The sequence below is a fragment of the Canis lupus genome, chromosome 28 (assembly GCF_048164855.1).
Source record: "Canis lupus baileyi chromosome 28, mCanLup2.hap1, whole genome shotgun sequence".
Classification (NCBI taxonomy): Eukaryota; Metazoa; Chordata; class Mammalia; order Carnivora; family Canidae; genus Canis; species Canis lupus.
In genome coordinates this window covers 11472667-11544755 of record NC_132865.1, presented here as the reverse complement: position 1 = coordinate 11544755, position 72089 = coordinate 11472667, and positions in this window count along the sequence as shown.

The window sequence follows — 72089 nt, the reverse complement described above, 5'->3', positions numbered from 1 at the left end:
CCAGACTATTAGGTACCCACCCTAATCACTGCCAGAGCCCAGAATCTGACAACAACGAACAACCCCAAAGTCCCAGAACCTGCAAAATTATTCAGATAAGCCGATCAATCCATAGGAAGACCATGAAACCTAGCTAACTCCATATGGCTGGCTATGTAAGCTGTCCTCTACAGCTCTAGTTTGCTCTAATCTTGTCCCCAGGTGCAACCCAGTGTGGTCTGTTTTCAGCCCTTCTGTCAAAGAGCTCTACCCTAGTGTCATGGTATTGTGTCCTGCTATCAAAAGAATCTTTATATCTCGTTAAGCATTAGACACCTTGCTTGAAGTTTTGGGCTACTAATAATTGTGAGACTTTGGAGGAAAGTATGTAATTTAATTTTTATATCTCTTTTTTTCACTATCTCTTCTCTGAGAGAGATTAATAAATTCTTTCTCAAGTCTCTTATTCTTCTACTCTATGAATTATTTTATCCTGAGCAGGTACTTCCAATTTTTCTATCAAAGCAATTGTATGATTCTGATAATGGAGGAAATGAAAAAGGTAACCTAAAGCCTTGCCCACAAGCAAAATTTCTTTGGAATAAAATCTTCAAAATAATGAGAAGTCATCACATTTCCCCACTGTATAGCAGTTAAATTACTTGTTTGTTTCCATAGGCATATAAAATTGACTCTTCATAAACAATACCTGTGCAACCTAGGACTTCGATTAGCTCCCAGGAGTAGTACAAAAGACTGTCAGAGGTATACATCTACCTGGTTAAGCAAGGTCCTTTATCCCTCCTCTTGCTTTTCCTTTAAGCTATCTTATGTAGAGGCACCTGAGTGACTCAGTTGATTAAGCGTCTGCCTTCAGCTCAGGTCATGATCTCAGGTTCCTGGGATCTAACCCTACATCTGGCCCTGCTCACTGGGGAGTCGGCTTCCCCCTCTCCCTCTGCCCCTCCCTCTCATTCATGTTCTCTTGCCTCTCTCTGTCAAATAAATAAATAAAATCTTTTAAAAAATAAAATATCTGGTGTAATATTATCATCATCAAACCAACAAAGATGTAGAGACTATATACACCTTGTTATCTTAAGCATTAAAAGAGTTTGTGTGCACAGAAAGCTTTGGCCCTCAAAATTTGGTGGATATCAATGTTTCCAAAATCTTCAATAGGAGTAGCGCTTTGTTGTGAATGCACAGAAGGCCATACAAATTTATTGAAAATCTTGATTTACCCATAATGTCTTGTACTTCAGGATCAACATTTTATTAATATGGCTATAAATCAGCTTGGTTCGGTTTCTTTACCACGACCTATATTTGGATCGTAATTCATACAAAAGCCTAGTACATGTTTTTCCTTTAAATACTTTAAATTCAAATACACTATTTAATATCACTGTGCCTTTCAGTTTCCAAGAACTCATTACTTAAAGTATTGATAGATAATGGGAGCCAGAATAAAATAAGGACACAATGAAGAGATGATTCTGATCCTTAAACTGGCTTATAGAAGAACTGGCCAGATTCCAGAGTTGTGTAAATGCTATGCAGTATTTTATCTATGATTGAAGAGCTGGGATACCTAACGTAAATTGAAATGAAGACATCTCCATGAATAGCAGCACAACCAGCGAGAGAGCAAGTGTACACAAACACATATATATACATACATGCGTGTGTGCATGTTACAAAAACTGGAATGTGATATGGATGAAGAAAGTTCTAGAGCAAGAGATGAATTCAAATTAAAATCTGTTTTTTTCTTTGATAGTTTTTTAAAAAAATTAGAAAACTAAAAATCTGACTTTTATATAAAATTTATTCTAAAATCTTTCAGAAAATATGAGAGTAACTTTTATGTCCTGTATAGTACATTATTTTAATGGTTTTCAGAAATGTACAGGTTAGGTTGAAAAGTTTTAATATGTAAGGCTCAATTGCAAGTCTTTTTTCCTAAAACACCCTATGAAAATCACATCAGACTACATGATCTCCCTAAACATCTCCACAGATGTCCTACTTTGAAATTTTCCCACAAACCCCATATCCTACCTCTCCTGCCCTTCCTTTTGCAAAGCATATGCCATTTCCATTACTCCTCCTGATAAAATTCTTGTCTTATTTATATATTTGTTTATTTATTTATTTTTTTGCAAAACATCATCGTCCATGAAAAGCCCCTTTTATCCCATAAGATTAACTACACCATCTGCCCTCCTACCAGTATGAAGCAAATGAATGGCTATTTCATCAAGGAATCAATTCATTCTGTGGACATTGTTCATGATACAAATAAAGAATTTAAATTAGAGGATTGTATTGTGATTTAGGGTATACATTCATAGTGTCTCTAATGTATGTGAATATTGAGGGCTGTGTTCATGACTTTGTTTTCCCATTTTATCAGTGCCTAGAACATGATGGCAATTAGCCTCAATGGATACACTTTATAACAACTGGCATTTCATGTGACTATTCAGAGCTTTAGTGTTCCTTATCTTGATAACAGCATTACATATAGCTAGAAAATCTTTAAGCTTATTTCCTGTTTTAACGATTTGTAAACTTATGCTATTATAATTTATTTGATTTCAAGTTAGGAAAAATGGTATGAGTTCAAAAAGAAATTGTATTAGTAATTAAATTAGAATTTGATCAAATGATCTACATTTTCCTTTTGGGTAAATAGCTCAGTTAATACAATTATCTTGTACTGAAATTCCTGTGAAAACAAGGAATTATGTAGTTTCCATGTTTCTTAATAATCTCTGGAATACTATATAACACTTGGATTATTTTTTTCTGCTTCATGTATCTATTACATATCTTTATTTCCTTAGGCACATGCTTTTACATATTTGCATATATATTAAAACAAACATATGAAGTTTTCATTACAAAATTTTTAATAGGAAAATATTATGTTTATTTTGAACTCCAGTCTTTTGGGTGTAGTGAAATATCTAATTTGCAACAAATTAAGCAGTTTACTATTAAAATTCATTTCTCTAAAATATTTATAATTCAACATTTGACATCTTGCATTATTTATTCTGTCTTCTGATTTTCATAAATTCCTACAATATCTCTTCATGTTATTCTATTTAATGCATTTTTGTTTTTTCTCCTTTCTTTTAAGTGTTTGTTTGCTTTACTTTTAGTTCACTTTCTACCCCCTTACCTTTCCAAAGTAAGATAAAATGCTTAATTCCCAAACTCCCTACTTCCTCCTCATATTCATGCTGACAATGAGTATACTCTAGTTATTTGCAAGAAGCTAGGTTTGGGCAACATAACATATTTTAATACTTATCATATTTTACCTGCACATTTATTGTAAACTTTTTTTCTCTATATAGTTCCTGTTTTCCAGAAAGCTACCAATATTTAGTCACTTGATATATTTCAATTGTCTTGCTATACTGAAGCAAAATCATCAATTTTTCAGTGTAGTCAGATACATACCAGAAAAAATAAATATTCATACATTTATTAGTATACTTACTTCAGTACTCAGTCTTGGACTAAAACTGAGGCAAATAATCACATGATAAAATAAAATATAGAAAAATAAGTAAAAGGACACTAGTAAAAGAAGAAATGTCAAACAAATAATAAGGGATAATGGTTCCCCTTTATTTTATTTTTTTTTAAGACTTTATTCTTGAGAGACACACAGAGAGAGGTGGAGACATAGGCAGAGGGAGAGGCAGGTTTCCCACTAGGAGCCCTATGTGGAACTTGATCCCAGGACACCAGGATCATGACCTAAGCCAAAGGCAGATGCTCAACCACTGAGCCACCCAGGTACCCCGATGCTTCCCCTTTAATTAATGAAATAATTATTTCATCCCATCAATTAAAATGTATATAATTTGTATCTAGGCACCAGTATCAAGCTATTTGAGAAGCCAAGACACAAGATGGGAACTGGGAAATAATTTGAAGAATATGATAAAATACTACTTAATCACATTAAAGAGCATTTCTTTAATAAAAGTTTTTGTATCTCATGTTCATAACTTCTTTCTCTTTGATATTATTAACCATATACACCATAATTCTGAATCTGTAACCTAAGATTCTCTAAGGTTATCACTCTGGCAATGCTTTTTTTTTTTTTTCCCCCTCTAAGGGCTTAACTTATTTAAGGTTAAACAGCTCTACACATTATAAGAATTCTGTTTTTTAATTAGTTTAGTACCTGTTCCCTCCTGTTCCCTTATCCAGGGTCCAATGAACATACTATATTTCATGTATTTCTTTCACTTTATAAGCTTTATGATCAAAGTTTTAATTCTCTCTGTTTGTAAATAGATAAAACTAGAAGAGCCTCTAATAATGTCTTTTTAAACGACTATGACCCATCTCCCCTGTTGAGTGAAATAAATTGAAAGGATGTTATTAGTTCTTAGTTAATCCTTTATTATTTGAAAAAAGACTTAATTGAGATTGTTAGTATTCCTAAAATTGACTTGCAAGAACAGCTAAACTCGATCAGTACTTTTGTTAATTACTAGTTAATTGATTATTTAAAATATGGGTATTGATGCTAAACAATGACATAAATTGTTTTTATATGTGCCTATATTTCTCTCCTTTTACATTCTTTAATTTTTTTCACAAATATGTATTTACTAGTCAGCAAACACTCCCTTTAAATCTAAGTGTGACACCTTTAAAACTACTTAAAATGTTGATATCTATCAGCAAATTATCTTTCATTCTTGAAGCAACATAAGTCATACTATTTATGCTTTAAGGAACTATCCAACATTTTTGATATTTCATACTTTCAAGGCATATTTTGTTTTCAGGGTACAATTTGATAGAGTGTAGCAAATATTCATAGCTAACAAAACAGAACATATTGTAACTAGAAAACTGTTGGCAATATTTTACATAATTGCCTAAAACCCTGATAACATAACTTTAGATAAATAGGGGAAAAAAAGAAAAGCTTGTATCTGTCTCTTTAAGAGATAGTTGATATTTGGGTCTTTTTTTTTTTTTACATCCTATAGATAAAAAAGAATCAGAAATTTATGTAAATAAATATGAGTGTTTGGGAGCAACATATTTGTCTAACATTTATTACTGTATTAAGGTCAGTAAATGGTTAGAAACAATTATCTATTGATATGTAGACGAGATTAATGGTATTTGAAACTTATTTTCTTTTCTTAAGAATATTAGATTTTTATATGAAGTCAATTTTATATTTTTCAAATATCTGCTAGATTCTGGGATAAATGTTTCTTTCTTAAGATCCTTGATTAATGAGGATCAGAATTCATGCCTACATATATTCCAAAAAGAGACAGTTAAAAATTAAGAAGTTGTAGACTACTGTTTTTGTGTGAGACTAAACACTAGACACTAAAATAGTGATTTTCTGAGGTGATCAATGTGTTATTAAAATTTATTGTGGTCATCCTTTCACAATATATATGTGTATCAAATCATCACAGTGTACTCCTTAAGCTTACATGATATTTTATGCCAATTATATACCAATAAAGCTAAGAAAAAACTCTCAGAATATGTAATGTCACATATCAATTCTATTTGCATATAATTCCTCAAAGCAAACCAAATAACAAAATTTGGAATTAAGGAGTCAGTAGGTATAATTCCAAAAAAAAAAAAAAAAAGGAGTCAGTAGGTATAATTCCTTCTGAAGGAAAGAGCTAAGAACATTTGCTAGCAATAATAAAATATATTACAATGCTTCTAATTTGATTGTGGTTAAATGAATATAGATTATGTTATTCTGATATATTGAAAGAGTTGAAACTTAGTTTGTAATCAAATAAATTATTTCATCTACATGTACATTTGCTCTTGTAGGTACAGAATATGAGTTTTAAATTAACTAGATGAAATCTCACATAACATTGCTATATTTATATATCATGTTCTGAAAGATGTATTAAAATATGACTAATTCTATGTGGATTTTCCCAATTTATAAATAAATTATTATTTTTTGCATTATATTTTTGTGCATAGGTAGAGGCCATATTTGTTGATATCTACAGCATATGAACTTCTTTCTATCATAAAATTTTATGTTTTTACTTTATCCTTCTTGAAATTATTGTTTGTTTTTAATTTATTTTTTTAAAGAAGATTTTATTTATTTATTTATTTATTTATTTATTTATTTATTTGAGGGAGATAGAGATAGCAGGAGACAGCATGAATGGTAAGGAGAAGCGATCTCCCCACTGAGCAAGGAGCCCAAGGTGGGCTTGATCCCTGGACCCTGGGATCTTTACCTGAGTGGAAAGCAGATGCTTAAGCAACTAAGCCACCCAGGTGCCCTCAATTTCTTTTGTTTATTTGCTTGCATGTTTTTTTGTTGTTGATTTTCATTTAGATATTATCATTTTTTAAGTTCTTATTTAAATTCTAACTAGACAACATGTAGTGTAATATTAGCCTCAGGAGTAGAATTCAGTGATTCATCACTGACATATAACACCCAATGCTTACCACAAGTACCCTCCTAAATACCAATCATCCATTTAGCCCATTGTCCTGCCCACCTCCCCTCAAGCAACTGTCAGTTTAGTCTCCATAGTTAAGGGTCTATTTTATGATTTTCCCCTCTTTTTTCCCCCTATGTTCATATTTTGTTCCCTAAATTCCATGTATGAGTGAAATCATATGGCATTTTTCTTTCTCTGACTTATGGTACTGGCAAAAAAACAGACACACAGATCAATGGAACAGAATAGAAAACTCAGACATGGACCCACAAATATACGGTCAATTAATCTTCAACAAAACAGGAAAGAATATACAATAGAAAAAAAGTCTCTTCAACAAATGGTCTTGAGAAAACTGGACAGCAACATGCAAAAGAATGAAACTGGACCACTTTCTTATACCACACACAAAAATAAATCCCAAATGGGCAAAAGACCTACATGTGAGACAGGAAACCATCAAAATCCTAGAGGAGAAAAATAAGAGACTTTGTCACTAAGAGATCCACAATAAAGGAGATATTAAAAGATAGTTTCCAGACAGAAGAAAAGGCATTGTCATGGAGGGCTCAATATGTGGGAACAAAATACAGGAAGCATGACAATTATATGTGTGCACTCAAATTAATTTTGACTGAATAAAATAATTATGCATATACAATTCATGGGTTATATGCTGTAGTTTATGACATTTATATAATGAATACGTATGTACTGCTTACTGTCTAACTGGTGTACATGAAGAGTCTTCACATTTTCCAGGTAGTTTCTGCTCGGGTCCAGGAACCATCATCTCTTTTTTTTTGGTCAAATGTCCCACCCTTACCTAATTTCAGTTATGTCACTCTTGGCTAATTTCATTGTTACAACCCAAGAAAATGGTGCAATGCTGTTACTTACAATACTATCACTCCTTGGAATCTGTTTTTACTGCAACAATGTAAACTTTCTGGCATATACATGTCCTTAATAGCAGTTATTTAATGCTGGTTGCATTTTTATTCACACTACTACGTCATCTATGTCTCTGCCAATCAATACTGATATGTAGTGACTCTCCCAAGGATTACCATTGACTTTGTTTAATGCTGACCACTTGCACAAGTCTCACCCAAGAAGAAAACATAAATTAAAATTTGTCCTGTTTTGTTTTCACATTTTTAAATTAAAATTCAATTTGCCAACGTGTAGTATAACACCCATCAAGTGTTATACTACAGTGCCCGTCACCCATTATCCCATCCCCCCACCCACCTCTCCTTCTGCAATCTTTTGTTTGTTTCTCAGAGTTAGGAGTCTCTCATGCTTTGTCTCCCTCTCTAATTTTTCCCACTGAGATCCCCTTCTTTCCCTTATAGTCCCTTTCACTATTTCTTATATTCCACCTATTAGTGTCTTCTGTTTATATCAAATTTACTGTTTGTAATTAAGAGCAAAGATGTAATACACTACTAGCTCTCTTGTGAAGCAGAAATGTTGTGTCTCTTCAGAACAAAGAGCCTGTATACTTATTGCCCATTACAGAAGGTGTGCAGCCCCTGTGTGTGCAGGTGTTACCTGGTCTTTGTTGTGCATCCTGTAGGAATTGGGGATCAGTCAGGGAATTGGCATAAATATGCATTACTTTTTGCTGTATTGTGAGTAATAAACACTTTTATCTCTGACCCAAGAGTTTTATTTTTCATTATTCTTGAAATAGTAGCAGACTAACTTAATAGCTTGAAAGCAGAATAAAATGTCAGACTGTTTTCAGTTCTGGACAATCTCCTTTGAACTCTTAATGCCACAATCACTGCATTCCTAGACTATGATCTCTTTCATGTTGATGGCACCATTGCCCTCCGTCAGTGGGGACAATGGGCAAAGGAAATGTGAGGGAAGTGGTCCTATTCCTATTCCTATTGGTGGAATAATTGTCTTTTCATTTTATTTTATTTTTAGCAAATTTCTGACCAATGCTTGAGAGCACAGCAGTACCATCTAATTTGGAAATGAGAAAAGAAACTGATCAGATGGGCCTGCAGACTGCCAAGCAACACCCCTGAAGACCCCCAGGAGATAGATACAGATATGGTAACTCCCAATGAAGTGTCTGTCCCATGATGCAGAGCACGAAGAGGGTATGGGGTAATGACTCTGTGTGTCAGTGTTGGAGTCCACAAGATAATGTGTGCAGCCACACCCATCGCTATCAGGGGCTGTAAACCAAATGTAGTGCTAGGGTTCAAGCAAAGACAGGCAGGAGGTAATCAACGCAAACCACTCCCTCCAGCTCAAGCCCAAGTTTGCCTTCAATTCTCAGATTCAAGGTTCCAGGGTATTGATAGTCAAGACCCCTGGGGATCATCAAAAATCAGTTTTAGACTAATCTAGCAGTTCAAAGTCCCACAGTCCAGAAAGAAATACCACTTCAGCTATTGAGAACGATCAACTAATTAGTCGAACTAATAAGTCCAGCTTTTAGGAGCCTGGGATAACTTTATAGACATATATCTTGAAAATGTGGGGCATTTTATTGACCCTGGACACAAATGTAGGTGAACCAGAACTATGAAGAGAAGAAACTTGAAACTTGATGTTCCCTTGAAACCTGATTCTGGCCTCCGGTACTCCATGTGGAAGGTATTGTTGGCTCAGGTGAGTCTCAGGCAAAGGAACATCATTTAGACAATGTTGAAGAAGGCATTCCAAAACATGAGGTCTATTGAGGTACAGAGCTAAGGCAAGGACCTCACTCCCAGGTCTAAGAGTAATACTTTAAGAAAGATAAATCCTCATCTTCTATGATAAGAAGTACGAAGACAATAATTTTTTTTAAGACAAACAGCAACAACTGCCCTCCCCACCAATAAATAGCAACATATTTAAGAATATGAGGTAAATAGTATAACAGGCAACTAAATGGTATTCATAGTAGTTGCATTTTAGGATTAGAAGATGGAGGAAGAAAGAATGTGGGCTGAAAAATCCTTCTCTTAAGTTTAGGTTTTTGTTTGGTTTTGCTCTTTATAAACATTTGATAAAAATTAAATATCAATTCAAAAGTTTCAATGCTCCCATGAATGTAATTTTTATTATTAACTGGTGGTTCTTCTTAATCCTAAGTGGGGAAATGTTTTTTGGCTTTCTTGTTGTTGTTGTTTTTTTTTTTCTTTTTTTTTTTTCTTGAGAGGAGAAAATAAAAGCATTCTATGGTGATGTGTGAATCTATACCTTGAAAAAAAGTACAGATTATAGAAGTTGTTCATAAAGGCCATAGCAAAAAAAGAAATAACACCTATTTCATAAATATAATTGAAATGTGTGCAGATTTCACCAAAAGTATGACTCCTTAGATTGTAAATCAATAATTAATAGATTAAAAATCAATACATGTGCAAGTGATGAGAAAACAGGAGAGTCGAGAGCAAGACCAAGTGTATAATATCCTGAGAAAGGAGTGTATGCTTACGTTATAATAAATAGCACAAACTCCTACTGAAATGGGACTTTTTGATGTGGTCTGGAGCAGTTAGGGAAAGTTCCAAGGATAAAGTCGAAGTTTTGAAAGGCATACTATGTATCACATTTTAAAAAATATTTTTCTTGTTATTCACAAAGGTACTTTTATTTGTGAAACATTCATACAACTGACCTTCTCGATATCTTTCTTCTTATGCTCCATAAAATCTCTGCCATATTTGATATTATTGTTTATTCCAATCTCTTAAAGCTCATCTGGCTTTGGTAAGAATGTATTATTTTGTACTTTTCCTACTTCCTTGGCACCTCTCATCCTGTTTTCATTACCAGGCTCTAAATGTCCTATTTTATTTTGTTTTCTTCTCTATACATTTCTTGCTTCAGTGATCCCATCCTTTCTCTTTTTTTAATGGTCATCACTTCTAGGCAGATGACTCCCAAATGTATATTTAAAGTCTGACTAAAGTCCTTAGTACACATGGAAGTGTTCAATATTATTGTAAAACAAATAAATTATTTAATGGATACAAATCAGTGAAGAGTATTAGGGCTAAAATGTAGATTGTCATATCATAGGTAGAAGTGGTTCTGAGTGAATCATTTTCATCCTCTCTCAAAAATCCACACTGGAAAGATATATATTGTTATCTGTATCTTCCCACTTGTCAGCATCACTGCATCTGATTTTGGGGTGCTGTTTTTTATAAAAATTATTTTGATTTGTAGTTGTAACCATTCCTAAAATACTTTGTGTTGAAATACCTATCAGGCTAGGAGTTTTCCATTGATGAAATTATCTAAACCTCATAAAACCACTGGGAAATAGGTATTTCTAATTCCATTTTTCATATAGGTAAACACCAGGTGCTGAGAGAGGAATTACTTGTTAATAGTTGCAAAATTTGCAAGTAACGAGCAAGAATGAAGGCCACCCTTAATTTTTCCTTTTAACTATACCATACTTCTTCCTCTGATCTAAAAAGAGCAATTTTCAAAAGGCTATTACATGAATAATGTACTAATTACCATTTTAAACTGTGAAATTTAATTACCTAATGTAATTAAAGGAATATATTAATTTGGCTAATTCTTATTCTTGAAATTAATGGCAAATTAGATATTTAATGTATAATTATGTGAAAATTATTAACCTCATTCTTCAATGTCTTTTCTTTTAGAGAAATCTGTGAATATTGATTAACCAAACATATCCATGAAATCTGTAACAGAAAATAAAAATACAATAGCTAATGTTTGCATAAGAGTCTGTCTCTAAACCACACATCGAGTTGTTGAGATCAGAAGACTGCTAATAAGGAATACATTTTTCAGGATAGATTAATTCCTACAACATACAGTTTCAGACTCCAGCCAGTTTACCAGCAGATTGCAGAGTGTTTCAGCTCCTTGCAATCAAGGACAAGATGTTTTCCATCTAGTGACACTACCAGCTTTTACATAGCCTCTAAGATGGAGTGGAAGAGAAAATAGCAGGCAAATGGAAGTCTGCTCAGTCCATGAATTAGAGCAGGAAGTGGGCTTGCTCTAGCACCACAGTCCCTACCCGTCTACTTTGAGGCCAGCAAATAACCACTTCATCCTGCATTCCTCATATAGACTACACTGACTCCTCTACCAGGGAGAGAACCTAAAATACCAGCAGTTAGTAACTGCATTTTCTCATGTCCAAGATCTCTAGGAGAACAGGCGGTACTTTATGCCGCTAAGTCAGAATGTGATTCCTCTTGGTTTGATCAACTTATGATCTAAAGTATCCACCAGAGCTCACTAATATATTATGGTCTGTAAGAATAGGATAACTGTTGGGATGCCTGGGTGGCTCAGTGGTTGAGTGTCTGCCTTTGGCTCAGGTTGTGATCCCAGGGTCCTGGGATCCAGTCCCATATCAGGCTCCTCATGGGGAGCCTGTTTCTCCTGCCTAGGTCTCTGCCTCTCTCTCTCTCTGTCTCTCATGAATAAATAAATAAATAAAATCTTAAAAAAAAAGAATAAGTTAACTATCATAAAAAACTTCCAATTAGAAGGAGATGAGAAGATTCTCAGCAGTTCCACAGAATTAGTGGCATCCTGAGCAGTAAGCATTGGGATCCTGTGCTGGCAATGGGGATATTCTCTGTTTGTCTCTGTTATTTAAAAAGACATCTTTCTCCATTGTTTTAAAGAACTCTAGCTCTGTCCTTCATGGAGGGGAGTGTGTTTTCTTTCAATACATTTGAAATAGGTTTGGGATGCTTCAGATTTTTTTTTAAGATCTTATTTATTTATTAGAGAGAGAGAGAGAGAGCATGAGTCTGGGAAGAGACAGAGGGAGGGAGACAAGCAGACTCCCCACTGGGTGTGGAGCCTGAGATAGCTGGATGTGGGGCTCCTCGTGGGGCTCAATCCCAGGACCCTGAAATCATGACCTGAGCTGAAGTCAGAGTCTTAACCTACTGAGCCACGTGGGTACCCTTAGTTTCTGTAGAGTTCTTTTAGTCAGAATGTTAGAAAGTGGACTGTCATTCCTTAGACAATATAATTCTCCTCAGAACTTAATGGGCTTCTGATCTATTTATTTCTAGTCAGCTCCTGGTGCCAGGAACCATATATAAATACTTATATAGCCATATTTCCTTTTTTTTAAACTTTTTTTTATTTATTTATGATAGTCACAGAGAGAGAGAGAGAGAGAGAGAGGGAGAGAGGCAGAGACACAGGCAGAGGGAGAAGCAGGCTCCATGCACCGGGAGCCCAACGTGGGATTCGATCCCGGGTCTCCAGGATCGCGCCCTGGGCCAAAGGCAGGCGCCAAACCGCTGTGCCACCCAGGGATCCCCTAGCCATATTTCTTAAATCTGCATCTTCTTTGCATCCTTGCCTAACATTTATCTCTATGAACTTGATAGTGGTCACTAGTGTGAATTAAAAAGAAGAAGAAGAAGAAGAAGAAGAAGAAGAAGAAGAAGAAGAAGAAGAAGAAGAAGGAGGAGGAGGAGGAGGAGGAGGAGGAGGAGGAGGAGGAGGAGGAGGAGGAGGAGGAGAAGAAGGAGAAGGAGAAGAAGAAAGAAGAAGAAGAAGAAGAAGAAGAAGAAGAAGAAGAAGAAGAAGAAGAAGAAGAAGAAGAAGAAGAAGAAGAAGTCTGGCTCTTAATAGTTCTTTTTTGCTGTTTTCTCAAACTTACTTCCTTTCTCTTTTGTTTAAATGGACACAAATTTTCTTAGATTTCAATGCCAGAATTTCTCAGACTATTTTCTCCTCTGAACTCCTTTCTCCTTCTTATTGCACTGTGTCTGTCTCTGAGTTTATCTCCTCCTTGCCGTATAGAGCTAGTAGTTGTTAGCATACACTAAAGTTTCAATTCCTTCCAATCCCTTCCCCTAGAGCTGCTGGCATGAACTTCCTTTGAGGTTATTGCAGGTGATGCTCTCACCAAAAGCTTTGCTCTGATGTAACACAGAATACCAATTTTCCAGCTTTGAAAATCTGTTTCTTCACAAAAACAACATCTTACAGATTTTTGCAACTGTGGGAAGCTATTCCTTATATCAAAACTATGTCAGTTAGGGTATGCTGACTGCTTGAAACAACCCTCAAATCTAAGTGGCTTAACCCCATAGCTCACTCATGTGACAAACCACCGTGTTGTCAAGGAGGCTCTGCTCCTGCAGCAATTTAGGTATACTAGCTCCTTCTGTCCCCAGGGACCATTATCTTTAATGCATGATGTTCAAGGTCATTATGGAATGCCAAGGGAGAAAGAGAAATAGTACACAACAGAGTTCCATGGGCCAGGCCTGGAATCCATGTACCTCGGATGTGCTAATATTTCATTGGCCAGTACTCAGTCATATGACCCTGCTCTTGTTTAGGAGGGATGAGCAATGCAATTGATCTCTGTGCAATGTAACAAAAAGAAAAAGAAAAAGGATATCGGTAAATACCGGGAGTCCTTCCCATGAAGAAGTCTTAGGATCTATTTCACATTAGTTATTTGAAAGTTACTGGCTGCAGAGGATAAAGTAAAAGCAAGCAAAATCAATAATAATATATTATGAGTTGTTCCTGGGCATTTTTAAAACTTTCTCAGCTGGGAGTTTTTGTAAAGTATTCATGCTTCCCAGCTTGTCTTTCATCGTTGAACATTTTGGCAGAGGATGACCCTGACAATACAGGGACCCGCTGGAATTCAGATCTGAATGCCCTGGCGTTCTGCTGGCCTGTACCTCTTCTAAGGCTACCTATGTGACCTGTCTTCCAGGGTGACCTAACTATGTGAAAGGCACAACCACCTGCTTAAATCCCCACGAGGCGATGAGGGTTTCTTTTCCTAGCTCTAACTGCTCATACACACCACATCTTATTAATCACTAAGTCTCTTTAATTGTATGTCACTAACAGCACTTGAAAGCACCCACGTCTCTTATCCTTACTGATACATCTTGCTCACCGTCTCCATGACTTCGGCCACCGACACCTTGGCAAATATGCAAATAAGATCACAGCGTTCCTCAGATTGCTCCTGTGAACCTCAAGATAAAGTGTAAACTATTCAGCATCATGTTCACATGAGCACTATGTGTCCAGACGCCAGTGTTCTCTTGCTTATTTAGGATCATTCCACCCAGTCATACTCCAGTCTCTGGCTGTTGCTCCTGGAGGCTGTTTCCTGTCTTTTTCATCCCTTAATACCAGTCTTTCCCTCATATTTCTACACCGTATTTTACTTGTCTTCCTGTTTGTCTCTTCAATAAAACTTGCCAGATCCTTCAGGGCAACAGTATTTTATTTTTCTTTCATCTCTAGTTCTTAATATATTCCCAGGCACACTGTAGACACTCAAGACGATTTGCTGAATGATTGAATGGAAGCAAATATTAGATTCTTACCACTTTCCACTTCACCCCCATCAGTCACCCAAGCAGTACAGGGAGCAGTGGACATCTCTCTAATACATGTCTCTTTATAAATAACCTCAGAGTACACTGGATTCACTGGTGCCTAATGCACATAGCCAGGAAACATGATTTAGGTAGGCTCACAACTTCAAGGATGTTTGGGAGTACCCATTTGGAGCTCATACTAGCAAGTATCTATATCAGTGTGTGACAAATAGCTGCTGAAATAGAAACTTCATGGCAGTCTGTTAGCAGCCGCAGAAAGAGACGTTTTTATTCCCCTTCGCTTGTTTGTTCCTGGGAGAAGATTGGAGAGAGATGAGAGGCCTTCAGTGCCTGAAAAGAACAAAGAGTTCCCTATCTTCCTTTTTTTTTTTTTTTCTCCTTCTTCCTAAAAGTTATTATTAGTGCCACTTTATAGGCAAGTGAGCATGCGGAACATGCAGCTGTGGATAAATACAAATAGTAGTCTCAGCATGCAACCTGATTTTCTAGGAAAGAGGTATATTGCTAAAGAACCATCAGAAAAAAAAAAAATAGCAATGATTCTGAGGTTGGTTCTCAAGGTTGGCCCTGGCTGGGCTTGTTTCACACAAGTCCTGGATTCCACACTCACCATTAAAACAAAACAACATAGGGACATCTGCGTAGCTCAGCAGTTGAGCGTCTGTCTGCCTTTGGCTCAGGGCATGATCCTGGATTCCCGGGGATCCAGTCCTGCATTGGGCTCCTTGCATGGAGCCTGATTCTTTCTCCTCCCTCTGCCTGTGTCTCTGCCTCTCTCTCTCTCTCTCTCTGTCTCTGTCTCTCATGAGTAAATAAATATAATGCTTAAAAAAAAAAAAAAAACCCAGAGTGAAAGCACAAATTCAAGTTCATTAAGTCTAAAAGAAACCCAGGACTCAGCATTTTTAAATGCCATTTTTTAAAACTGGTATCCCAAATGATTTTAATGTAGCTGATTAAAATCTCACATTATACATGCCGGTGGAAGGTATTGGGCATGTGTCTGGATTTTGGCTGGTGTCAATGAAATATCTTAATTGTTAATTTCTTTTTCTCTTAGAAAACACATATATTTCTAAACCATAAATGTCCTTTTAGGACATCTTTATTTATTTGTGGCTTGGAAATATTCTAAGTAAATTGGTTCCAAGATATTTTATGAGCAACCGTACTTTATGATTCTTTCTCAACAGATCCAACTTACCTGTTTCTCACAAAGACATGACCTGCCCTGTGAGGCAGAGTGAGTTCCACATTTCACTTGACCAAAAGATTTAGATTTTGTTTCTTTGAGGAAGAGTCATAATTGTGCCAAATAAAGTATCTCCCAGCCCAGAAAGCCCGGCTTCAGAGAAGAGCCAAATGGGGTTCATTAATAGTCTCTTCTCTATCAACCAATATAGAGCACATTATACTTCTTATCAGCCAGAAATTCTGAGATACTAAATATAAAATATCTACTCATTTTCTTATTTTGTCTTTATCTGAATGGAACAATTCTATCACTCTACTTCCCCTTTCTAGTATTTATATGTATTTTATAGGTTGTATAATTACTATATATATGTATACTATATATATAAGACTATATACTATACTACATTCATATGTATGTAAGACTAATATAAAGAGTACTTTTTTGTCACATATATATACTTTGAAAATATTTGTCTGCCAGTTTTTTAGTTGCCCTTTCATTCTGTTTTCATTCTGAGCCTTTGCAGAACAAGAGTTTTTAATTTTCATGAGGTCCAATTTATCACTTTTTCTGTCATTGAAAATGCTTTTGGCATCAAGGCTAATATCTCTTTGTCTACTCATAGTTTCTCAAAGCTATTTTGCTGTTTGTTCTGGGGGGTTTTTGTGGGGTCTATTTTGTTTGTTTAATTTTGTTTTGTTTTTGGCAAAAGTTTTATAGGACTTGAAGTCTATGATCTATTTTGAGTGATTTTTGACATACATGATGTTTAGATCAAGGTTCCTTTTTGCCTATAGATGTCCAATTGCTCCAATATCACTTGTAAAGGCTGTCCTTTCTCACCTGAAATACTTTTAAAGTTTGGTTAAAAATCAGTTCATCATCCCCAAGTCTGTTTTGTAGGGTTTTCATTATTTTCTTTTTTTTTTTGAGTTTTCATTATTTTCCATTAATCCACATCTGTCCTCTCATCAATATCTTACAATTTTGATTACTATAGTTCTAGAGTAAGCCTTAATATCAAGCAAAGGAATTCCTCCTACTTTATTCTTCTTCGTCAAGACTGATTTAGCTATATTATGGCTTAGTGCTTTTCTATGTAAATTTTGCAGTAAGCTTGTCTGTGTCTATAAAAAAATCAGATACAGATATTGATAGGAATTTCATTAGACATATAGATCAAGTGACATGTTTACTATGTAGAAACCACCAATCTATGCACACTATAACTCTCTGTTAGTCTCCTTTTATGTGTTCTATCAGTATTTTGTAATTTTCAGCACGCACACAGATCCTCAAATATTTTAAGTATTTAAGTATATTATTTTATTCAGAACAATACTAAATATTATTTTGTGTTTAAATTCTTGGTTCATTCTTAATAAGTAAAAATGCAGTTATTGTTTTTTTTGTGTGTTGATTTTGTGTCCCATAACCTTGCTACATTCACTTGTCAGTTCTAGGAGTATTTTTGTAGATTTTTTAATGGATTTTCTACATAACCATATCATCTGCAAATATTAGATTGCTTAATCTCTCCCTTCCTATCTGTATGAACTTAATTTCATTTTGGCCCTTTTGAAGGGGCTAACTAAATAAAAATTTTGAATGAAAATGAAGAAAGTAGACTTCCTTGTCTTTTTGATCTTAGGGAGGAATACTTAATCTTTCACCTTTCATGTGCTAACTTTCTTAAGTATGACATTACCTGTAGGGTTCTTTCTAAATGTTCTTTATCAGGTTGAGATAATCCCCTTCCATTGATATTTTGCCAACCTATTTTTTTAATCAATAGATGTTGGAATTTGTCAAATGCTTTTCTTCTTTTTTTTTTTTAAGATTTTATTTATTCATTCATGAGACACACACAGAGAAACAGAGACATAGGCAGAGGGAGAAGCAGACTCCTCACAGGTTGCTGGATATGGGACTCGATCCCAGACCCAGGATCACGCCCTGAGCTGGAGGCAGATGCTCAACCTCTGAGCCACCCAGGCATCCCATGTCAAATGCTTTTCTATCTTAATTCATAGAGTCGTATGATTTTTATTTTTACCTTATTGATGTTATTAATTATATTGAATTATATTGAATTATATTGAATGTTGAAAAAGTATTGTATATCTTGGTCATTTGCATTCTGTTTATGTATTGTTAGATTCCATTTGCTAATATTTTGTTGGAGCTTTTTGCATCTGAGTTTATGAAAGATATTAGTTTGTATTATTATTATTATTATTATGGTACTGTTTTTGTTTTGTTTTAGTATCATGGTAATACCAGCCTAATGAAATGAATTGGAAAGTTTTCCGTCTTCTACTTTATGGAAGAGATTCCATAAAATTATTATAAATTCTACTTTAAAGGTTTGGTAGATTATGCCAGTGATACCAATTGAATCCAATATTTTCTTTATAGGATTATAAATCACAAATTAAATTTTTTAATGGTTATGGGGCTATTCATATTGTCTATTTAACCTTTATTAAGTTTTGCTATTTTGTGGATTTTGGGGAATTTTTCACTTGTTTCTAAGTTCTCAGATTCATGATTATAAAATTGTTCCCATTATTCCTTTATTCTCTGTGATGGCTGAAGGATTTGTAGTTACAGCCCTCATTTCACTCCTAATATGGTCATTCATGTGCCTTTCTTAATTTTTGTCAGTCTCACAGAGGCTTCTCAAGTTTATTAATTTTTTTAAGGATTAGCTTTTGTTTTATCAATTTTCTTATATTTTTTCTTATTTTCAATTGCATTGATTTCAGCTATCCTTATTACTTCCTTTCTTCTGCTTGCTTTGGATTTATTTGCTGCTCTTTTCCTAGGGTTTTTTTTGTTTGTTTGTTTGTTTGTTTGTTTGTTTGTTTTTAGGCAGGAACTTAGATGACTAATTTGAAAGTTTAGCATTTAGTGCTATTGGTTTCCCTTTCAGAAGCACTTTGGTTGCCTCCCACATTTCATTTTCATTTTTGTTCAGCTTATGTATGTTTTTTCTTTCCTTTAAGACTTTAGTTTGATTATTAGTATATTTTTCAATTTGTTCATATTGTGCGATTCTCCTATTCTGTTTCTGTTATTGATTTCTAGTTTGATTTTATTACGGTCAAAGAACCTTCTCAGTGTGGTATAAACTATTTTGATTTTGTTGAAGTTGTTTTATAATCTGATATATGGTTTATCTTGGTGAATGCCCATGTCTGCATGAAAAATGTGCATTCTGTTGTTGTTCTATATATGTCAGTTACATCTTGCTGATTAACACAATCGTTGATATCTTCTGTATCTTTGCTGAACTGTTTAAAGCTATCAGTTGCTGAAAAAGAGAATGTGAAGTTCCCAGCTACAATTGTGGTTTTGTATGTTTCTCTCAATTTCATTTCATTTATTTCCAAGCTCTCTTGCTTAATGTGTACACATACAAGATCGTTAGATCTTACTGGAAAACTGTTTTCCCTTTATCATTAGGTAGTAATGTACTTCTTTGTCTCTAGTAATTTTCTTTGCTGTGATGTCAACTTTGTTATTAATATAACCATTCCAGCTTTTTAAATATTTGGATAGTATATCTTTTACTATCCTTTTATTTTCAATTACCCAATGTTATAAGTGAATTTCTTTAAAGCAGCATATATCTGGGTCATGGTTTTTTTTTTTTATTATTTTTTATCTACTCTACCAATCTGTGTTGTGACTGGTATATTTCAACTATTACACTTAAGGTAATTATTGATATGTTAGCACTTAAGTCTGCCATTTTATTATTTATTTTCTACTTATCCTATATGACCTCACACTTCTACTTCCTTTTTCTTGCCTTTCTATAGTTACTTAGATTTTTAAAAATTCAATCTGTGTTTATCATGTTTTTGAGTGTATCTATGTTGATCTTGGTATTACCATATACGTTTGTTAATTTACAACCATCTCTTTATGCTAGCATTTTATCATTTTCAATGTTATGTGGAATTCTCATTGCTATCTATACCATTTACCTTCCCAAATTTTATTTTATTTTATTTTTTAAAGATTTTATTTATTTATTCATGAGAGACAGAAAGAGAGAGAGAGAGAGAGAGAGAGAGAGAGGCAGAGACATAGGCAGAGGGAGAAGCAGGCTCTGTGCTGGAAGCTCAACGTGGGACTCGATTCTGGGACTCCGGGATTATGCCCTGAGTCAAAGGCAGATGCTCAACTGCTGAGCCACCCAGGCATTTCCTCTCCCAAATTTTAAATATCATTGTTTTTGGTATTATAATTTCTTTAATCATCAAATGTGATTTTCACAATGCATGTGGAAAGGAACAATCTATTTTATGTTCATTATTACTATTTTTCACTATTCATATTGCTATTCTTTCTATATTTTTTCTTTTTTTTCATCATTAGTTTTCATTTGAAGAACGTCTTTCAGACAGTTTTTTGGTAGTTATATGGTTTTATTAACACAAATGTGAGATGCACATAAGCTACCTGTCTATTCATTTTATGCACTACACAGCCTGGTATTGGGATTGGTACCTCTGATGGCCAGCTGGACTGTTCTTTCTACAATGGCTTTGCCATTCTTGGTGGAGATAATTGTGGGTAATCTCCACACAGTAAGATTTGGTGTACATCAGTAGCAAGGTCAAGCTCCTTGATCTCGTGGATTGGAACTTCTAGAACTTGCCACTGGGCAACATGTGTTTTGTTTTCTTGTTATTCAATGTTGGGCATCAAGATCTGGTCCTTGAATCTTCCGCATACGTTCCTGTCAATGCCTCTGGGTTTCCACCTGTTGTGCTTAATTTTGACACATCAGTCTATCTGGTGCTGGATGAACTTCTTGGTCCTCTTCTTTAACAATCTTTACTTCGTCAGAGGTCTGAAAGCAGCTGTGATGCTGAGTAACAGACGGCTGTCATCTTCATCGACAGCACCAAGGAAGAGGTCTTTCAGCCAATTTTTAAGGGTATGTCTGATAGAACTAAACTTTTAGTTTTCTTTCATCTGAGAAGAACTCTCAAGTACTGAAAAAAATTTACTTATTCACCCATCCATCCATTCATTCATTTATTTTCTGTATTTATTTGAAAAACAGTTTTAGTGGATATAGATGTTGTAACTGGCAGTTTTTCTTTCAACACATGAAAAATTGTGTGCCACTTTCTTTTGGCCTTCATGATTTCTGTAATACATAAGCTATCATTTCAAATTGTGTTCTCCCATAAGGAAAGGATCATTTCTTTCTAGATGCTTTCAAGTTTTTCTTTGTCTTTTGTTTTTTAAAATTTTATTATGATATATATTGGCATAGATTTATTTGGGTTGATCTTAAATGGAATTTGTTGTTTCTTAGAACTGAGTTTGTGCCTTTCACCAAATTAGGAAAATTTTCAGCTATTAATTCCTCAATAATGAAAAGATCTCTACTGTACTCTCATACTCTTCCCTTTATGGAACTCTAATGATAGGACTATTGGATCTTGTGTTCTTTTCATATAGGTCCCTGTCACTATTCATTTTATTGTCATAAATAAATAACTGGCCACATACCATGACATTGTGTTCACACAGTAAGGTAAGCAAATGCAAGGTTGCTTGTGCTTTTAGCTCTCATTTATTTCCATCTTAAACACCCCCCAATCATTTTAAAATGTATGATGCTAACCTTTACTTTAAAGAAAAAGTAAATCTGTCCATTGATAAATTAGAAGTGCCTCCACATTGGTGAAAACATAAACTGTATTTTACAAATCTTTGAAAGAAAATGTAATTAAAATTGCTATAGAAGAAGACATTTAACACAGGTTTAACTCTTGGATTTTACTAAGTAACTAGGTGACTCTGCTATGTTCCTTTTTATTTCCCTACTCAGAATATATATATATATATATAGATAGATAGATAGATAGAGATATAGATATAGATATAGATAAAAGTGAATTGGGTTTCTAAGATAAACTGGACACTATAACCCTAAAATATGGTCTTATTTTCTAAATATTATTTTTTTTTAATTTAAGACAGATAGTGAGCAAAAAAGAAAGCATGAGTAGCCGAGGGAGAGGGAGAAGCAGACTCCACTGGACTGGCCGCAAGACTACACCAATCTCAATCCTGGGACTCAATCCCAGGACTCCAGGATCCTGACCTGAGCCAAAGGCAGACACTTAACTGACTGAGCTACCCTGGTGCCTGGTTTTATTTTCATAGTAGGCCTAATTTGGTCACTCTTCTCTTTGTTCTCATAGAATTTTTCCCAACTCTACAAAAGCATGCATTGAGTGCACTTAAGTTTTTATTTTGTTTTCTGTGTTTGTTTAGATGACTTTTTTTTACATTAGGATAAGAGCTCCTTAAAGCTAAGTTGAATCACTCTTGTGTCCACATCACTGTCACTCTGCACTGTGACTTAAATATAAAATCTACCCAATGAATGCTGTATGAACAAATAGGGAACAAAAATGTAGGATATCATAGAATTTCCTTAGAGACAAAAAGGAAAAGTAAAACAAACCAACATTTGATAAACAGATACTATAAAAATACTTTTGATTTTACATATTCCTCTTTTCTAAAATCAGACTCTTAGCTCATTTTGAGATTTGAGATATGAAACTTCCACTCTCACCATAAAAGCTGATTTCTTGTAATGAATTGATAAGGAGGCATGTGTTCTTGGCCTAAAGCAAGCTGATTAGGAGAACTGTCACTTGGTATCTAAGGAAAAAAAAGTAGAAAGAAATCTCCTTACCATCTTAATACATATTTACAAAATTATACTCTGAGGATAACTAGCTTCTCATTATTTTCTCCCAAAAAGTATTTTAGAATTTAAATAAATCTAGAGGCACTGAATATCCCCATGGGTTTAGAGATCCCTAGAAAACCTTAGAAAAAGCTACTTTAGAATAACTAAAGATCATGGAGAACCCATTCTTCATAACACAGCAAATAAAAGCTGGCAAGGTAGCAGATAAGGAATGAACTGTTGATAACATAAAATAAAGTAGGAGGAAATGCCATTATGTCTTTGCATAGCTTTGTGTTATCCCTTTTTTTAGCTAACTTTGACAGTGATCAATTTGACTATAACTAGGAAAATGAAGTTTCAACATGTAGTAAAAAAGCACTGGAATTCCTAAGATTGTATATTTCATATGTAAAGTTCTGGAGAGTGCTTAAGGTTAAACAATACAATTTAGGGTTTTATAAAGAAAATGTCAAAAAAAAAAAAGAAAATGTGTTTGTTCTAATAGTAAATTCTAAATAGAATTAGAAATCAAGCATGAATAAACTGATTATCATCAGTTCACAAAAAATGAACTGCTTCTGCCAAAATAATAATGAATATTTAAAAATTATCCTTAATAAACTTAATAAACTTAAACTTCAATCTTCAAATCCAGGAAAACAGAGCATTAGTCTTTAAGCAGGAATCTATTAGTTAAACAGTTAAATTTGTAGTTGGTTATTCTTAGCAGTATCTTCTGATTTGTTATTTATTACAACTGCAAGATCTGCCAAAGGCTTTTAGGGAATAAAATATGATAGAAGTCTGACAATAGGTAATTTATATAAAAAATACTGGAGAAAACAAGAAGGATGTTTATAGAGGTGATCTTGTGTGACAGCAATATATCTTAGATATTTGAGATTCATAGCAATTTTCTTCCCATTTCAAATACTCCATTTTTATTCTAATGCTTGTTTTAAAATCATCAAGCTTTTCAGTGTTTGAAAAAGCTAAAGGCTACTAATGTGAAACTGGAATACTTCAGAAAACATCATTTATAATGCAAACAAATCTGTTATCAGCAAAATATGGTACAAATGAAAATTAATAATGTCCAAATGAAATTTTGCTTCCCCGTTGTGAGATGAAAGCAACAAATGAATTCTAAAGAAATATGACTTATTCACAATAAGAATGGATAAATTAATCAAGGTGTAATTAACTGAAATTTGCATCAATTAAGTGACTTGGAAGAAACTCAGGCACTCAATAGGAACAAAACCCTGTTATATAACCTACTGAATTAGTACAGTTTCCCTTAAATATGAGAAGAACATTTTATCTTTAAGAAACAGTTTTAAAACAAGCTTGTATTTTGTTGGAATTAAATTCAAATTCACTAAGTTGTTTTTCTGGTAGTTTTACTCTTTTTCCAAGAATTGTGTAGGTGCCATGAAAACCAGGGACCCTAATGGCATCCTAGAGGCCTGTTGCAGAATTACTTTTTTTTTTTTCTTTTCCCTAGGTGTGGTTAGATGTGATGGTGGTCACTGATACTGGCAGATGTTATAAGAAAAGTTCTCTGAGAATCCTGCTGCATTTAATGCTCCGCTATTGTTGAAATTGTTTTCCCACATCATATAGCATCATTTTCATTAGAATCCATGAGAATAATTCCTTTAAGAATCAAGAATAGTTGTTATTCTGCTGAGCACCTGATTTTGTTTTTATACTTAAGATTCTGTGGGTGTTGTAAGTATAAATGGCTTTGTAACTTCCAAAGAAATAGTAAGGATAGGTCCTCTCTAAAATGATAAAATAAATAAGAATGCTAAATTTAGCTCAAATGCAAGACAGACATCTCTGCCAACCATAAACAGAAGGCAGTGCAAAAACAGTCAGGGGGTCAAGGCCGCCAGTCTGTTAGGTGCAAAATCAGATGGCTCGGTCTCTGTGTAAAGGCCCCAGACACAGGAACAGGTCTCAACTCACCCTCTGAGGAAAATAAACTCAAAAATTAGAATTTCTAGAATTAGAAAGTTATTAGAAAACTCTCACCTTGGAAATGTAGCTGCTAAACTACACTGACACAAACATAGGCTCTACAATAAAGAACTGAACCAGGGTCACCCACTGGATCAGGGGCTATATTGCAATATTACTATATTACTGCAGCATGAGTCCCAAACTGCTTTTATAAGATGTGATTCTGGTCATAAACCAGAAGCCCTAATAGCTGGGCAAAAGGAACCGTAAATTCATAATATAGGCTACTACCGGAAAATCAGTAGGAGGTTAACAATAAAAAGGTTTTCATAGAATTAGCCATAGGAATCTAGCTACATAGCAACAATAACAATCAATAATAGTAACAATGAAGATTATAATCCTTATGAGTTATTAGAAACACAGGGCTATCTTATTTCAATCTGGACTTAAAGCTATCCACGAAGAAATTCAACTTTGCTTTAGTTATTTCCATTGTTACAGAAAATATTTTGGTTCACTTTATTTTTAGATTTTATTACATGAACTGTTTTTCCAGAATGAGATGTTGGAGGTAAAGAGTCCTGAAATGGAACAGCTTCCAGTGATGGCATGATCCAAAATATGACTCTGGCGGTGGGTAGATGTAGCAAAATGAAAGTGCAAGTGGTTAACAATGAGGCCAGGGAGGAAGCAGGCTAGACTGTTAGATGGATTATTGAAAATGATGGTGAGCTTGCTTATAATGATGGCAGAGTCATAGACAATGAGGCAAATAATAAGTAAGTTATAGATCTTTCAGTGACTAAGCTTGATTTACCAGGAGGTCAGAACATGACAGTGATGAGAAGGGGAGAAGCCTTGGTTTCTAAAACAAATACATTATTATTAGTAGTATTTCATTTTTCTTTTTTGCAAATGTTTTCCCTCATTTGCTCACCTTTTTAGCGGGAACCCTTTAAGAGTGGTTTATTTTTCTGTTTTGACTCATCTGTAGACCACTTCTTTTGTATTACAGCAATTCTTTTGTAGCCTTTTAAACTTGGCAGAGTGCCCCAGAATGTATTCATTTCTCTTCTTTTCTTAACTGTTTACACTCACCTTTTCTGTGATCTTCTCTATGGTCATGTCTGTAAATACCATCTCTATCCTGCTGCCCCATTCTGCTGAAATTCATTTATGTGTCCATCTGATTATTTGACATTAAAATCCATTATTTAGATACTGAATAATAATGTTAAAGAGGAATTGCAATATTAACACAGGCCAAACTGATTATTCCTCAAAATTCCTTGCTTCAGTCTTTTCCATATAAATAGATGTCAATGCCATTTTTAGAATTTGAAAAAAATATGCACTGAGTGCTTATATAGTTAGTTATATAGTTGAATATTATATGATGTAGTGTAAAAATAAAATATATTATGTCTCATACTGAAATACTGATTTTTCTTCCTACACATATTTATTATTTCTGAGTCTAATCCCAAATACTCATATTAAGCAGCTCTAATTGTGCTTATTCCATCATTTCCAGGCAAGGAGAAGTTAGGTAAAATTGCCAAAGGTCATGTTGAAAAATGACTACAGACATAATTTTTTAAAAAAATTTTGTGTCATTTTTAAAACTTGCATTCTAGTTAGTTAACATATAGTGTAATACTGGTTTCAGGAGTAGAATTTAGTGATTCATCACTTACATCTAACATCCAGTCCTCATCACAAGTGCCCTCCTTAATTCCCATCAACCATTTGCCCTGTGTAGACAACTACCATTCTGCTCCCTTGTTCACATTTTTAAGTGATACCATTAGGCATTCAGGGAGAAGTCTGAACTCCTTAGTGTGAGTTTCAATGTTCTGTGTGCTATCAGTTCAATTTACACTTTCAACTACACTTCTGTAATTCCTTTTATTCCTCTACTAAGCTGCCTCTTAAATCTGCTGACTTTGCCAATTTTCCGCCGGCATGTAATGATGTAAAAATATGGAGATACCCTGCAGCAGTCTTCCAATGTCCCTTCTTCTTTGCAGCTATCAAGGCCATTGAAGACAGTGGCTTCCCACTGTCGAAATCACAGCCCATTCAGTGTGGCATGATAATAGTTCGTTTTTAAATATTTCTCAATATCTAATGCAGCACTTTGCATTTAGTATTTTACAATACATATTGATTTTAAGATACTGTTTTATTCTTGTTTAATAGACAACAGGTATGTTCCCTCTCCCCCACCCCCTACCCCCATTATTTGTAGACTTAAAAACAAATGGATGGAAAAAGTGAAATCTCAAGGTCAGACATAAGGCTATAATTCTTGAAAATACTACCTCATGTTATTAATGGTTCCATAGACTTATGCCTTCTTGTAACTGAAATAAGTATGAATGACAATTACGATCAGCCTCAAAAGGATTTTATAAAAAATAAGTATTGAACCTGCCATAATTTGACAGTATTGGAAGACGACAGAGATATAGTGTGACTAATGATTGGCAGGGATAACTGGCAGCTCCAAGCCAGGCTTTCCATCATGTCAGAGCCCCTGCAGGAAGTAGGCAACAAAATCAACAATTGCTTTTACATGTACAGTACTTTATCATTCACAGGCATCTCTCAAAGTACCTTACAAGACTGTACAATGACCAAATGAAACAGCTAGCAATGCCGAGTAAGCAAGTGAAAGCTAAATAGGGAGGAAAAAGTGATCCTTATGGACTTGATTGGAGAGAACGGAACATCTTTGGACGTACGATTTGAAGGAAAAGATGTTAAATACTCAAGACACGAGACCCCATTGGGGGATGTTTGTTCAATGATCATTTTTGTTATCGTATGTAAATAGCACTAGGAGATACTTAGATTTAGCAGAGGTAGTTCAGAGAAACAAGTAGAAAGAAAACTTCCAACATTTTTTTAAGGTCAGAGAGAGAGTATAAAGTAGATGAATCACCTAGAAATTTTTATGACCCATCTAAATCTGTTCTTCTGGAACAGTGAGCTAGAGTTTCTAAGGCTGGCAAACAAAAACAAAAGAAAACAGAACACTACCTATGTCTTTATTTACATTTTAGAGATGAAAACAATATGGTTAAAGGGCATCTACAAAACTAAGTACTCACCCTATTTAGTATTTAGTAATTGGGCATTTTATTGGTTATAAAATGTGCTTCTGTTTTCATTGTCTTAGATTGAGCAACTTAAAATCAGTGCTATCCAAAAGATTAAAACAGTGGCTCAGCCCTTATATTTTTGTATATTTGCTTTAGTTTAAGATTTCTCAGGCAAGAAACTATTGACATTTTGAGACAAATAATTTTTGGGCTCTTCGGGGGGAGTTGGAGGCTCTCCTGTGCAATTAGGATGTTTAGTAAAATCAATGGTCTTCTCTTATTAGAGGCCAGATCCTGGATCATGACAATAAAAGCTGTCAACAGGTATTACCAAATAGTTTTTTTTTTTTCTAAAGGGAAAAAAGAGGGAGCACAAAATATGCCTCTGTTGAGAACCACTGCTTCAGTGTCTTAGAAGATCGGTTTTTAGAAGCTACTTTTTCTGACATCCCAATTATGAGTTGCTGCTGACTAATTTAATTTTTTTAAATTTTATTTTTTAATTGTATTTATTTGTTTGAGAGAGAGCAGGAAGGGTGGCAGAGGGAGAAGCAGACTCCCTGCTGAGCAGGGATCCTGATGCAGGGCTCCATCCCAGGACCCTGGGACCACGCCCTGAGCTGAAGGCAAATGATAACCTAATGAGCCACCCAGGCCCCCAAATGTGCCAATTTTACCAGGGCTGTGATAACCAACTTCCTAGCATGCAGCCTCACATGAGGTCTGTCGGACATAAGGCCTGTGAAGGCGGAATTAAACATCTCCATTCTTGATTAAGGATTCCCCAAGAACAGCACAAGTCTTGGCACATAGGTCTTTAGCAATAAGCAATAAGTACATTACTGAATTAATTAACTTGTTTGCTATGTAAAATGATTTTAAGTACAAAAGTTAGGAACATAGTCTGGACAAGATAGTTTGTAAGGGTAGGATATATTTGTTTTTGGAGAAATAGCTCAAGGCTCTGATAAGTAACACAGCAACTAAAAGGTAATGCATGGTTATGTAAAGGCTGAGTCTAATGGCTAAATTTATCATGTCTGGTTCCTAAGCATAAACATCATATTATCCTCTTGAGGCAAGGCAGTATTAACTCAGGCCTCCAAAATTAAATAATTTCAATAAAAATAGATTGGTCATACTCATGCTATTAGAGAATGTAGGAGTGTACTGTTATAGGCATATTAACCTGTTTTATAGTGAAACTCACAGCATCACTGTGGGGCCATTCAAATCATTTTATCAGGATTATAAAACACAGTCCAGAGGGAAGTGTTATCAGTTTAATGTAAGCTTGCAAATAAAAAAATTATAGAACTATATGTCTTCTGTGAGGTCTTAATTTCTTTGGTTCATTTAGGGGATTAGAAAAAAAGGGGGGAAAAGGCATGAGCATCTCGTAATTTCTCCTATGAAAATGTAAAATTCAGCTACACAATAGAATGCTTTATTTTGAAATTGTACTTCCAGTACAAAAGCTAATGGTTATAAACTCCTTATTTTCCTTTAGACTTATTTTCCTTTTCCTGGGTTGAATGAAATCTTCAAGATAAAGAAAAGAATTTTTTTTTCTGTCTTTTGAAGATAAGTGAAAAAGATTTCTCTTGCACAGTGTATACTCTCATGGATTAGCCTTCTCATCCTGGCTCGACTTTAGGCAGGTAATTCATGCTCTTTGTTTTTTTTTCCTTCCTCCTAAGAGCTATTTAGGGATATGTAGCTAACCATATCATTAAAACAATATATTTCTCTGTAATATTTGTGTGTTACCTCTGAATATTCTAATTTTCCTTACCTTTAGATATTTCACAAGTAATTAAAAAACTGCCTTACAATGGCTAAAAGAACCAAACTTATTCCAAAAACAATTTTGTTTAGCATGAAATGATTCACTGATTTTCTTCTTAATTCTTATTTAGTTATAGTTATCTCCCCAAATCCTTTTTCATGCCTCTATACCATTTTATATCTAAGATGATTTTACATGGCTGTTTTCTTATTGATTATTCCAAAAGTTGCCTTGTATTTTTTTTTCTCAAGAAATAACTTGTGAATGTTTTAGGGTTATATTGTTTTGCACAAAAGTATACCAAATATAGTCTCTGTCTTCTAGGTGGTCATAGCTACCAGTTTATCTCATAATAAAAGTATAAATGTTAACAGCTTGTATTTATTACACATCCAAATGTGCCAGGCACTTCTATGAACATTTGATTTATGTTAACAAACTTGGAAAATGTTGTAGGCACTGCAGTGTTATCTTTCTCCTGCACTAATAGACCAGAGTTATTTATAATGATCATACATCATTTGGCTTGAGCCGGCCTGAAAGTTTTAGCCACTTGTTCTACAATGGATCTTTGTAACTTCATAGGAGCTGCAATTAAATACCAGTAGTTGGCATTAACACTGCTAGCATCTCTACAGGTCTATAAAGAATGAAATAAGGTAAGGGATTATTATTTATCTAGAAAATTTACTGTGCATTCGTTTGTTCATATTGCATTTATAACTTAGTATAGTAGTGTTATGTTAAAGTGACTCGAATGCATGAATAAAAACTATATATAAGCAAATCGATACTAGAAAAAATTGTGAGAACCATGAAAGAACTATAGGGAAATAAAAAAATACAATGGAAACACAAGGAAGGAAAAATGTTATATAAAAGTCAGGAGGAAAAAAAAAAGTCAGGAGGGACTTCACAGAGGAGTTGATATGGAATAAACATAAAAAATATAGATGGGACATCACAAGGTGAGAAGGAAGCATGAAGACACCATGTGAATAAAATCACAGGAATGTGAGTGTGTTCATGGCCAGATTTGGTGAGGAGAAGTACAGAAACAGTTAAAAGATATAATGCCCTAAAATATACCGGCTTCTTAGCAGAAAAGACATTTTGAATTTTACTTCATCAACAATGGGAAATAATGCAAAACTTCAGACAAAGGAAATGAAATTATCATATTGGTGTTTTAGAAAGATACAATTAGTGGTGGGTTTTACTGGAAATCAACTGGGTTGGAGGAGACAAAGAAGGATGACAATTAGCAGGTAAAATGAACATTTGTTACTTGCCTACCCAGTATTCTCTGCTTCCCCTTCCTAATAGTACAATGTTACAGCAGTGAGGAGCTACCTCTCCCCTGCTGGGGAACGCACAGACAGTTTGTATGGGATTCATCCCTGCCTGACTCCCCAGTGGGCACTGACTAGTGTAAGCTCCAAATTTTTTTGTGCAGCAATGTTTCCAGGAATGGCTAGGCTAAGTGAGTGCATGGCATTCCCTGATCTCAGTGATTGTTGTTCCTTGTGATCAAATTAAAGGAAACTCGGGACTTTTGTGTAATTATTGTGTGAAGCAGGATTCTTTTTCTTTCTACTGATGTGAAAGAGGATATATACAATCCTTCAGCCAGAGTATGAATCTTATACCTAGATGAGCTCTAGATCATGAGAACTGCAGAGAAACTAAGTCAAAAGCCTCATCAACCTGTATCTGGGGCAGCCCAGGTGTCTCAGCAGTTTAGCGCCACCTTCAGCCCAGGGTGTGATCCTGGAGTCCTGGGATTAAGTCCCATGTCAGGCTCCCTGCATGGAGCCTGCTTCTCCCTCCACCAGTGTCTCTTCCTTTCTCTCTCTCTCTCTCTCTCTCTCTGTCTCTCATGAATAAATAAATAAATAAAATATAAAAACAAACAAACAAACAAACAAAAACAACCCCCCCCCAAAAAAAAAAAACCACTGCATCTGAAGCTTGATATTCTAGGAATCATTTCTAAAATGAGTGCTGTACTGATTAAAGAAAAAAGCTATCCAGTAACATTGAGACCAGGTAACATAGACAAAATCGGACAATAGTGTGCTAATTCACGATTCCATTTGATGATTTAAAATACTGGGCCACCTGGCTGTCTGAATGCATAATACTCAAACATTGAGTTTTGGAATAAATATTGAGAGACTTTGAGTGATTACAACTGAATAAGGAAAGTATACTTCATGGAACCTTCTTAAAGTAATACAAATCCATTGGAAGACCCATAAACATTCAAGCAACATACAAGACAAACACACAGACACTCACCTGGATTAAAGCCAGGGACATTTCAAGTCTGTTTGCATATTGTCTCCATGTTCCACCTTTCTAGTATGCTGACACTCATGGCCATGGCCTTGACTGGGCTTAAGAGTTATTCTTTTGATTCAAATTTGACTTTCCAGTGGGATTTTCCTCTTGAACTTTTTAAGAACCTAGCATTTATTAATTTCAATTCAAAATGTTTATAGACAATCCACTGTTCATTGGCTTCTAGGTACAGAAAGTAATTTGAAGAGGAGACAGACCCAATAATGAATAGACACAAATTAGTGACAGTTTAGTAAGAGAAACAAAGTATAGACAAGATCTATAACTAAAACAAAACTGTGATTCCTTCTCTTGAACCCAACCTCAAAGATGCCACAGATGGAAGAAGTAGTTCCATGGAACTCAGAAATTAACTCAGAAAACCTTATAACATCTTCAAAAGCAAGAAAGCGACTGAATCTTGGTGTGAAATGAGGGTGGAACCTAAAGTGGGGGTAGGCCAGGGCCAGAGATAGGGGATGCCTTCAGGGAAGGAGCTCTCCCAGCATTTCCCTGGGTGCATGGCAGACTGTTCTATTGTTCCTTCTGCATAAGAAATCACCAAAGTCATAACGACATGGGCACCATTAATCAGGGCAGTGCTGGGCCCAAGCACAAATGTTAAGTTTACAAAGACCTGTTTGTCCTCAATAATTTTCTTTTCTTCTATTTCTTCCCAGTCCTAGGCTAGGCAAATCAAGAGAGAGTCATGGCCACTGAGAAAGTAGAGAAACAGTGGTGGGATTAAGTGATTCCCTACGGGCAGTCTTCTCTGGGAGAGGGCACCCACTACAAGTGGCCAACTCCAAGTAACAATAGGACATGCTCTTCACCCAAAAATAAACTCTATCAGGGCAATGAAAAGGAAAATAACAACGAAGAAGCTTTCTATGATGGGAAAGTAAAATCATGCCAAGCAACACTAAGTGCTGGGGAGGAGTTGGGAAGATGAGAAAATTCATGAACTCCTGGTGGGACAAGACCTATTCGGGGGGGAAGAACAGTTAATTTGTGAAATTAAGGATACATATATTTCAGAAAATAGCATCTTACTAAAGGTTCGTTTTCAAGTAGTTCACAACGAACAAATGTACAGGTATATCTTTGGTTGCAGTACACAAACACACACACTATGTATATACATATATATTATTATACATATATAGTACGTTGTTTTTATTCATTTGCTTAGTGCAGGACTTCTAGGTTACCAATATAGACCGACATGTAGAAATTTAAAAGTATATATGAACATGGAAATATAAAGTAATGCCTACAATTACATATGAGACCTCTGATATGTCTTAAAAGTTAGTTTCAAAGAAAAAAGTAAAATCCAGGAGATGAATAGCACAATACCACGTATATAAATTAAAAACATACAAACACCACCTTATGTCATTTTTAAAGGATCTATCAAGGTTGAACTGACAGGACACACATTACACATATAGAAATGGACACCTATGGGTAGGAAAAGGAATAAAAGTTGGGATGGATGGATGATAGTGAAAACAACAAAATATCAAATGCCAAGCAGATTACAGCAACCATGTGCACACCAACCCAAAGACTAAACCTGAAGTCAAAACCAAAATCAAAACCAAAGCCAAAGGTAAAACCCAAGAGCTGTGGGACTTTAGAAGAAAAGAATACCTTCATGGACTCATGATTTAGAGAAAAGCTCACTTAATTTTTAGACCTTCTTTTGAATAAGTACAAAAGGTCTGTATAGCTTTCATAAAACAGAAAAATATGTGTTACGAGATGGAGTCACAGAGACTAAACATATCTGAAAATCAGCTAGATGTTATGTGAGAGCAATATGGAAATGCAGTATTCTCATGCTGACCCCTGGAGCTAGCACAGACTCCACAGGTTTAAGGGCACAGTCCCAGCAAGACTACCTTCCCTTTAGATCACAGTCACATGTTCCTGGGTCCTCAGGCCACCTATACTTCTGACCAAATGACTCACAAATTCGAGGTTCCCATGATCCCTTCAGGTTTGATGATTAACTGAAATGATTCTCAGAACTCAAGAAAGTGCCATACCAAAAGTTTCCTCGTAAAAGATGCAATTCAGGACCAGCCAAATGGAGAGCTCATGAGCAACTGATAGATATTTCTAAGCAGAATTGTGACAATGATTAGCACAAGTCGTTAGGAAGCTATTTGGTAAGAGTTTGGAAGTTGGATTAGTTTGGGAGACTCGTGGCATACCTCCAAGTTACTAGAATATATAGGCGAGATAATAAGGCATTGCCAAGGAACATCAAAAGAAGGGGCCATACGGAAGAGATATTAATTAATTTTTACAGAAGAGATATTTAAGAGAAAAGAATCTGAGATTAAAGATGGTGCCCTGATTTGAGGATACTACCGAGCTTTCTACCTTGGACCTGCTAGACCTCACATCAATGTGTTTGTTCCAAAAATAGATTTATGCATAGGTCAGAGGAAAACATCTGTTTCATAAATTCATGAGCAAAATTAAACACTTTGCATTACTGATTTTAAAAATAGACTTAGACGGAGGTTGGACTTAACAGCTAAAAGAGTTATACTTTCGCTATAGAGAAAGCCATGCACTCGACAGTACATCATGGCATTTTTTTCCCATATGATCTTGACACTGGTGAGGCAGCCTCTTCTTGCCATTCTGCTCTGTGTTCTAAGATTTTTAGCTTCTCCCTATCGCCAGCATCTGCACCTCTGCACCATCTGCATTTCTTGGTCAAATATCATTTCTTGGTCGGGCTTCATGGCTGAAAGGAAATCCTATACCAAATATAAGTGCCTAATGGAAGCATAATACAATCATTTCTTGAGCAGGACCATGATTCTTTTCTTTTTTTTTTTTTTAAGATTTTATTTATTTATGAGAGACAGAAAGAGAGGCAAAGACACAGAGAAAGGAGGCTCCATACAGGGAGCCCAACGTGGTGCTTGATCCCAGGTCTCCAGGATCACGCCCTGGGATGAAGGCAGCGCTAAACCACTGAGCCACCGGGCTGCCCTCTTTTCAGCTGCTTATAGACATGAAAGTGTTCTGCAAGAAAGGTGACGGTGTTGCTTTTTCTTAGAATTCTTTTGGCAACAACATCAACACTGCATTGCAAAAGATGTAAAGAAGGGAATGTGTCTTCTACTAAAAGGAAAATCCAGGATTTGAATTATTTTCGAGGGATAATTTGAGTGTTGGAAGGACAGTTTTATTTTTCAAAACTGTTAAGAACATAAATAACACCCTTAGCATATAACAGCTGCAGACCCCCATGCTGAGAAGGAATGCATTATGCAGCTTTGGAGTGCAAATGCACGTTTATCTGAGATCAGTCCAAAACTTGAGGCTGTTCCAAGAGTCAGACATTTGGCAAGAGCCCTGGGAGAGAGGGTAAGGTTTCCTTCAGAAGTAAACTGATAACAAATTGGTGGTGATGGTGGGGATACTTAGCATTAAGATGCTTGAAAATATGTTATCAGACTTGCACTTTTACTAGCAAAGGACACAAATGTAGGTGCGAGTCAAACCAATGCTTCTGTGCTCATTGCATTTCACAGCACCTAGATTTTATGCAAGTGAAAAGAGAGAAAATAACAGCATTTTAACTCAAAAATCAATAGTTTAAAAATTTGTATTAAAGGAAATCATCATAACATGAACCATGTTTTCAGATGTCTTTTTAAAGGCTTTGTTTGTTCCAGAGATTTAAAGCTACATTGTAAGAAAAAAAGATTCTCCTTCAGAGGCTTCAACTCAAGTTTCCCCTATGGAGATGGCTTCCAGAACATAGAGAACAGGATAAAGCCGCAACTTTCCCTGCAGTGTGCCTTTCTACCTTTTCATCCTAAGCCTTGATATTACTATGACACTGTATTAATTACCTATTCTCTTTAAACATTCTTTTCCAGGACTTTTAACCACAGAGAGTAGCAATGTAGAGAAAATGGAATTTTCTACCAGTTCAGTGTTGGGTGTGATAGTAGTAAAGCCTCTAGAAGTCATTTTTTCATAATTTATATTACATTTGAAAGCAGTTCATTATCACCACTACCAAATCACACTTTTATGTTAACTAAAACAGACACAATATAAAAGAAAATGGAGCTTTCCGCCCATGGTCTCATCTATTCCTATAGTATATAAAAGCCTATTTATTGATTTGATTGTTTATTTTATGCAAAGTTCATAAACACTCATAATTTAGACCTATTTTCACATGTGTTACAAATATTTTCTTATTTGGAATATGACGTTAGATCATTAATCATCACTTAACGCACAATAAACATTAAGAAAAATTGCATGAACTATGGATGGCGGCCTTCCTATTCAGAGCCTAAATTTGAGCAAGATCATTTCTCTATCTTTGGACTTTTACACTCAATTTCAATGTTTATTCCACCTCAACATTTTATGACTTAAGCTCCTTGATCTTCTCTAAACACCTCATACCCTTTACCACTGTGCCTTTGCTTATGCTTTTACTTACCTTAACAGAAGAACAGCCTCTCCATCTGGTAAAATCTATCAAGATCTAGATCAAACATCACCTATTCATTGTCAGATTCCCTCTCGGGCCTTGTCTCCTACTTTTGATTTCTGACAACCAAAGATTTTACATTTGCTATAATGAAGCAAATTAGCCAGCTAGTATCTATTCGACCAGTTTAGAATTTAGCTAGCTTTTTCTGCAAAGGGCCAGATAATAAATATTTTTATTTAGGAACTAACGTACTCTACTCAGTACTTGGCTGTCTGATGCACGTTATCCTTTCTCTAATACATCTGAGGATCTCAAAGTTTCATGTGGTTAGGTAACTTGTCTATGGTGACACAGAGAGGGCACAGTGAGGCCAAAATTGATAGACGATTGTATTCCTCATGTCTTTAAGGAGAAAGTAATTTTAGCTTACCAAATTGCAGGCTACTAACTGAGCCAGCTTTGCTCTTATACTGTCTGCCGGTTAAATGGAGATTAAGGGTTTGGCTCCCTCTTTTTTTCTCTCCATCCTTTACAACTAGAAAGGTAAACTGATCTGGTACCTGCCTAGAACATGACAGGAAAGCACTCCAATCAATACTACCCCGTTTAGACCGCCTTGGACTCAGCAGATAGGAGATAGGAGTGTGCAAAGATTTATGGTTAGCCTTGAATTGAAGACTTTTGATGGAAATATGGGGAACATAGATGAGAACTTTCATTTCTTTACCAATATAATACAGCCAAAATTATCTGAGTTTGCTGTTTCTATAATTGCTTTATACAGAAGCCTAAATCTCCTTAATAATATAATAACATGTTGATGTTCTCTGCCAGTAGGCCTAATCTTTATATCTCTCCTACAGAAATATTTTAAGACAATTGTTGATTGGCAAGAAAGGATTTCTGAATTCCTATATTTCTTGGTCAAATATCATCTAAAAGTACTTAAATGCCATCATTATTTCCAACAGGCCCACTCATTAATAATACATCAAAATGCATTTGCTCATATCTTGTGTTATACCCACTGTCAGGTTATTGTAGTCTTATTGATTTTTATATTTCCTGGATATAGCATAATAATTGACAAATAAGTGCACAGATAAATGTTATTGACCTTTAAGTAGAATAAATCATCAGATCTAATTAATGAGCTGTACATTCTGTATCTATTATTAAGTATACCTAATAAAATGCAGTGTCTTTTTATGTGTGAAGATGATCTAGTTTCTTTCAGAAAGATGTGTTTGAATAGCCTTTCCATTACAAGGAAGGATGAAGTGTGCTCAATATAATCATTTCTTGTTCTGCTTGTGGCCAGTTATAATTATTCATGAAACATACGGGGAGAATAAGGTGTACAAGGTAAAATCACGGAACAGAATGGCTGTTTTCGTATGAAGCTTGCTGTATCATATGGGGAATGAACCCCTGACCTTGGCCTCATTAACACCAAGCTCTAATGAGCTGAGATAATGGGCCCAGATTGTTACGCCAGCAGGTATCAACTCTAATTTAATTCAGCTATTCCTCGTTTTCATAGGAATGATTTGTAAGAGTATGATACTCAGGCACATACATTTTCCAAGATTTCTGATACAGTATATATTCAAATTCTGGTGATTGTGCCTGTAACGTGAATATCAGCTTAATAATCACTTTATACTTATTCAAGTAAGTTACTAAGTTGCTGCCGCAAAGGGTATCTTCAGATACTTAGGATTCCATAATAGATTTCATAGCTGGTCAGATGCCAACTGATCAAGGAAAAAGGTCTTAACAGTAAATGAGACAAGTAGAAATTCTGATTGTGTAAATATAATTAACTTGGGAACACAAAATATAGTATTCAGTGATTTTGATCTTTCTTAACTGCTCTTAGGTAGCATAAAACTCTGAAACCATTTGTTCCAAATCATTACCTTACCTCACGCAAGCAATCTGTTTTAAAAATACATATATATATATATATATATATATATATATATATATATATATATAACACAACAAAACGAGTCCAGTGATGCCAAACTATAGCACCCCCCTTTGGGCCATATATAGAAATATGGTCCATTGCCTGTGTTTGTAACTTTTACAGAAAAATAGCCATGCCAATTTGTTCATTTTTTGTGTATCATTTACTTTTATGCTGCAACACAGAATTAAGTGCTTGCAACAGAGGTTGTATGGTGCACAAAGTCTAAAATATTTATTATCTGGCCCTTTGCAGAAAAAGCTAGCTAAATTCTAAACTGGTCGAATAGATACTAGCTGGCTAAAAATTAAAGTTTTAACTTTCACCCATTTTATCCCTATAATAAGAAGTGCATAGAGATGTGATTCTAGAACCTTAGCACCAGTCTCTGTCTTCTTAGATTGGTAATCCTTTAACTTTTTTTGACCTTAATTCCTTTGTGATAAATATATTATATTGAATTAGATATTCCATAAAATATTTCTTCCTTTATTTTTTAAAAAATACTTTATTTATTTATTTGAGAGAGGGAGAGCAAGACGGAGCATGAGTGGGGTGAGAGGCAGAGGGAGAAGCCGACTTTCCACTGAGCAGGAAGCCCGGTGCAGGGCTTGATCTCAGAACTCTGGGATCATGATCTAAGCCAAAGACGGACACTTAACCAACTGAGCCACCTAGATGCCCCTATAAAATATCTCTTTATTCTAACTTTGAAATTGTAGTTTTCAGAAGTTTAAAATTTAAACTTTAAAATTAAATTCTATAATTGCCCTGGAAGGTGATGATCTCCCAAAACTGTCACCATCTTTTGGCAATCCATCCTTTGCGATCTGAATCGAAGGCTGGGACATCATCAATAATATACAACAAATAACACTGATCTGGGAACCCAAAGGCAGCACTTCTGAAGTGTATTATGAGAACCAGAGGAGGAACTGAATCCACAAAACTGAATCAGGCTTTATAAAGAGAGAATATGACCTCCTACTAAGTTTTGCAAAATTTGTCTCCCCTGTCATTACTGACCTTATACACATTCTATTCATATGTCTTAGTGATGCCCCTAGATGGTCTGTCATATATTCATCTCCCCTAAAGGCATCCAAACTGCCCCTGATTCTCCATGATAAAGATCCAGCTTTCTTTCTGCTAACTTCTTTTTTAGCAACCACAATATTCTATGTCTTTCCTCATAATATGTAATGCATTTGGTGATGCAAGGAAGGAGGTTGTCTTTACCTCACTTAGATAGAAGCTAGTTAGGGCCAACACATGTTCTCTTACTGTTTTGCTAAGCCTCTAATAAAGGATTTGTATATTTTCCCTCTTTCTTTCTTATGTCATCTCTTAACAGTGTAATTATATATGAATTAATAGAGATGTGGACATAATAATATATTAGTGAATATAAAGGATATTTAGAAAAAAATAGAGATATCATTTCATTTTAATTATTTTATTCCTGGAAATAATTATCATGAGGAAGTGAATTCCACTAGTCCATATATGAAAATTGTTACTACTTATAGGAACGAAGAGTCTTGATAAATTTTTGACTATTGTTTGGTAAATCAGGCTGCAATTCACATTGCAACATTATCATCTTATGTATTTTGCATTTGGAGAGAATTGAAAATATATACAAAAGCCTTGTCTTTGCTTAGATAGCCTCTCCTCCTAACCCTTTGTTCAATATCATTAAACTTTGTCTGCCTGGGCAAGGACTAATGAGATTTAACTCTGGATGAATCCCAAGAGGCTAAGTAAAAACACTAACAATTTAGGGCACTACTTTCAATTTTTTGAAGATTCAATTGTAAAGCATGCCCAGCCTTCAGTTGTCTTATACCAACCATGAATGAGCATTCTTAGCTTGGTGATCAGAACAATATCAACACTACAAAAAATATATATATATAGGTGAAGGAAATAAAGCAATATTCAATATGGACAGAATTTAAGTATGGTTTTTACATTTCATTGAATAAGGAATCCGTTTCTGTCTTTTGGCATCTTAAAATTTCACTCATTGTGATTAAAAGTATTAAAGCACAGTCTGACCCAGAGAGTCTGCCATGACATGAAATACATGTCAGAACAGGTATCCATGAAAGCATGGTGAGCTCTTTGCTCCTAAAAGTTTACTTTTAGTACCACGTTTATAGATGAAAATTATAAGAATTTCTAAGATATGTTTTATTAAATGAGTAAGTTATTATACCATTTGCTATTAAAATCCATCAATAAGATTGTTTTCTTTTTCTCCCTGACTAATCCAAGCCTAAGAATTTAAAAATAATCGTAAACAGGAGCTCAACTTTTTTAGAAATTTTAGAAAAAGGATCATAATAAATGTATGAGATTAACACCTGTGTCTCAAATGCCACTCGAGAGCATAGACCAAGGCTGTGAGCAGCAGCAATAAAACATGGGTATTAATGCTAAGCATAACACAGAGTCCGTATAAGCAGCTGGCCACAGAGAAATGGTAATAGGTTAAGCAGGGAATACTAATGCAAGGACAAAATTGTACGAACAAAGACTGGAATGGGAACTGGTCAGATTCAGGAAAGAACCCAGAAGCCCATAAAAAACCCAAAGGTGCCAAAGCCAAGGATCTACACAAAAGAAATAAGATGGCATATAAGATTTTTAAAAGCAGATAGCTTAATGAGGGAGTTTGATTAAATATTTAATGATTAATTATGTATTTTAAATTTGCAAAGGTTTTAACATAGTTCATGCACAGTCACCTATAGCATACTAGGGACCTTATTTGTGAGGGATATTTTGCTTTTTATTTTCAATTGCAAACAAAAAAAATATTTTAAAGCTTATTCAAAGTGTGAAATAACTAATAGAATTTAGAGAAAATTTGAACCAACATTGCGTAGGATGGAAAACAATAAAGGAGTTCCTTATCTAATCTGAGTAGCAAAAAGCCATAAACAATTTTTTTTCATGTACCATCATTAAAATTAATTAGAGCCACACAGTTTCATTATAATGCAATGTAACATTCAAATTCTTTATATAAAAATTGATATTGGCCCACCCCATGACCTACAATGTTAATGCTATTTCAAGAAAAAGTCAGCTGCAATTGCCTATGGGAAAGTTAGGGGAATATCAAAAAATGAAAGAGCCAAGGGCTGCTGGAAAAAGAAATACAAGAGATACCTTAACTATTGATATTAAGATATTAGGATAGCAATTTATCATAATCAGAACTTTCTTAAGGCCTAGACTTGCTTCTATTGCAGCCTCATATCAGTAATCTTCCAATAACCAAGAAGATTCTGACAAGACCAAAAGAAGCTTATTTCTACCTAACCATATCTTTCTGTTTTAACAACTTTTTGAGATAGAGTTGTTATGCAACAAAAACTGCACGAGTTTAAATATGTACAACTTGATGAACTTAGCATATACATAAACCCATGATACCATCACCACATTCAAGGTAATAATCGTATCCATGACTTCCAAAAGTTTCTTTGTGTCCCTTTGTGTGTGTGTGTGTGTATGTGTGTGTACATGTTTTGTTTGTTTTGTCTTGTTGGTGGTAACACTTAACATGAGATTTACCCTCTTAAGAAATTTTTGAACAGAAAACCACTTCCGGGGGCATCTGAGTGGCTCAGTGGTTGAGCATCTGCCTTTGGCTCAGGTCATGATCCTGGGGTCCTGGGATAGAGTCCTGCTTCAGACTCCCTATGGGGGATCTGCTTCCTATGTCTCTGCCTTTCTCTCTACATCTCTCATAGATAAATAAATAAAATCTTAAAAAAAAAAAAGGAAGAAAGAAAGAAAGCCACTTCCAGGAAACCATGTCCTGAACTCCATTGCATTTCCAGTTAATGTCTTCCCACTCTAGGTCTAGTATACACAGTAAAAATTGGGTGAAAGAGAAGCAAGGTGTTTTAATCTAGAATCAACGCTGAGTAGATTTTTGGAAACTTTGAGATTCTCTTTCATAAAAGACAAAATGGAAATACTGTAAATACATAAAACAGTGTTGCTAGTGATGTGTGGGTGTTTAGTTTCTTACTTGGGAAAGGACCTGTGTGGCTTATGTTACAATGCACAATTATGGTGGGGCAATTAAAAATAAGCACAACCAAAATCGACATTTTTAAGAGATCTAGATATCCCATTTATATGAGTTATAGTCAGACATTATGCTCACTTCTAGTTGTGGGTGTCATCTTAAACAACACATCTGTAGCTCTGATTTACCAGAGAGGAGAAGAGAGGAGAAGAGTTTTCTGTTCAGACAACAGAAAACTATTTGAAATTCCAGATAAGAAACTATCACAACAATTATTTTTTCATATGCCATAATTATGGTCGCTAAAAAGCTATAATTTTTGCTCTTAAAGGCTTTATTTTTTAAAAGAGTTATTCATTTATTTTAGAGAGAGATAAAGAGTGCTTGAGTAGGGGGAAGAGCAGCAGGAGAGAGAGAGAATCTCAATCAGACTCTGTGTTGGGCACGATGGCCAATGGGGGCTCAATCTTACGAGATCATGGCCTGAGCTGAAACCAAAAGTTAATTGCTTAACTGATTATACCATCCAGGTGACTCTATAATTTTTGCTTTCTTCTCCTTTACTATATTCTGTCTTCTACAGTTAAATAAAATCCTCCCAATTTTAAATGTGAAATTTAAAAATTGAGATATAATTGGCATATATTATATCAATTTCCAGTGTGCAACAGGATTTGATATATGTGTATATTGCATAGTGATCACTGCGGTTAAGTCTAGTTAGCACCCATTACCACACATAGTGACGGATTTTTTTTCTCATGATGAGAACTTTCAAGACCTACTCTCTTAACTATTTTCAAATACGCAATACAAGCCACCCATTGTTGTACATTACATCTCCATGGCTTTTGTACTTTATAACTGGAAGTTTATACCTTTAGACCATCTTCACCCATTCTCCTCCCTGCCCTCCATTCCCAGCCATATGTTGAAATGTTTATTTTAGAAAATGATCTGAGGCATTTCCTAATTTTTTTTTTCTTAAGGAAATTTTATGGTGCTCCACAGGAGCTATGATGCTATGTAAAAGCAATGGATATGAAGGTGATGATACATTGAAGGTAGGCAGCTTATCTGTTTTTGTACATAAAGCCTACATGTATTAAAAGTGGACACCCACTACAGAGCCACCTATTCATTTGGGGATGCATAAAGACACAACAAAATATTTCAATTTGCCAATTTTTAGTTCTGTATGCCATTTTACATTTTCCTCCATAGTATTGACTCTAGGGTGAATGCAGACAATGTCATAATATATTATTCTCCTAACAATGTAATATTGTATGCATGTGTGTGTGTGTGTGTGTGTGTATGTGTGTGAAGTGGATTTGAGAATTTAAAAGAGGTAGCAATTCAATAATCTGCTAATATAATCTGTACACATTTTAATACAATAACATGGAAGATCAGATCTTATGACAGTGGCATAATTTTCCATTTTAGCTTGGCTTTCATAAATCCAAATAATTTAGATGAAATTCAGTTAAAATGCTTAATTAAATATATTTATTTCATAATCAGGACAACCACTTTTCTATTTAATTATATGCATTATTTAATGAAAAATTAATAGTTTTTCTTGCCTTTACAAATATAAGCTGCTTACCATCACAGCATTTCACTACTCAGTGCCTTTTTATATACAAATTTTCTTATTTCAATGAATGCCTAGATAAAAATAAACAAGGCTGCTAATTTTCCTTGTTTGCTCTTGTTTAGACAAGCCAACTCCATGATCCCCTAATACCCTGAGCCATACATGAGGAAAGCTTGTTCTGCAGATGTTGCTGATATTTTACATATTAGAATAATCTCCATAGCCCAGAGGAACTAAAGTGTTAATGCAATTAAATTCTTAATTTCAAGTCCAAATATTTTACTTCCCCATAGTAAATCCTGCTTATTAAGTATGTAGCACATATGGGCAGAAATAATCCTCTGTAATCTAGGGTTCTCTAGGGTGGGTCCTTACTTGACCTTTTTTATTCTAATAGTCAAAATACTGTAATAGATAAAAACTATGCATTCCTATATTATTATAACTGGGGTGGCTTAATAATTAGTAATTATAATATTTATAAAAATTATAAAAGAATTATTCAGAATTATTGAAATAAGACACATTTTCTGAAATGACACATACATAAATGTATGAATACATGCAAATGCATACACCCATTTTATATATATTTATACGTACAATTTATGTATTAGTATCCATTATTGACAGCCTTTCTGTGTAGTCTGATACCAGTTTCCTAAATGGTACAATCAAAAAACTGTTTATATGACAAGGGGAAATGGTGTTCAAGTCTGGGTTCTTTTAAATGTAAGATTCTGGTATTCTAATTGAAATGTTCTATCATGTTCTGGCCTAATCTGTCTACTCTCACATTTCTAAAGTTATTAGCATATGATTTTAGGCACTTAATGTGACCTGATAAGTAATTTTTAGCCTCTTTTTGTGTACTTGTTAAGAAAAAATTCATATTTGTGATACTGAGGCTCTCTGTCTTTTATTTTAAGCACTCTAGTCACTTCTAGCAACTGAACCATTTTCACCATGGATAAGTACTTTAAGCCTCATTTAGAAATAAGAATCAAAACTTGTTTTGGATCTGAGCTACAGAATAAGTCATTTCAGCAAGTGAATGAGGCTAAAATGATCAATGTGATAATTGGTTAGTGTTGGAAATAGAATGTACTCATGTTTAGCTTCATATAGACACAGCTGACTTTAGTTAAAGACGTAGGTGTGTATATATACAGGTTAAGATAAGTACAGTTATATTTTTTTCTGTCAGTTGAGAGACCCTAAATGCTACAAGGGCTCAATAGGTAAGCACACCTAACATGAATTTATTGGTTTCTAATGCCATTCTACAATAAAAATAATTCTAATAAAAGGAGAAATGACTAATTCTAGCTTCGGACAAGCAACACAGAGAGTAAGCCTGGAGTGTCTTATGGTGTCAGAAACTAGGAGTGCTCAACACACACACACACACACACACACATACACACACCCCACACATTGGTGTGTGTGTCAAAAGCACACAGAAGCCAACTGAAAGAGCCAAATGAACAAAGCTATAACAACTTGAGCAACAGTACAAAAGAAGTAATACTGGGTTATAACCCAAAGGCTAAAATAAATACCAATAAGTTCATATTGATTAAATAAATAAATAGATAATAAATAAACAAACAAATAAATAAGGAGAAAAGACAATTGTGCCATCCAGAAAAATTCCAAATAATTAATGTAGAAAATCTGCGCTAAACAGGAGGAACACAACTCCCACTTCTTCAACATGGGTTGTGCATAGCAATTTCCTTTTAAAGAATAATGCTATACAAAGGGATAAAAGGGAGAAACTTTACTGTGGAGAAACCTAGCAAACACTGCCTCACTGAGGTGATCAAATCAAAAATTATGTTGCTAAAATGTACCCTGGATATGATGTGTTGAAAGTGAAACTTGACTCTTGCTTCTCCCAACCCACCACTGCAGTCCTATCTTAGCAGAAGCATTTGAAAAATTCCAGTAGGGGAACATCCTACAGAATAACTAACTGACCAGTACTCTCAGAGCTATCACGATCACAGAGAATAAAGTCTGAGAAAATGTCACAAGAAAGAGAGGCCTAAGGAGACCTGACTACTGAACATGATGTGGTATTCTCGGTGGGATCCTGAAACAGAAAAAGCACATTACGTAAAAATTAAAGAGCTATAAATATACTACAGAGTTTGGTTGGTAATAACATACCCATGTTCCTTCACTAACTGTAACAAATGGAAGGTATGAATGTAAAATGTTACTTATGGGGGAAAGTGGGTGCTTGGGTACCTAAGAACTCTGTACTTTCTTCTGTCTTTTTGTAAATATAAAAAACACTGTCTACTTTAAACAAAGAAAAATTCCCCCTAGGCCTACCCTCAAGTCATCCCATCCTCATCCACTGCCAGATCACAGCCTGTCGATGCTGAAGCATCATATAACTTCCTCAGTGGATATCACAGGTAGGAACTTCAAGAGCTAGGATAACACCTACGAGCAGTAAGTGGAAAATAATTGGAAAGTGATGAGTTTTGAACATTTATCATCACTGCTTTAAATATAACTTATTTTATGGAAATTTTATAACAGCTGTGTTTAACAACTATCCCACAACATATCTGAAAATTTGTCAAATAGCTCTGGCTCTAATAACAGTACAAGTTGCTTCCAGCACACCAATGCCTGGGAGTCTGTGTGTGTGTATATATGTGTGTGTGTATGTGTATGCGTGTGTTTGGCATTTAATTAAGCTGTTAGTAAGTAATGTTTAAGCAAACAACTAAATATTGTGACATAAAAATTTAATTTTAAGGAGTTTCTGAGGTTTAAATTCCTCTTTAAGAAAGTTCACATTGATTAATGAATATAATTTTAAAAAGCAATTGCCAGCCACTAGCCTTTGTAAGATACTGCCCAGTTGTAATGGGGGTGAGGCAGTTGGGAGAGAGAACGAGAGAGAAAAAAAGGCTCCTTAGCCTCAAATAATTTGCAACCCTTAAAGGGTAGACAAACATAAAATAAAACTGGAGGGGAAAAATGTGTTATGGAATATAACTAGCCGCAATCTTCATAAATCTTTCAAATCAGAACTGGTATGCATGATCTGACTCCATGGGGCATATATGAAATTGTCCGGGACTGACACGTCAGTGAAAAATCTTAAGTGGAAGCAATCCAGGAAGGTTTGATGTAAGCACTCCTTACCCTTTGTTTCCCTTTTCTTATTAACTTACCTCCTTCTATACTGTCTCACACTCCAGTAATCCACAGTGCTCCATCAAATTCCACCCCGACTCCCTGACCCCTGGCAAAATCACCTGAAAATACACACAGAGAACAAACATAAAAACTGTGTATTTCTTTGACCAGCCTACCTCGAAATATGCAGCCGAAGGAATGTTTGTGTACTTTAATTTTCCCAGTTTCTCCTTCAAAACCTATTGAGGGCTAATTTCAGAATTTGGTGATAATCCTTTGCCATAATTTAAGATAATTCAGGAAGTATCTTACTTACTAAAGTACACAGACACACACACACACATGCTGCCAAAGGGAACATATAGGAACCCTCCTAATAAAGAGGTAAACAATAGCTGCCTCAAAAGATTTAGGATCACAGTATATTCTTTCTGCCTTAAATAAGGAAGGAGCTGTGTTCCACCTCTGTGTCAACAGCTACAGATTGACAGTTTCTGGATTGAGCTCTACTTGAAGCTAATTTTAGTACTTGGATCCCCTAACTCAAAATACATACACTCCAAGCACACATACACATATCCATGCATATTATTTAAAATAAATAGTCTTATTTTGCTCTCTGTGTCTGGCAAATGAAGGAGTCAGGTGTAAAATAGCATCTCATAAACCTTGCCCTGACCCCAAAGGTTCTTGTAATCAAGATCAACTATTTTTAAATAATAGAAAAAAAAAAACTTCTAGTTATATGTAGTATGTCCTACATGAAAATAGGGACTTTACAAGTCATCAAATTAAGAGTTAAGCGTTCAGGTCATTGGGATGGGCCTTAAACCAATATGACTGATTGTGTTCCTATAAAAAGGGGAAATAGAGACACAGAGGCAGATAGTTACATAGGAAGAAGGCCATGTGAGGAGGAAGGCAGAAATTGGGGGGATGCAGCTACCAGCCAAGGAGTGCCAGAAAGTGCCAGCAAACCACTGGAAGCCAGGGAGAGGCATGGAACAGATTCTTCCTGTTTTCCAAAGCAAACAATTCTGCTGACAACTTGATCCCTGACTTCTCTCCTTCGGAACTGGGAAATAATACATTTCCATTGTTCAAGCTACCCAGCTTGTGGCTCTTGGCAGCCTTAGAATCTGGGAGAGCGCTTGTTGTGATTTGCACTGGGTGTTATATGTTATATATTATATGCCACTAATACACTATATATTGACTAACTAGAATTTTAATAAAAACTTGAATAAAAAAGAAACTAATATGCACATAGGTAAGTGATAAATATAGGTCAAGAGGGAAACTATAAACATAAATTTGGAAGACTCTGAGGAAGAACTAAAAATAACTTACGCAATGTTACTGGAAAATTGGATTCCAGAACCATTCAACATAAACTTACACTACATTCACTTATACATTCAACAGCTGTTTATTGGCAGCATGCCTACAACATGCCAGCTACTGGGTAAGTGTTGTGGATACACCAGAGGGACAGAGGTTGTCGGTAGATGAGGTTGGAAAGGACGTACGTTCAATTTCCCTAAGATATCCATTAATTATGTTATGCCTTCACAATTTTCAATGGCTTCTTTGTTCGCTCTTAAAAGTGCCCTGGTATGAATGATAAATTATATGGTTGCCCTACCTTCAGGTCATAATTGGAAGTGTAGATCGTTATACAGGAAATCAGAAACCAGAGAGAGTAGAATGAGACAGTCATGTGTTAAAAGAATTATTCTTTTGTGCCATATGGAGAACAGGTTAGAGGAGGAAAGATTGGGAACAGGGAAAGGAGTTAGAAGGCTGTATAACAAATTTAAAACACTGTGAAAGATTCTAAAAGAAGCAGAAGCCTCCCTCTCTGCCTTGTGGGAGTTAACAGTCTGTTCATTGAAACCCAACATATTTTAAATAAAAAGCAAATTTAAATATGTTGTAATAGAAATATTAGCATACATTTTTGTCACAATAAGAAGTCATAGGGAAAATGATTTTTTTTAAATCTCTTTGGTGGCTCAAGTAGATATTTTCCATTCTGATTTATGATGTTGGTCATTGCTCTACATTTGTGGGAACTGATCCATGTCAATGTAATGCCTATTAGTGTCTGATTAATTGTCCTCATTACAGATGCTAACTAATCTGGAGTCAGCACCTCTTTATCCTAGGATTCTTCTGTAGCTCTGAGACCAAAAGTGACCTGTCTTCTCAATGCTACAGTAGACCTTGCCTCTATTTGTTTTGCTACCTCTTAAAACACCTAGCACCCTTTCTCAAAACTTTCCCAGACCCCTTCTCAATCTCTGCTGGATGGTTGGCTTCGGTGAGCTTGAGTGACTCTATGTCTAGAGGCAAAAAGTGTTCAATGAAGCTGCTTTGGCATCTTTTTTCACCCTGCTCCATTCCTGACCTCGCTTCTTGCCCTTCCTTTTGCTTTCTGATCACTAGTCTTGGAGAATCAAGCCTCCACTTTCAGCAGAGTCTCTAGCTCAGGCCTCTGAAAAATCGTACAGGAAGTATTTGATCAAGCTGTCATTCTGTCTCTCATTCTGAACTATCTACCTGGTAGGAGACCAATGTCTAGGTTCTTTATGTACATGGGTCACATCATGAATGATCCATTAATCAGCACATATGGAATAGCAAATTGTACATCTTTAAAAGCCAACAAGAGATTTTTCAAGATTATATCAGAAATGATGAGAAAAAAAATGGAACAGGCTTGTAGAAACAGAAAATATTTGCAGAAGGAGATACTGGCAGTGAAATCTACTTCAATGGGCTTTATTTAATGATGAATAATCTTCTTGCTTATCTTTTCCAATAGACTACCGTTTACTTTATAACCAAACTCTAGATTCCAAATTTCACCCACCACATGATTTGGAAACTAAGAAGTCTTTAATGTTTTCCAAAGAGAAAAATAGCATACAATTTATTACAATTACAAGATTATAATCATTGATGAAATAGGTAAGTAGAAGTATATTCTAAGTTCTGAGGCAGCCCGGGTGGGTCAGTGGTTTAGCGGCAGGATCGGCCCAGGGCAGGATCCTGGAGACCCAGGATCGAGTCCCACGTTGGGCTCCCTGCATGGAGCCTGCTTCTCCCTCTGCCTGTGTCTCTGCCTCTGTGTGTGTGTGTGTGTGTGTGTGTGTAATAAATAAATAAATAAATAAATAAATAAATAAATAAATAAAATCTTTAAAAAAATAAGTTCCGTGAGGGAAGAGTTAGCTCCTCATGCCTGGAAAGATGTGGTCTCCCACAATATTCAACATACATTCTCCTTGGAGCTCAGTAACATTTTGATGATGTTAAGTTGAAGACAATGAGATAAGCAAATGCATCCAGTAAATAACTGTCAGATCCATTCATTGGAAGCAATGCTTAAATTCTTCTGCCCTCCCATAGGGGACTACTAGACCCTAGTCTTCAGGGTGGCCAAGCAAAGGCAAGATTGATTAATACCCTGTATCTGCATTTCCTTTGGAAAACTGTTATCTTTTAATTAAATCTATCATAATCTGGAACAATTCTTCAGTTTTCTTTGTATTTCAAGACCTTACAGTTTTTAGAGCTTACAGAACCCAATTTTGTAGAATGTCCCTCAATTTGGATATGTCTGGAGTTTCTTCATTATTAGACTTAAGTTATGTTTTATGGCTAAAGCAATATCAAAATGGTATTTGGTCTTTCTCAGTGCATCATATCAGGAACATCATAATGCCAGTGGATTCTATTACTCGTGATGATACATTTTATCTATTCGCTAAAGGAGTTTCTGCCACACTTCTTCTCTGTGAAGTAACTATTTTCTCTTTGAGATCAATAATTAATTTGTGAGGGGACAGATTGAGTCTCCATAATTCTCCCGTATCTTATCAAAATTTCACCTACACATTTTAGTATCCATTAATGTTACTGCCATAAATTGACTGACATGAGTATTTCATGCTTTGTGTTAGTGCAGCCAAGTCTAATTGTATATGCAAGACTAAAACAAAAGTGAGGATTGAAGACAGTGGTAATTACTATGAATAATATATAATGGCAATCCTTTTTTAAAAATGTCATTATGAGAGGCAAACATAAGTTGGGTATGTCATAGCAAGGGATAGGGGAACTGAAAATTGAATGACAAGAAGGACATATCATATAAAATTTTGGAGTAGTGATCCCCAAGCAAAGAACAGCAAAACCAAAGATATTATGGAAGGAAATATATTGGCACGTTCACCCATTAGAAACAAGGCTATTGGGTGAACCATAGAATCTGGGGGAAAAAAGGAAGAAGTTATGATTAGATTAGGCATTTTAAGCTTTAATAGTAATTACAAATCTTATGCTAAATGCCATATATGGGGAGTGGAGCAGAGGGATGATATGGACAGCATATATAGATTTTCTTTGGAGATATGTGTGTCTCCAGAGGAAAAAATTATAGATATATATGATCTATATACTATCTGTATACTATTATATTTATTTGGGAAGATTTTCCTAAACACCTATTTTACTACGATTTGGCTTCAGGAAAATATTTCTTTAAATATAGACATTCGCACCATACATACTCAACAAGAACAGGCAAATTTGTGTAACATATTTTGACCTATGAGATATGAATATATTTGGAAAATCAATGTGTCCATCAACTAAATAATCAATGATGGAGATGTAGGTAATAGCAGACGCATGGAAAGACCTATAAATGAAAAAGATAGACAAAATCTTTTGGACAATCATTTTTTACAACCTTTCCTATGCTAGATTTGACAGAGCGTGTGGTAATGTTGCTGCTCTGGTGTGAAGTTTCTCCGGAGACACATATATTACATATTAGTTAATATAGGATAAAGAATGACAGGTTCCCATATATCCTAATAGCTATCACACTTTCCTGGGTCAGTCAAGGTGAGTCTTTTCTCATCCATCATACGCTTCACAAATCTAGCACATAGTTGCTTCTCTGCACTTTTGGTGTACTCTCTTGTCTGGTGATAATATATTTCACAATTAATTGGAGGGATATTATCAGCCTAAGTGAAATTTTAGAATTTCTGGTCTGGTGCACCATCCCAGGAGAATAAAAAGCATGTCATATTGTATAGATAACTTTGTAATTATTTCGATTTACCATAGCACAATCTCTACAGCATGTAGCAATTACTGAGCATGACCACAAAATAATGTCCTCTTTTCCCATAGTTCCTCCAGCATAAATCAGACTAGAAAGCCTAGAGTTATCATAACTTCGTGTATAAATTAAATAAGGCCTGGTATCAAATTTCCATAAAATTACATGGTAGAGCATGATACTTTGTATATTCAAAAAACTTTCCAAACCAAGGTCAATCTTCAGGGATTTTTGCTCTTTTCTTTTGAGCACATAACCTGCTTATTATAAAAGAGCAAAAATCACATACCTCAGCAGGATAATTTAAATTTTACATCCCAAGAGAAAATATGCCATAGATTTTTCACATCTATGAAAGCATTTGTTTTTCTAATTAGACATTCTGAATGTTTCATTGAAATGTGACTTCTGAGCAAAAAGAAGAAAACAAGGGGGGGGAGGATATTGCTAAGCATGAGTAGAATAATTGTAGGAATCCTTTCAGAAAATAACCAAAACCCCTTATTATTTGACTGATTTTTACTGAACTGAGGGAAAAAAAATCATTGTTGGTGATTCTATGAAAGCTAATCATGGCTTATCAGCAGAGCAAAACCACAGACCCATTTCTAAAAGACAAATCTGATTTTCTGACCTTCAAGTTCGAAAGCTGACATGGCTATACCTACAAATGAAAGTCTTCCATATTAGTAAAAGTAAGAAATATGGACACTGTAGGGAGAGAACACTGTATGTGCATCAAGGATACTGCCCTCCAATATTTCCTCAAAAAGCCAGTCACCTGATGGTTGTGAAGCTTTCATCAGCTGCTGCAGAGGCAAAAACATGACAGTGAAGCAAAGAAACACTTTAACTCCTACAAATTTGTGTAGGCTCGTTGGAAAACTTTTAGATTTCTAATTAAACAGACCTGGATCCAGATCCTGATTCCTTCAATGGCCAAATGTGCTCGCTCAAGCAAATGACTCATCATACAATGTGAGGTTCAAAATAAGAACCTTACTGCTTGTGATGCAGACTAAATGCAATGATGTATAAAATGTGCTTGCTGGGACACATGGGTGGCTCAGTGGTTGAGCATCTGCCTTAGGCTCAGGGCGTGACCCTGGAGACCCGGGATCGAGTCCTGCAACAGGCTCCCTGCAATGGAGCCTGCTTCTCCCTCTTCTGTGTGTGTGTGTGTGTCTCTCTCTGTCTCTCATGAATAAATAAATAAAATCTTTCTAAAAAATAAAACAAATAAAATGTGCTTGCAAGTTAGTAGGTACTCAATTTAATGTTGTCCTCCTGTCTACTTCGTCAAGTTACACATTTCTCTTACAACAGAAATGAGAGCACCCAGCACATTGGGTTCTGCTTTTGATAACATTTATTGAGTACTCACCATGACAAGGACCATAGTAAACTCTAAACATAGAAAAAGATGGGAGAGACAATACTAAAGTAGAGTATTATTCTGAGAGATATTGAAATATTACATTCAAGGTAAATTTGATAACACATTTTTAAAAATTCCTGACCTTTCTCAATTTGATGGATAAAGCATTAGTACCCTTGCAGTTTGGTCTATATGTTCATGAAGTTCCACAAATCATATTTCAGTTTCACTAAAGTCTCTTACATGTGCCACTCTAATTACAAGTACAAGGATTCTGGAATTAGAACCTAGATAGAATCCTATCTCTTAAGTGCTTATAACCCTGGGCAATTGAAACTTTCTAAACCTGTTTCTGGTTCTCTAACATGTAATCTTTTAGGTTAGTTGAGATAATATATGCAAAGTCCTGAGAAGAGTGTGAACAGCATAGCATATTAATTAATATTAATTAATTATTATTTAATAATAATTATAATTATTAATAATTAATATTTATAATCAATAATACTGGCTGCTATTATTATAATTATTACTGCTATTCCCTATAAGGACATGATAAAGAACAGAAAAATATAAAAGTTTTACCAGGATAATCTCCAGGGAGTATTTTCAATACATTTTCATTTACTTTTCACAGGAACTAGAATAAAAATTCTTGCAGTTTGCCATTACTGCATTGCATTATATCATTGCATTATTTGGTGGGGGAAGCATTGCAGAAGAATAACATAGGGATAATTCTTTATAAGTGTCTCTTGCCTAGAAATTATGCCAGCAGTGTTAATAGAATTTCATAAAAGTAATACTTACCCAACTAATGAAAGGTTTAGATCATAGAAAGGAATAAGAAAGAAATAAAATGCTTCTAAATGTGATAGTAGTAACAAAATCCCCCCAATATTTTTTTAATAAGCATTAATGTTTTACAAATTAATATTAATCTTTTTGTAAACAGTAAAACACTTTAGATTTGAATATAAAAGAAGAGCAAAAAACATTATGAGGTGGAATGGAAATTTAGGTATGAATAGGAAATTCAGAAAACAAGATATAATGGAAATTTAACATCCCTTTGCCACTTAGAAAAATTCTTGCTAATAGTAATTAAATTTCTATATTTTGTTGTTGTTGAAAAGCACTTTATAGTCTTGGATTGCTTTTACAACAATACTACGATAAAAATCAAGTTATGGGAAATTGTGTTCTTGAACACAAATAGTAAAGCGTAGAGTTGGCCCTTAAAAACAAGCCTTTTAGCAATAATTCCATTAATGTGTTCTGCATTTCCTATCCTAAGAAAATAAGATGCAAAATAAAAATAGAATTTTTGTTTCCTGTTCTAATAACTGTATTCTTAATATGCCTTGATATTCCAAAATTGTTTAAATTTTTCTTGAATTAATATGTAAATGATTTTTTTGCAGAGTTTAAGGGAGTTGAAAGGAATAGAAGTGGTTGATAAGCAGTTTAAATGAATTCACTGGTTTTTAAGATAATTTTATATTAAGAACAAAAAAAATATATGTGCTCTTTCATTGGCAGGCTACTTCAGTGGCAGGGATAAGTTAGAAAAACTTTTTCAACTCTGAATATATAGGAATATTACATGTCTGGTTTCATTAACCTGGCTTTTGCTCTCAGAATACACTGCAAAATGTGGTCTTTCTCCCAGAAATTTTTCTGAGTTTCAAAACATACCAGAATTATCCCTCACATTCTGTGATTAAAGGAGCTTAACCATTTAGCCAAAATGACTTCTCATGTATATGTTATCCTGGCCAATTTAAACTGGATTGTTGTAGCATGACAAAGCCCTCTGTAAATTGTCAATGAGATTCTCAGTTTTGTAGATATCCCTGAGGCCAAGATAACGATACAGCAAAACTATGATTGGCCCACCTTTCTTCAGCTATAATCCATGCTGCCTACATGTAGTGAGAGTTTCTGGCACCACTAATTGCATCTTATCTCCAAAAATATCATTTTGGAACATTTAACACAGCTGGAAGCAAGATGTAATGTCACAATGTTAGAAAAGTCATAATAGGGTCTATTCTGAAGGGTATGCCCTTCAGTCAGGACTGAAGTTAAAGAGACAGGAATCTTGAAAATGCTTTTAATAGAGCACTATCCCTTTGCAGCTATGTTATTTGCCATCAGGTTTTCTCATGCAGAAAGCAAAAACAGGCTGTGTTTTCTCACCTCTCAATATCCCAGGCACCTTTAAGACTGTATTAACATGTTATAGAGTAAACATCATTGCTTTCGTAGTACGCTAACTCCCAATTTCCACATGTGTTTATTTAGATTTTTAATATTTTCCCATTGGCTTTTGAGGCCATTTTGCGTGTCAAGGAGCAGAATCAAAGACTAACAAATTTGTAATATACATACTTTTTTCATCTTATGGGCCATACCCGAGGGATTCATGGATGAGAAGATTGGAACTCTTGGCTGTAAGGTTGCTTGGTGACCGTGTTATATATAAGTTTTTCAGGATGGTAGTCCCTTTATGTTCAGGAAAACAGGACTTTTCTTCATATGAATAAAAAAATTTTTTAAAGATTTTATTGGTTTATCATGAGAGACACATAGAGAGAGGCAGAGACACAGGCAGAGGGAGAAACAGACTCCCTAAGGGGAGCCTGATGCGGAACTTGATCCCAGGACCCTGGGATCATGACCTGAGCCGAAGGCAGACGCTCAACCACTGAGCCACCCAGATGCCTCTAAAAATAATTTTCTACACTAGATATCTGAAAAGTAGAATCTTCCTACTCTCATGCTTACTGTGGAAAATAATTCAATTTAAATTAACTTCATCTTGGACCATATGCAATGGTGTTTTGTTACCGAAATACAAAATATTCTTATTTGGTTGTATTTAATACAGAACTATATTATTTAATCTCTTTTTATCTATTTTTAACATTTAAAAATTGGATACTAAATTTAAGAGAGTGAGATTAGCTAATAATAACTTGATGAGATAGCAAGATCATCAATATATACCGTTTAGGAATTATAACTGAAGCAAAAATATATCTGAATTTCCACCTGCAATCACAAAGCACCGATTCCATCTGTATATCCCACAGATATCTAAACTCAATAAATAAAAAGTACTGTATCTGTATTTCAAATGATAGTTCACTTATCCATCCTAATATCCAAACTAGAAACACAAAAGTCATTTTTCCTTTTCTCACTCTACTTTATTTTCCACATTTGATCATTGACAAATCCTGATTATTTTTCAGAAATGAAATCCACTTTCCCATGTCTCTCCGTATTAACTCCATGTTACCACTCAACAACTTAACTGATCTCTTTTCATTAATTCTTCTCCCCTCAAATCATTTTTCATGCACTCCAGAGACATCTGTCTAAAATGTCAACCAAATCATTCTCCCTCAACCAATGCCTTACAAGACTACTCATGCCTAAAGGTAAATTCTATTCTTATTGTCCATATGCTAGATCATCTTCAGGGTATCTCCTGTCTAGGCTCAGACTTCACATGTATCTTCTAGGAGTCATGCTCTGCATAAAAGGCTTTCTTTTTGAAAACTTAGTCACCACTTCTTGGTTAGAAACCACTGTGAAAATAAAGTCAAATTTCAGTAGCAGGTTTAAAGAAATCTACAATGGTGGATTATAGATGGAGTTAAAATAGAATGCTGAGGGTTGTCTTTGTCTATCCAAACTGCTATAACAAAATACTACAAACTGGGTGGCTCATAACCAGACATTTATTGCTCACAGTCTTGGAGAATGGAAGTCCAAGATTAGGATGCCAGCATAGTTAGGTTCTAGTGAGAGATCTCTTCCTAGTTGCAGACTTCTTGTTCGGTCACTACAGGGCTGAAGGGGTGAGAGAGCTCTAAGGGGCCTTTTTAATAAAAGCATTCATTAGGGCTCTACCCTTATGATGAAATCACCCCCCGACAAATTCTTACCAATTAATACCAGCACACTTCTGGGTTAGGAGTGTAGCCTTTTATGAATTTGAGGGGAATATCAATATGGAAACTTTAGAAAGGATCTATGAAAAAGACAGTAAAAGAAGTTTGAAAAACAACACAACTTGTTAATTTCCTGCCAAGAGAGTGAACTAGGACAAGCTTCCATGTGTCTCCCCAAAATCAATCCTAGGTAAACTGTTAAAGAGGAGTGGGCATGGATATAATAATGAGATAATAAAATACTGTGAGGGAATCTAAGAAGATTTCCTTGAAATAGTGTTGGTTGAATGAATGCAGCCTTGAAAGGAAGGTGGTGGGAAGGAAAGTGTAGATTGGAAAAAGATAATTTTAGTTAGTTATGTGTTTCTCTTCTAGTGCCTTGAGATAAACATTAATTTTCTTTATCAAACAAATTGCCTTCCCTAAGGAACTGCTTTTCTTCTGTATGAGATCACCTTTACTTACTTTTCAAAAAGATTTATTTATTTATTATTTTAGAGAAAGAGAGAGAGGGAGAGAGTGGGGAGGTAGAGGCAGAGGAAGAGGGAGAGAATCTCAAGCAGCCTCCACACCGAGTGCAGAGCCCAACGTGGTGCTCTATCTCACCATCCTCAGATCAGGACCTATGCCAAAATCAAGAGTTAGATGCTTAACTGACTCAACGACCCAGGCTCCCCTTTACTTACTAACTTTTGATCACAGAAATTAGATATATGTAAAATATTCTCTATCTAAACAGTTGGTAGGGGGGAGGCAACATCAGATCGGCAGTAACTTTTATTGGTATGAGAGACTCATGAATACAGGTCAGAATTGATCAGTTGCTTCTGAAGATTTGCCTCTCCAATCATTTCTCTTGAAAACGTTCATTTAGGGGCCCTGGGTGGCTCAGTGGAGAGTCTGCTTCTCCCTCTGCCTATGTCTTTGCCTCTCTCCCTGTCTCTCATGAATAAATAAATAAAATCTTTAAAAAAAAACCTTCATTTAGACTTCCATAAATGGTTAACTACTAGATGAATTATCCCACCATTATAAACAGATAGAAAACAAAAATACACTCATTTTCAGATGTTGGGTAGCAAGTAATGGAAGGCTCTGATGTGTGAAAGAAGGGGTCCCTGAGAGGGGCCAGACAACTGCCTGAAAGTAGTTTCCAGGTAAGGAAAGTGGGGGGGAGCTGAACATCCTAGTAGTCTCACTTCGCTGAAGGGATGGATGTATGAATTTAGAGAGGTTGAGGCAACTAGAATATGTGGAGCAGAGTAATGGTGAGGAGAAAAACACATAAGGAACGAATGATGGAAATATCTAGAGAAAGATAGGAGGATTTAGCTGAGTAGTGCTCACTACGTGCTTAAGAAACCGCCTGAGAACAGGGAAAGACCACTGGAAAACATTAACTCAAATAATTCCTAGAGTTCACAAATGCCCGGAAAAGAGTGTTCTCATCAGCTAGTTTGGAGAGAACTTATAATTCAGAGGACATCTGATACATTTCTCACAAAGATATTCCCTTATTAGTGGGGCTGAACTCATCCCAGAATAAATCCTTCTTTAAATTGGCCATACAAAGACTTAGAAGCCAAAACTCAAAAGGACCAAACGAATCTATGGGTTACTTACCTACACATTAGATTGAAACCTAATTCCCTTTAAAGAAATATCTCAAAGTACAGGACCCAAAAAGGACAAAATGCACAATTTCTGATACCCAATTTTAAAATCATGAACCATAGAGAGAAGCACATAATTATTACCTATAAGCAGGAGTAGAACTATTCGCATAAACAGATCCAGCAATGTAAGGTATTGGAATTAGCAGATCAGAACTTTAAATGGTCTATTAGGATATCTATCTATGTATGTCTCTATCTACATCTATATCTATATAATCTATATAAGTACATATGTATATTAATAATATGGTCCCAGATATGAAATCCTAGTCTTCACCAATAATTTGGCTATATATAATAACTTAAGTCTAAAGCACTGGTGGAATGGTGGGGTTGGAGGTGCAATTTCTAAGTAATATAAAGATTTACTGGAAAAGGGAGCATTGATGAGGAAAATAGTGGAAGAAATTTTAAAAGAATGAAAATGGAGCTTATAAAGAAAACATAATACACTGGATGAAACTAACAGGAGATTAAGTTCTGCAGAAGACATCTGCATATCCGATACTGATGCTGAATTTAAAAGCATTTAAGGGCAACCCAGGTGGCTCAGTGGTTTAGCGTTGCCTTCAGCCCAGGGTGTGATCCCGGAGACCCAGGATCGAGTCCCACGTCGGGCTCCCTGCAGGAGCCTGCTTCTCCCTCTGCCTGTGTCTTTGCCTCTTTCTCTCTCTCTCTCTCCCTCTCATGAATAAATAAAATCTTTTAAAAAATAAAAAATAAAAAAATAAAAGCATTTAAAATGAAGTACAAATATTAAAGAAGACTTAATAAATATGAACAGAAACATATATGGGGCCATATAAAGTAGTGTAATAGTGTAATTGGAAATTCAGAAGTAAGGAGTTGAAGGAACAGATATTCTATTAAAAATGATTAAAATTTCCCTGTTTAATACAAAGAATAAATTCATAGATCTTAGAAGTTCAATAAACCAAACCAGAAGAAATATAGAGAATATAACATCAAGGCATGTCATGATAAAGTTGCTTAAAACCAGTGATAAAGAGAAAGTTTTAAAAGCAGCCAGAAGAAAAAAAGAATCTTTATCAGCAAAGGAAAAAATATAAAAATTAGAGTATACTCCTGTTAAATTGTATTAAAACAGAAGACCATGAAAGAGAATCTTAAGTATTAATAATAAGAAAACAAAAGCAAACACAAAATCTGTCAAACTCGAATTCTACACCCAAAGGCAATACCTTTTGCACATGAATACAAAAATTCTCAGGGTAAACTGCCTTTTCCAAATGCTGCTTCTTTCAAACTTAGTGAAATATTGACTGAAGTATGTGCCAGGGTTGGCAACAAAAAAGAACGATTAATAGTGACTTTGTGGCACTCAAGGCTCCCTTTCCTGAGATACACCATTTCTTCTTTTCAAATCATTGGGACTTCATTTTAAACGTTTCCACAGGACATATTGTCAGGCAGAGTAAATTATAATCTTAGGTAAAATTATATTTACAGACTAAACAGACATATGTAGAGGAATTATATTTCAAAAAAACTGTTCAAAATTAAAAAAGAAAATCAACACATTGGAGAACATACATCAAGTAAACGAAAATTAAAAGAAAGTAAAGACCTACAATTAGAAATAAAAATAAAAAGAATGTAAGGAAATAGGGACAGATGTTAGCAATACTAAACAAAAATAAGTATTTTTTTAAAGATCAAGATAAAACAATAGGGGAGGTTAGTTTGAATAACACACCGCATTAATAACTCAATTGGTAGTATAAATACCAAAAAAGCAAGTGAGTGAGGTAGATGATCAGATTGAAGAATTTCAAGAAGGAAGGACAAAAGGCTTAAAAGATATGTATAAAACATGGAGACCTTAAAAAAGGAGTGTCAATACCCTGGTGAAAGACTGTCTAGAAGAAAAATAGAAGCAAGGGTAATGGTGATGGAGGAAAGATTTTATTTGGGAAAAAAAAATTCCCAGAATTAACCAAAAAAAAATTTCTTTAAAAAGGTAACATGGGATCACACAATTACACCCTTAATCATATGATTAAATTTGGGAATTATAGAGATCATCAGAGAAGAAGGAGGAGGAGCATTGTTTTATCTGAAACTTCAAGGATTGCAATAATAGTCTAACAAATAATATTATAGATTGCTAGTAGACCATAGTTTTTTTCTTTAAATAGTTACTTGCTATTCATATGGTTTTCAAGGTACATTGGTGCAAATAATTGAGTATATTGGTATTTATCATTTTCTGCCTTGATGGGAAAGCTGTTTTACTCAAATATTAAAGCAGACAGAAAGTAATTGCAATTGCAATTGAGAAAGAAAACTGGAGACATGCTTGTCATTTCTATTCTCCTACAAAATGCTTGGTACAGGGTAGGCACTTAAATATATTTGTTATTACACAAAATTATATTTTACCTTTGTCAGAATAATTATACAAATACTCAGGAAATAAATGAACTAAATAGCCCCAGATCCATGTCATTGCTTGTTGAGTGTTGGCAGGATGGTCACCAAAATATTGAACACTTATGTTAATAAGTTTTATATTAATCTATGCCAAAGACTATGACAGAATGTATTAGTCACTTGGGTTCACTTATCAGATATTGTCCTAATTCAGCATTTTATGGTATAAAGCTCATCTAGCAATCCAATATTTTCAAACTACAGTGTTACTTTCTATATTCCTTAATAATCACTTTATTTCTCACTAAATATTATAACATTGTATAGAAAGCCCATATAATTCATTTGTCCTTTCCTAACATATAGTTTACTCTTTTGGCTTCTGGTATTAATAACAAGATTCTAGAAGATATATCCTTTCTCTTCCTTTCTTTTCTTCTTTCTTTTCTTCTGTTAGACTAATATTTGCCATGCTATTTTAAACTTTATTTTTTCAAAAATTCTATCACAGCTCAGTGGAGAGAGATACTTGGTATATGGGAATAGGTGAGAAATATTGACCTGTGAAGAATCTGTGATAGAGAAGTAGATGAGAAGTTAACAGGCATAGCTAGTAGGAGTAGCTAAAGAAGCAAATCCAGAAGAAGCTGTGCAGGTCATTCAAAACCGGTGAGCAAGAAGAAAAAGAAATTACAGAAAGAGAAACAAAGAAAGAGGAAAAAAAACAAACAAACTTCAGAACTGCAAGATGGGTTATGTTTTTTGGCCAGTATGGTAGAGGTATCTAATGGTATAGGGGGCGTGACAAGTTACCCCTTTAACTCTACCAGGGGTAGTGGACATGGTCCATTTCTGGTGGTGCTCGGAATAGGATACAGTTTTCTAGTAATCTTTGTTTAATGAGAAAATCAGATGACTTTAAGTAAATAACAATGAGTGAGATCCTCATCGGGGAAGTATATGAGAAGGAATTTAAGAGTAGTAAATATGCAATGTAGACGGGAAATGAGTTTGTAAGAAAATCATTTTTCTGAATGAGTTTTTTTATAAATGAACTTGGATCTACAAGTTCAGAGAAGAAACCAGAAGACTTCTAAACCTGATGGCCTGCTTCATTGAAGTCAGTGGCAAGTAATAATGTAAGACTCTGTAGCAACATAAACATGTTATTGCCTAGTCTAGGCCACAACAGTTGCTTGAAGTGGAGCTAAGGAAATCCAGGAACTGGAATGGGAAGTAGAAGTTCTGCAGGTAGGAGAGTCAGAGCTGTAAACAAATCATCTATTTGGTTTGCCCTCTGCTACTATCACCTGCACATGGTCCACCTCGGAGGTGGGGAGAAGACAAAGATTCAATCTAAGGCATATTGGTAGTTATTGCATACGGTATTCAGAATTTCTTTATAAAACTGTTTCTAAAAAAAAAAAAAAACTGTTTCTAAAACAATAAAAGACACTAAACCAATTAGATGAGTAAATGGAATATATTAGGTTTGTTTGCTGTCTCCCAAACACATCCCATCAATTAATTGTTTTTTGCTGATGAAAATAATTTAACTCCAGTAGGGGAACTCCTCTAAATCTTGGGCAAAGAAGAAGTTCTTAATTTTTAAATGATATAATTTGGAGCATGATAGGAAATGAAAAAATTGGGGATAATACTAAATTATTTTCTTTCAATATAGGTAAGATTTCATTAAGCTGAAACCCAAACCCATCAATCATGAGTAAAAATTCAGTTACAAATGAAGAGTTTATCATATTTAAACTCACATAAACTTGAGGAACAATGTGGTTATTGAAGCAGTTTAATAGACTTCACTTTGTGAAAGAATATTAGCATTACATTTGTATTTTCAGTGTACACAGCAAATATTATCAAAATACTTTTTGAAATAAATACGTGGCATGGAGAGACAATGTTCACTGTGTCTTTTTTTTTTTTTTTAGATAGCTATCAGTCAGGTCATGTTAGGAAATACCAATCTAAGCCATGCTTACCATTTATTATGAGTCAATCATTAATCAGTGTGCAAAAAATATTCTGCTATAAAATGAACTCTAAATATTTTTCTTCAGATCTCAATTTTTTATAACATATACACCTTTCATTTGGAGAATCTTTATGGTCAAGTGAAAATAAATGTTTGTCTTTACTCAAATATGGGAAATTCACAGAAACTCTTTAAACAGTTCTAATACAATGGTTCATACCTGTTCTTTGAAAAAAAATTGGTTCCTTAAACTAAAAATAAGACATGCAAATATGACATTTAACAGTATTCTAATATTTTGTGTTATAATATTCAAGACCCTTATGGAGTCACTATAAATTATAATTAAAAATTCTGAGTGAAAACACACACACACAAACACATAAATACACATATTTTTTAGAGTAAACTATTTTCAGTACATAGTTCCCCTAAAAAACAAGTACATATGCTTTTTATTACCCTCCATCTATTGTTCACGGAGTAGTGAGAAAGGAACTTTAATTTGCAAACTTAGAATTTGGAGGTTTAAATCTGTAAATCCAAGCAATTCAGTAATTATCTTCATATATTACTACCTTTTTTCTCTCACCTCTCAGTTTATGACATGTTCCAATCTCCCTCACATAAATATCCAGCATCATTCTATTTTATGTTGTCTTCAAGATCAATTTACCTGTGACTTGCACTTACTTGCAAAAATCTACTGAAATAATACATATTTATTGTTTCTATTTCCTCATCCTTCAATTGCTTCAATAACATGTAGTCCTTGCCTCTCTATTGAAATGTCTCCTTTCCCAGTCTTACCCAAGGTTCTATTTCCTGAGTCCCATGATTCCTCTTGTAAGCACCTTTGTTGACTTAGGAGTAGCAAGTAAGTTACTTAAGCAAGCAATGTAGTAGGCAACAATTTCTTCGGGGACAATAGTTCTTTTGCCTCAAAGACAACATTGTCCTTCCTGGTTTTATTCTTACCATTCAGAACATTTAATATTCTTTCCTGGTTTATTTTTGTTTGTTCACTTAAATGATCTGGTTCTTTTTCTTTTATATTTTAAACCAGAGCACACTCTAGCCTCACACATCTCTGAGGATTGATTTCTGGTGTGGGGAAGGGGCAGGTTTTCACATTTCTACTACAATATTAGAAGCCTCACACTATTTCTCTCTGTTGGGGCTCAAATAGAACCCAAGACTTCTTGGCTCAGTTGAAGCAAATAGAATTGAAAAACGCAGGAAAAGGGCTAAAGTCTAGCCACCACGTTCCTAGAATCACCTTGCTTTACTCCTTTTGAGAGTTCTGCAGCTTACTTTTCTCTTTAAGTTGGTTTCCTCAACTCATATGAATTCTCCACATGACTTCTAGGAATCTATTACTGAAAGAGGAGAAAAGAAGGAGGAAGGGAAGGAGGGGGCAGATAGAGGGAGTAAAAGAAGAAGGGATGTGTGTGAAAGGATCATAAAATACTGCCACCCTTTATTCTTCATCTCAAAGCCCTGAATCAGTTGATACTGATTAAAAGAACAGAAAAAAAAAAAAAAGGCCATTAAGGCCAAGATATGAAGCTTATCTCAAATTCCTGATTATCTTACAGATAGATTTTATTTTCTTCTCCCGTAAACCTTCTCATTCCTCATCCTGTTCCAATTGTTTCATTACTATTTTGTCTTTTTAAAAATATTTTTTTTATTTGAAAGAGAGAGAGAGAGAGCATGAGTGGGAGAAGAGGCAGAGGGAGAAGGTGAAGCAGACTCCTCACTAAGCAAGAAGTCCAATGAGATATTCAATCCCAGGACCTTGGGATCATAGTCTAAGCTGAAGGCAGATATTTAACCAAATGAGCCACCCAGGTGCACCTGTTCTGTGTTTACAGAGCTCTCCATTTCTCTTCTCAACCTAGAAAGTCTCTCATAAACACCTGGCTTATGTTTTACTCTTCTTATCCTTGCAAGAGTGTACTAGCCACAGGTTCACATTTGCTCTCATAGTAGTCTGGCTTGTTTTGTTTTGTTTTGTTTTGATTTTAATTTTTTTTTTGTTTTGTTGTTTGAAGTTTCAATTTAAATTCTACTTAGTTAACATATAGTGTAATATTAGTTTCAGGAGTAGAATGTAGTAGTAATTCATTACTTACATCTAATATCCCATGCGCATCACAAGTGCCCTCCTTAATACCCATCACCCATTTAATTCATCTCCCCACCCACCTCCTCTCCAACAACAGTCTGTTCTCTATACTTAAGTCTCTTTTTCCAGTTTGCCTCCCTCTCTGTTTTTTTCCTTTTCCCCATGTTCATTTGTTTTGTTTCTTAAATTCCACATATGAGTGAAATCATATGGTACTTGACTTCGCCATCCATTTCATTGCAAGTTGCAAGATTTCATTCTTTTTGATGGTTGAGTAATATTCCATATATAATAGAATATATATAAAAGTGTGTGTGTATATATATCACATCTAGTTTATCCATTTATCTCTCAATGGACATTTGGGCTCTTTCTCATAATTTGGCTATTGTTGATAATGCTTCTATAATATCGAGATACATGTGCCCCTTAATTTTTTTTAAAGATTTTATTTATTCATAAGAGACACAGAGAGAGAGAAGCAGAGACACAGGCAGAGGAAGAAGCAGGCTCCATGCAGGGAGCCCGATGTGAGACTCTATCCCAGATCCCAGGATCACGCCCTGAGCCAAAGGCAGATGCTCAACACTGAGCCACCCAGGCATCCCCATGTGTTCCTTCAAATCAGTATTTTTTATCCTTTCAGTACTTACCAGTAGTGCAGTTGCTCTATCTTTAACTTTTTAAGGAACCTCCATACTATTTTCCAGAGTGGCTGCACCAATTCGCATTCCTACCAAGTATAAGAGGATTTCCCTTTCTCTGCATCCCGGCCAACATCTGTTGTTTCCTGTGTTGTTAGTTTTAGTCATTCTGACAGGTGTGAGGTGGTATCTCATTATAGTTTTGGTTTGTATTTCCCTGATGATGACTAATGTTGAGCATCTTTTCATGTATCTATTACCCATTTGTATGTCTCCTTAGTATTCTAAGTAGCTCTTCAGTACATTCTCAGAGAAGGAATGAATAAGTGAAAGCAAACTCAAAGCAAAATGGAGGTGATACTTTGAATGGAAAAGTAGTCTAATACAGAAGGTGATTGCCATATTCTAAGTGGGATATACACAAAGCTTTTCCAATTCCATTTAAAGTAGTCACCAAACATGACTCATATAATTCAAACAGAAGTGTCAAGTAAAGCAATACTGTAGTTTTACATTTCATACATCAGGTTTCATGGCGTACTAAGAATTTGACAAAATATTTAAGCATATATATTCAACTATCAAGGAATTTGTAATATTGGTCAAAATTGGGGGTAAACATTAATTCTTATAATGATACAGTATGAATGATAATTTTAAATAACTTATCTACTTGTAAAATAAGATAAGAATTTCTCATAGGTATGTAATATTGCTAGTGAGGGGATTTTTTATCAATATCCAATATTTGTAAGTAGATTCTAAAACTTTTAAAATATGTTGGAGTTATACACAAAACATAAATATATCTGAATAGATATCACAATAAAAGAAGAACCATCTTTCACCTTTATATGCTGTTAATTTAGAAGAACATTCAGTTATTCTTCCTCTTGCCAAGAGATTAGGAAGAACTTCATTAAATAAATACTGGATTTGAGCTCTAGAAAGTGTCATCCACTCAGCAGTATTCTTGCTGAGTCATCAAAATACACACAGCTAAAAGCATTAATTTCCCCTTAAAAGTATTCTTGAAAGCTGTGCTGTTTCAGAAACAGAAGCAAAGTCAGCTGAAAAAGTACAGTTAAATCCACCTTTAAGTAGAAATATATTAAAAAAATCAATTTTGAGTGAAGTGTTTTTATTTATTATAGGACAGAATTTAATCCAACTAGGTTTTTATTAAGGAAATTTAATATATTGCTCAATCCTGTATACCTTTCGCATTGAAATGTTAGTCCTATTTCTACTGTTTCAACTGTTGGGTTCAATCCTTTGTCTCAGAGGGTTTAACTAATGTATTTCAAAACCCTGACTTGCAATATGTTGCAAGAAATAACTTTAAAAAGACAAGGCATTGAAACCTGACAAACGAGGTTGCTCCTTGTTGCAAATTTGAAAGCTATCCTCACCTGATATACAAGATAATCAAAACCTGATTTATACTAGTAGAAATGAGTCTTTTCTAATGGATAAAATATAAGGCAACTCCTCCTATTTGCTGCAAATTCATATAAATTATAATAAATACTTCCTGTTATTCTTGATTTTTTTTTTTTGTAATTTAATGTCCTTAACAATCCAAACCTAATTACTTTCCATGGTATTTCTCAAAGATTGACATGTTACATTTTATGATGGCAACAAGTGAGGCAAGTTTAAATAAGTACCTCAGCATCCAGAGAAAACCAAGTTTACATAAGCCTGCAAGCACAAAATAATCACAATCATTCCCATAGGCTTTGATGCTAAATGTTTCATTAATATTAAATAATAAGATGCTGACGTCTGAAAATCCATGTCCATCAATTGCAGATGATACTCATGAAATTACAGATAGAGTTTCCCAGGTAAGTCTTTGGCCCAACGGATTCATATCAAGCTTGGGAAATCTATATATATATAAGCCCATAGATAAAATATTTTAAGTAATTATTTGACGTTTCTATGGTTTGGCCATGATTGTGAAGGTGATTCTGTGTTTTGAACAGACAGGTAATACCTAATACCCAATGTGACGTTTTGACAAATGAAAGTGTATATATTGTGTATATATTCAATCTGGTAAAAGATGTATATAGTTTGGGAATTTATTTCTGCACACAAATAAACTCCTGCTCACATTTTTGTGTTTCAAACAAAGCTACAAATTCCAGAGCTATCCCCCTTTTGTTTAATGAAATAAAATCCAGGATGCAGCTTAAAATTTGGAAGTATTTCTTGAAAGGTTAAATAACAAATGAGAGCAATACAGATATTTCAGATAAAATATCTACTTGAGTTGGATTTTGCTCTAGTCCTTCACTATTTTGCAAAATTTTACATTGTAAATATTTGTATTAAAAATATGAAAAAGAGGGGATCCCTGGGTGGCGCAGCGGTTTAGCGCCTGCCTTTGGCCCAGGGCGTGATCCTGGAGACCCGGGATCGAGTCCCATGTCGGGCTTCCGGTGCATGGAGCCTGCTTCTCCCTCTGCCTGTGTCTCTGCCTCTCTCTCTCTCTCTCTCACTGTGTGCCTATCATAAATAAAAAAATAAAAAAAATTTTAAAACAAGACTAGCAACAGCTCCCTGATCAGCAAGGAGTCTGCCCCTCTCTCTGCCCCCCTCTCCCCACTCGTGCTCAAATAAATAAATAGTTTTCTTTTTTAATGTGAAAAAAAATGTGTGACCTATCCCATCAAAATTCACTCCACAAATGAAAACCACGACTTTTGAAATGAACCTTACTTCAAGATTTGGAGACACATCAAAGAAAAATTACTTATCTTTTTTCATTTACAAAAATTAAAAATATTAGTACCATTGAAGTTTTAAAATTGCTTTACATTTTATCTTATAGTTCCTATTATTTAGGTTAGAGTTATTTCAGTATGTTACATGATAGCCTGTGAATCTCTTATAGATACTGTCAGTGAGAGTAAAGAGTCTAATGATACAAATAAATTATATTTAACTTTGTTCAAATTGAAGATTATTTTATTAAGTGTTTGATAAGCTTCATTTAAATCCTGGAAATTTCCTCAAAGTACATGGTCTATATTACGGCTCTAAATAAAAGAGGTTATTTTATTATCCTTGGATGCTTTTTTATATAGCCATTTTTCTTTGTAGATGTGGTTTTAGCCATGTGATTATGTAATTGTGAATAATAATGAATATGTCTATATTATTTATACATATCTAACATTTATTTCTGAAAATATACTTATAACATTGCATTACAATATGCATATATTAAAGTCTATAATGAACGAATTATTCATCTGTCAAGTGTTTATAAAGCACATTCTGTGTACTCAGAGCTGTACTTAGTTGCAGATTTTCGTGAGATCAGAATGTGACTCTTGGTTTTACTTGTGCTTTTTGCATGTGGCAAAATTACTACAGTGCTACCTCCAAGCTCCACCTTCTGGTTTTACCTTCTCTCTATTTCTTGTAGGGTCTTTGAAGCTCTAGCTATAATCATCTCTCAGGAACACTATGAGTGTGCTCAGAGTCTATCTATGTTTTATTTCATTACTTGCTTTGAACACTATGAGTGTGCTCAGAGTCTATCTATGTTTTATTTCATTACTTGCTTTGAATTATATACTTCCCAAGTTCCACTGGCTTCTAAAAAGAATGGTACACATTGGGAAAAAAAAAGAATCGTGCACATTGAGAACGCACAAATTTAACTTAATATCCTTTAACATCTTTATACCATATATACTAAATTAGATCTTACCTTATCTTAACTAAAATCTTCCCTAACTTACTTTGCTTGAAATTTTTCTAAATTAAGAAAAGAAGCCATGGCATATGTAAATTGAGATTTATGACTTATGTGTATGCCATATTTTATTAAGACTAATAATCACTATACAAGAGAACAAGTAATCCTCAGGGAGAGGTAAGATTTTCCCTTAAGAATACACAAGACATAGCTGCATTTCAAATTCTTACTTCTTCCTGCCTTAATATTTCATAATGCCTCTTCTTATCCCTTTTAATATGTTCTATCACTGATTTTCTCTTTTACTTTAATTTTGCCATTAATTCCTTCAGTGCTGCCTGTGATTAAGGGTATCTGGCAAATGAAGAAAAAATATGTATTAAAAGTCTAATTGCCTTTTGACAGCCACAATGTACAGTCCAAAAAGAAAGAGAAAGAGATTGATTGAATAATAATAGGCAGGAATTATAAACAACTAGATCTATCTATTTTTCAAGCAATTATTGCACTGAAATTATAGTACCATACTTTGAAAATGACCTTTTTTAATCCTTTTATAAAATCCAGAACACTCCTTCAAACAAATGTCTTCATATACAGATACACACACTAATTGTACAATAAAAGCTCAGTTATCTCAAAAATATTTTAAAAATATTAGTTGCCTAAAGAAATGGCATTAAACATATATAATTACCGGTATGGCATTGGCTATACTGAGCACAGGCTGTAACATAGCTGTACTGGTGCAGACAATCCCAGTCATCTATATACAGTAACACTTACTGCATTATTGCATCCTTGTGATTTAATGTAAAATATAAAAAGATAATATATGTCCAGTTGGAAGTATTTTATTTACCTTCTTATAATAAAATGAATTATTATATTTTCTGTGATATTTTTCTTAAATAACTATGCACTCTTTGCCCTAAAACAGTATGTGACCAGGACTTTTCAAGCCAAGGCAGCCAGAAAAATGCTGAAAGAAGTAGAAGTAAATGCTAGAACTATTGGTTTACATTCATTGGTTGTTGATAGTATGTTTAGAAACACTGGAGTTAAGAGACTAAAGATGGTTCATTTCCAGGATTCTACAGCTTCTCCTCCCTTTATGCTATATTTTCTAAAGATAGGCGCACACACAAGGACATTATGCTAATATAATCACACATAATACCCATTGTAACTAAGAGTTTTATCTTATTTAAATATAACGATTTTATAAAAAAGTACTAGTTCATATTCAACCCATATTTATAAGTTTATATTTACGTAATACATAAGTATATATGTTCATCTATATGATATTTATTAAATACAATTTCATATTTATAATTATATTATCATAGCTCAGAAAAAATTGAATAATTATGCAAAAATTAGCAGAAAGCAATTTCAAGAGGAAAATATTTCTATAATTTTTTTCACTTTTTGAAAAAAATATATGTGGAAAACCATTGTTTTTAATTTCAAAAGTATCTGCTACCTTTTATTTCTAGAAAATGAATTTCTACTTCATGAACTTCTAATATTAAGATAATGCAATTTTAATGATAATTATGCAAATATACTAATAAGAATCACTACTTGCAATAGTTACTTCTTTAGTGCTTTCTCTTAAGATATTACATGAAATCTTTCCCATTTATTCAATCATTGAACAAAACTTTATTGAAAATACAGAATGTACAAGGCACTATTCTATGTATTTGAGACATATCGGTGAACAAAGATGTGGCTGTGGAGAAGCTAATTAGCAAAATAAACAC